The following is a 72,089-nucleotide window of genomic DNA, read 5'->3' as shown; positions in this document are numbered from 1 at the left end:
AACGACAAAAACAATAAACAAAGACGGCTAGTGAAGTCCACAGTTACAAATACTGAATACGGAACATGGAACAAAAACCCACAAACCAAGGAGAAACCACACCGAATAAATATGGCTCCCAATCAGAGATAACGAGCCGACAGCTGACACTCGTTACCTCCGATTGGGAGTCATATGACTAATCAAGCACAATACCCAAACATAGAAAATGAACAACTAGAATCCCCAACATAGAAATACACCCAAACAATGAACATGAACAACCCTGGCTCAATAATCAAAGTCCATGGAGCCAGAGTGTCACATATCCAGTAAATCTCAAATGATTGGATATCATTGTCTCATTCAATTTAATAAGTTAAATTGCCGAACATACCTTTTCAGGTTGATCATTTGGATAAGATCCAGATTGATTTGGTTCAACAAAGGAGATACTTAAAATTTTTCCATATTAACCTAGATACAACAACGCTATCAGCTTAATTAAAGTTTAATTCCCAGATGGCCTATAAAGGTATGATTAATCAATAACATTGATTAATCATTTAAAATTGCTTTTTCAAGTTCGTTAAAAGCCAACTCCAACATCACTGATCCAGTATTGATGATTCATTGACGAATAAAATAGTTTTTGTAAACCGAATAAAATAGTTTTTGCAGCTTCAAAACCCAAAATTGTACATACGTTTAAACAACTAATAATCATCAAAATGAGCAAGCTATCAGAGGAGGTGCCATCCATTCCCCCTCTAATAAATGAACCCTCACCCACAGAAAGATTGATCGCTGACCTCAGCAGCGATGCAAATCCAAACTATGCCGAAGGGTTGAGAACGTTAGATCACAATGCCATAAGCGAAAGAACTGCAGAAATCGCGACTGACGCCCTCCAAAATAGGCCGGCAGGCACAGGCCTTGTAAAGGTTCTCTCCAGTTTAGCCCTGAACTATGCCCACCAACAGAGATGGGCATTGGTCCAATACCGCTGTGCTCAGCAGAAGCACGAACAAGAAACTATTTTTTATTTTTATTTTTTTATTTCACCTTTATTTAACCAGGTAAGCCAGTTGAGAACAAGTTCTCATTTACAACTGCGACCTGGCCAAGATAAAGCAAAGCAGTGCGATAAAAACAACAACACAGAGTTACATATGGGGTAAAATAAAACAAAGTCAAAAAACAGAAAAAATATATATACAGTGTGTGCAAATGTAGCAAGTTATGGAGGTAAGGCAATAAATAGGCTATAGTGCAAAATAATTACAATTAGTATTAACACTGGAATGATAGATGTGCAAGAGATTATGTGCAAATAGAGATACTGGGGTACAAATTAGCAAAATAAATAACAATATAGGGATGAGGTAGTTGGGCGGGCTAATTTCAGATGGGCTGTGTACAGGTGCAGTGATCGGTAAGGTGCTCTGACAACTGATGCTTAAAGTTAGTGAGGGAGATAAGTGTCTCCAGCTTCAGAGATTTTTGCTATTTGTTCAAGTCATTGGCAGCAGAGAACTGGAAGGAATGGCGGCCAAAGGAGGTGTTGGCTTTGGGGATGACCAGTGAGAAATACCTGCTGGAGCGCATACTACGGGTGGGTGTTGCTATGGTGACCAATGAGCTAAGATAAGGCGGGGATTTGCCTAGCAGTGATTTATAGATGGCCTGGAGCCAGTGGGTTTGGCGACGAATATGTAGTGAGGACCAGCCAACAAGAGCGTACAGGTCACAGTGGTGGGTAGTATATGGGGCTTTGGAGACAAAACGGATGGCACTGTGATAGACTACATCCAATTTGCTGAGTAGAGTGTTGGAGGCTATTTTGTAAATGACATCGCCGAAGTCAAGGATCGGTAGGTTAGTCAGTTTTACGAGGGCATGTTTGGCAGCATGAGTGAAGGAGGCTTTGTTGTGAAATAGGAAACCGACTCTAGATTTAACTTTGGATTGGAGATTCTTAATGTGAGTCTGGAAGGAGAGTTTACAGTCTAACCAGACACCTAGGTATTTGTAGTTGTCCACATACTCTAGGTCAGACCCGTCGAGAGTAGTGATTCTAGTCGGGTGAGCGGGTGCAAGCAGCGTTCGGTTGAAGAGCATGCATTTAGTTTTACTAGTGTTTAAGAGCAGTTGGAGGCTACTGAAGGAGTGTTGTATGGCATTGAAGCTCGTTTGGAGGTTTGTTAACACAGTGTCCAATGAAGGGCCAGATGTATACAAAATGGTGTCGTCTGCGTAGAGGTGGATCTGAGAGTCACCAGCAGCAAGAGCGACATCATTGATATACACAGAGAAAAGAGTTGGCCCAAGAATTGAACCCTGTGGCACCCCCATAGAGACATACATACAGTGTCCCAAAACTTTGTGGAGTTAGTGCTACAGGATGCAAATTTCTGTTTGAAAAAGTTAGCCTTTGCTTTCCTAACTGCTTGTGTATATTGGTTCCTAACTTCCCTGAAAAGTTGCATATCGCGGGGGCTATTTGATGCTAATGCAGTACGCCACAGGATGTTTTTGTGCTGGTCAAGGGCAGTCAAGTCTGAGGAGAACCAGGGGCTATATCTGTTATGAAGGGACAGGTGGAGAGAACCAGGAAGTTAATGACAAAAGCTGACAAAGACAAGATGCTGCTAGCCGAGGAGATGCATTTGAGAACGGATCAATTAAAAGATCTGGCAAACACTTATGACGAAGAACGAGCACAAACTTTCGAACAAATCTGTTTTCTACAAGAACTACTCGATTTAGCCAACAGTAAATACGACGAAGTCCCGCAAAACTAGATGAATCTGACAAGCTAGCTAAAAACAAGGGCGACCAACTTCATGCCCTGCAAGCAGTTTTAAATAACACCACTCAAAACAATAATGTTCTATTCCAAAAGCTGCAGACCAAAGACGATCAGTTAATGAACACTTTGACCAAGTTGGATGATAAAACAGCAGAACTTATTGAAGTCGCTGACCGGTGATGAAGTTGGAAAACTTGACCTCTAAGCAAGCGGAGGACATCTCATCACTGAATCTCTCGCTCCGCACTCGAGACCTCTCCCTGCAAACCATGACAGATAAGTATGAGGCCGTACAGAGCAACTGCGACACTCACACGTCTACAATAAATACCCTCAGCTCCCAGGTGGACTCTGCGATGCAGCAGAACACCACCCTTAGGTACCATCTGGAGGAACTCCAGAACAGCCACGCGCTACCGCGTGACTATTCAACCGAGCAACCAAGCTTGCAACTGGAGCCTGGGGAACGAAGGAGAGTAGACGACAGGAGGTTTCATACTTCACCTCTCTTAGGGGTCCCTCAGTCTTTTGATCTTGGTTGTTCGGCCCAGAGTAACATGGCACCTCTTCGACAACAACATTTTGATTAGGCTCTTCCTCTTGGCCCTTCGGTCAAAAATTCCCCACGGGAGGAAGCAGACGCTCCCCACGCACTTGGCGCGGAACGCCTTGACAAAATCGTCAAAAACTTCTGCATCTTTGAACCCATTCCAGGTAAGCCAAACGACACTGAGACGTTCTTAGCAGACATAGAGGACGCCTTGGATGGCTACCCGAACGCTACAAATACTGACAGGCTTTACCTGTTGAAGTGAACGTCCAACAGACATGTGACAAGGTTCATCCGTCTATAACAGCAACACGTGCAACACGACTACGCTAAACTTGCCACAGCTTTGAAAATAGAATTCAGTGGTTCTGCGACTCAAAAACGCGACAGTTCACTGGCTAACACTGTCAAACAAGCTCGGAATGAACACCCACAAGCCTACCATCATAGGCTTCGTTCAGCTTACTTTGGCATGCTCACTGAAACAGGAATGGAAGAGCTATTACCATTCAAACAAATGTTTCTGTCAAACATGTATCCCAACTTCATTAACTACTTGGGCCCTACTGCCCACATTGACTTGCCAATCTTGGCACTCCGACACAGCTTTTGATGTATCCAAAGCGGGCCGGGCTAAGAGCCTGGACACCTCTGTTTTTAAGATTGGGGGGGTGCAATCACTCCAGTTGGAGGGTGCGGCATCAGGGACAGGAGCGGAAAAAGATGACGCACCAGGTGTGCGGCTACCACGTACATACCACACTGATGACCACCGCAGTAACTATAGCTATAAAGAAGGTCCCCAACCAAACAGGTCCTGCTGAGGTCAATCTGACCGCTACGTTCCTGCATCTAACCCTCACAAATGGTCAGGGAACAAGGCCCAAAGCTCTCTATAAGCTCTGATAAGAGATGTACTTCAGCTGAAAAAAAATTGAGAAAGAGGGAAAAGATAAGTCACAATGACTAGGCGTGAAATTGCCTGTAGAATTGGTCCCCCAAAATTAACACCATTTGCCAGGTCGGAAACATTCACCTTAACCCTGCCCTCACTCAAATCCCAGTCCAGGGCCCGCTCGATCTACCGTATTTTCCGCACTATAAGGCGCACCGGAGTATAAGCCGCAGCAGCTAAATTGAATGATATTGAATGATGTGTACATATATAAGCCGCACTGGACTATAAGCCGCAGGTGTTTTAATGTTTAATTACCATATGTAAGGGTTCGTGCACAGAGGGGATTGTCGGGAAAGAGACAAACTGTCTCGCTCTCGTAATGTCTGTCTGTCTTGCTCTCGTTCTGTCTCTCGTACCACTCTCGGTTCCACTTTTACTTTTGCGCGCTACCTGTCTCACTCTTTTCCGGCCTCCAGCTTTTCCTGCTGGAGCCCGCCGCTTAAAGGTGGGGGGCGCGGACCGGTCATAGAGCCCATAGAGTTAAAGTTGGTGGACTGTAACCTGTAAAATCCATAGATTTAGGAGGTCTTCTAGTGGCAGTTAGCTGTAAAAATCCATAGATTAGCCGCACCGTTATATAAGCCGCAGGGTCAAAAAATTTGAATAAAGGCGCGGCTTATAGTCCGAAAATTACGGTAGACACAAGCCATGGGCCTTGTCTAGAGACCATGACATAGATGTAAGGTAAGCAGCGTTGCAACAGCTGATTCCTCTCCTATTCCGATAGTGGACCCACTGGGTCACGAAGTACAGCAATCTGTCTTAAAAATCGACACAGATAACTCCGTTCTGCCAACCCACTCCACTTTGTTGGCGATATGACAAGAAAAATCGACTCGAACAGGCCATACCACAAAGCTGTCTTAGAGGACTGTTTGACCTGTGATGCACTGATAGATTCGGGTTCGACTATTTCCCTCATATCTCAGACTTTGCTGGATGAACTCAAAAGGGCAGTGGACCCAGCGAAACGTTGTTAAAAACAGAACAACGCGACACTAAACTTTGAGGTTTCACTCAGGCTACCTTGCCTCTTACCAGGCGTATCCTACTAAAACTGAACTTGTTCACCCTGTGTGCGTGACTAGCATTGACACTGAGCAGATGCTGATTGGGATGGATTTAATAGACCGTTTGGTACCACTGATGGATTGGAAATCCAACCAAATCTGGTCACAAATCGCAATAACTCCGCTAACACCACCGCCTTCATCGAAGGCTACATGCAATACGTTAGGCGACGACGACGGTTCGGCGTCATCAACTGACAATTTGTGGCAGAAGACAGGCTGACTAGTTCAACTCGGCAACTAACTGAACATGAGGTTTTCCTATGTAGCTTGGGTGAATCACCAGCCGATACATACCGCCCTCCACTGATAGGCGGCTTGTGCCTAAATGGCACAACGGTTGAGGATGCCATGCTGGCAACCTGGTCCATAAAATCTGCAATCAGTTTGGAAATGTTCAACAACATTTCAAAAGTGGCTAACTGCCACCCCCTGGTTCCGAAAACGTTCAGATTCCCACTGGGAACAACGCCCCAGACGACACTCACCACTTTAGGGGTATGTGCGCTATCGATCCGCATTGGAAACAAGGAAGTATTTCACTACTTACTGGTTGTCGCGAACCTCCCGCATACAGTCTATGTGGGAGCTGACATTTTGGTGAGATTGGGTGTTAAACACGATACAATACACCAAGTTCTTTGGTCTTTGGCGCAGCCAGCTCAACATGCCTTGTCTTTCGACCCTGTGCGAATGGCATCCGGGCAGACTATTCCTGAAGCTTGCAACATGATAGCTGAGTCCGCCATGGGGATACCGGCAAGAACCACAGAGGTTTCTATAAGACGGAACCTGGCGCCCGGCTACCGGATGGAAGGCACCACTGCATTCTTTCAACCCTCACCGCAATTATTCAAATTGGGGCTAACTATCAATGGTAACCCACTGTCGAAGCTAAACGCCAGATCCACTTACCTCTTGGTGCAGAATCTGACTCAAGCGGATATCTCCATTCCTCGGCACACTCAGCTAGGAACATTGATTGATTACTCATTCCATGATTTTGAACTAGTTGTTCCCGTGATTGGGCCTCTTCCTTCCTCCCTAGACCTATGTGGTGAGGAAGGGACGCTTTTTACTGTCCGTCAAAGGCAATCGCAATAACTCCCGTATTGCCACTGGACGACACATCAACTTTCAGGCTTGATGTTGATTCTGACAACAACCTGTTGATATTCTCCATCATCACGGAGGATGATACCGCATCTTCTTCTGCACGTGAAGTACACACTGATGACGTAACAGCTAATGATTCCTCCACCATTGACAAGCCGTCACCACCTGATGACCTACAATGCTGCTGAACCATATCCGGGTTTCCATGCACAGGTACTACAGCTACTGACGGAGGCAGACGCACTTGTCAATGACACTGAAAGACATAGGATGCGGGACATTTAACAAACACAGAGATCTGGTCGACAGACTTGCTGGATTGCTCCTATGTTTGTGAGACAATACAACATTCCGCTTGCAGTGTACTCGGCGGTACAAGAGATTATCGACTCCCTATTAGCTAAACAGATAATCAGGGAACGTAACAGTACGTACAGCGCTCCCGTGTGGCCTGTTTTGAAAACAACGGGTAAATGGCATCTTGACTATAGAAAACTCAACAAGCTGGTTCCGTTGTCTCATTGGCCTATGACACAGCTCGACCAAGAGTTGCCAAAGGTGACAAACGCCAAATACTTCTCCACTGTCGACGTGGCGAATGGTTTCTGGACCATGACAGTAGACCCTCGCGACCAACACAAGTTGGCTTTCGCTTTCTCGAACAAGCTCTTCACGTTCAATCGTTGCCCTTTCAGGTATTCAAACTCCCCCGCAGAGTTCATCATCTTCCTGCACAAGGCAATGCAAGATGCAGCCACCAGGGGAACGATAATCTATGTGGACGATGTTCTCATGAGGAGTGAGACTTGATTACATCACCTCAATGAGATGGACCACGTTCTTAACCAACTAGGAACGGTAGGGGCTAAGCTGGCTATCATGAAAGGTCAATGGTGCAGGACCAAGGTCAACTATGTTGGACTTCTGGTGGGTACTGAGGGCATCCTGCCACAATCTAGCAGAATCCAAGCAGTCCGCAACATCAAAATGCCTGCAAACCTTCATGAGGTACGCAGCTTCTTGGGAGTATGTAATTACTCCCGTCAATTCATCGAAAATTATTCCGACTTGTCAAAACCTTTGACCGGTCTTCTTCAGAAAGATAACTTGTTCATTTGGGATGCCACTCAATGCGAAGTTGTGACTTCCTTGAAAGACCTGCTTTGTGCGGGATCCTGCCTGGTCTACCCCAACAAAGACAAGACGTTCTTTGTGGAAGTAGGTTTCTCAGAGCACTGCCTTAGTGCTGGGTTATACCACAAATACGACCAAGACAGACATGTGGTTGCTTACACGAGAAAAACACTCAACCCTGCTGAACACAAGTACTCAGACTGCGAAAAAGCGCTGCTGTCGACAGTCTGGGCGATCAAGCACTTCACCTCTTATGTCGGCGGACAAAAGGTGATCATAGAAACATGTCACCAGCCGGTGACTTTTCTGAAAAGCCAAAGAATGCGTGAGGGTGCTGTACCCAGCAGGATAGTGGCTTGGCTCATGACGCTGCAAAGCCATGATGTGGTTGTCAACTAAGCAAAAGTGAAAAACCTGCCTTTGGGTGGGGCTTTGGACATGTGTCAACGCTGCGGTGAAGACGAAACCGACTTCGCACCAGCCCAATGTGACGTAGCTCCACCGTTGCCATCGAACCATCACTACTTCGAATACAACCTGTGTCTTGGCATGCCAGTGGCATTTGTAGATGGCTGTTCTTACCGTCAGCTAGACCACTTGCAAGCTGGTGTGGGATTGGTATAGCATAACAACATTCTGTGCAAACCGCTTCAATTTCAGCTAGGCAACAAGACCAGCCAGCCGGTAAAACACGACTTGTCCGAACTGGCAATCTGCACCGACTCAAATTATGCTGACAGCATGGTGAAATCTTGTGCAATTCACGGCACCCTTTGGGTGTTCGATGCTCGAGACGCAATGATCACAGAGGAACCCATGGTGTCTGCAGTAATGCGTAGCCATGTAGCACCGCGGGAATGATCTTCGCACGAACATAATAAGTTGCTAACTCATTCATTTTTTAATGGTGACCTAGTAGCAATTCAACACCAAGATGACTCCCTCGCCACTTTCATGTCTTTTTTTCTGATCCTATGTGTCTGAGCTGGCTTTTGCAGGCTCACACGACTAAACAGCACCTCACACTTGTAGATTGACCTACTGGTTTATGTTTCAGAAACCGACGCCACACAAAGGTGGGTGGTTCCTAACACACAGAGGGGGATAATGATAGCTCATGCCCACGACGAGCCATGTGGGGGCCATAGGGGGGTCAAGGCTACATGTGAAACATTGCGACAGGTGGCCACTGGCCTCACATGGAACAAGACGTGGCAAAATACATGAGGGGGTGTCTAGTTTGCTGCCAGTTTCAACCCTCCAAGCCACTTCACAGAGCACCCTTGCAGTGTGTCTTACCCTTGGAGTTCGATCAAGATCGACTGAGTCGGCCCAAATGCCAGGTCGGCAAGAGACAACAAGTATCTCCTCACAGTGACTTGCACATTCACAAAGTGGGTAGAGTGCCTGCCCGCACCCAATGACACAGCGGAAACCACAGCCGTTCTTTTGCTCAACCACGTTTTCAGTCGTTTCGGCCTACCAGGAGAAACCGTGGCCAGCGACAGAGGAACCCATTTTTCGGCTTCTGTAATGACCGAACTGTGGCGGCTCCTGGGAGTCAAAGCTAAACTCCACATCGCGTAACACCATAGGAGCTCCGGCAGGGTAGAAAGGAGCAACCAAACAATTGTCACAATCTTGAGGAAATATGTGGCAGCCAACCAAAAAGATTGGGACCTCAAACTCCCACTGGTATTGATGGATATCAGAGCCACACGCAACTGGTCTATGGGAGTAACACCATTTGAGATGAGGATGGGCCGGCAAATGACGTTTCCACTGCATCTCCTGTACCAAACCCGTGGGCGTTGCAAAAAAGTTCCTGCCCCACTGGACAGGGCCACATGAGATTGTGTTAAAGCTGTCACCTGTTGCTTATCAAATCAGAATCAGCAAAGGTCGACAGAACATCATGTTCAAGTGGGTCCACAGGAACCAAATCAAGTTGTACACTCCCCCCATGGGAATGGAAGGGGTGTAAGCCAGCCCCGAATAGATAGAAACCTAGCCAATCAGAAGTACTACAAAATTCTTAAGTATCCTCAGCTAATACCTTCCGGGAGGTCAGTACATTGCACCTAACATATTTTCTTCTCTTCCCAGCTGCAAGACTCACATTTCGTTGTCATTGTTGATATTGTCCTGCGTGTGCTGTTCAAAATAGGAAAATCAGCTAAATTTGTTGTCAAAATGTTTTTTTCTTCTTCAAACAAACAAAAAACTAAACACAACTGAAATAATCAAACAATATCTCTAAGTATGCATTTTTTTTAGGATGGAGTTCCTTTGGATGATCCTGACACTGCGCCCTGGTCAAAACCAATCCAGCAGATGTACTCACGAGTGGACCCCCTACGGGTATCGTTCTCCGTGATGATCCAGGACTCCTTATAACCAACTGCAGAGTACACACGCAGAGGGTGTACGTCCGCCTAGATGCAGAGAACGTGTACCGCCAACATATTTCCCCTGCGGCACATATGAGTTGGGCCGGGGCTAACTGGACCACCCAGGCAGTTAAGCACGCTCAGCTAGACACTGCCCACATGTTGGCCCAACTCCAAAAGTTCACAGTCACACAGTCAGAACTAGCAGAGCCCAGGTGAGAAAAATGATTCCTCGGGGCGCTACTCTCAATAGGTGCAGCCGTAGGGTCACTATTTGCTCTAGGTAGCACTGCCGTCAAAGCAGTCAGTCTAGCCACGGTCAAAATAAATGTTAGGGAGATTACTGAAGAGATGCCACTTATCCTGCAACAGATGCAATCACAGGCACTCAGGTTGCAGCATGTGGGAAGGTCTCTCCAGGACACTATTCTGGTGGTAAACACACACGCTACTCTCCTGAACAAAACCCTCCTGTCGGTAGGCAAGCTAGTAGAGGTCATGAACCATGACTATGCCCATGTCCAATTGTTTTTGGAGGATTTTCTCTCTGAAGTTAGCTCTTCGATGGACCACTTGGCCATGAATAGAATCCCCTCATATCTAGTGTCCCTCTCAACGGTGCCCAACATATTGACCTCAGCTACCACAACCATGATAAAGCCATTACAGTCACACCTGGCCTATAGTCTGGGGTCTGCAATTCCAATACACGTTGATGTTAATCGAAATTAAGTGGGATTTTTACTGACGCTGCCAGTTGTTGAACGGGAGAATATCTATAGGTTGAAAACAGTTCTAAACGTAGGATTTTGGCGCGACGACACCCATGTGAAAATCATCACACCTCCAGTCATAGCTTATCAGGAACACAATCCAGATTTCTATCTCACCCCTAACCTGTTAATGTGTACTCTAACCAAAGATGTCCACTACTTGTGTCCTAGCAAACCGTTCGTCAGGATAAAACTAAGCGCCTTTGTGGCCTTTAGCCTATCACCCGTGTAGCTCAGTTGGTAGAGCATGGCGCTTGCAACGCCGGGGTTGTGGGTTCGATTCCCACGGGGGGCCAGTATGAACAAAAAAAATCATACTCGGTATGCAAATTGTAGTGGGTCTAGGGTGTACATAGGCATGTGTAGTTCTGTATGATAGCCACATTAGCGGCTAATTAGCATTTCTTTTTTTACCTTAAATACAGGTGATATTGATGTCACCTTGTCCGATAGAGATTTACACGGTTATGAAAACGTCACGCCAGGGTAAGCCTACATGAAACAAAGACCTTATTTGAAGTGGTTCTAAAACGAATGATGAAAAAATGATTGGAACAATTTCCGTGTTTGACCGCTAGGTTTTATGGGTATTATGACTCAGACTGTGGTACTCTATTTCCAAGCATAGCAGTAAGAGTAATGTTAATGTAATATTCAAGAAAAAAACTAAAACATTAAAGATTGTAAAACCATATGGGGAAATTACATATCCAGCATTTATTAAAACCTTAGTGTCTATGGATGTCACTGCAGCATATATTGCATACAGCAAGCAAACAGCATCTCATCAGTCAAATGTAATACAAAATATTATAATATTTTAATACAAATAATTACATTTATTACAGTGACATATTTTGTTACATAAAATCTGCTACAGCAAAGTATGTTATACTTCCCTTGCAAATACAAGTAAATATGGGTGGGAAAAAGTGTCAGCCTTCTAAATGAAATTGTGCAAAATATCCAACAAACTAAATACATAGACATTTCATATAATGGCCCATACTGGTATATGTGTGTGACTATAAAGACGTTATACATTTAATAGGATTTTCATCTGTAAGGAGTGTCAGGTGGCTCTGAAAAAGCGCCATCATTTAACAGTAACTTTTCATAAAAACATTACAAACGTCAGGGGTTATTCATCAAACTTAATAAAATGTCAGTAAATTTACCACAGTTTCTGAAAATTAATTAAAGGGAAACTCAGACACTTTTCAACCTAAATCATTATTTCCAGCACCAAACCAGTGTCTACATCTCTGAAAACGGCGCGTTTCTATGATCTGTGATAAAAATATGGTCCTAAAAAAATGATCTCTGACATCACAGGGTAAGTAAGTAAGAAAAACAGTGATTTTCAAAACCTGCAACTAGTTTCTAGGCAGATGGAGGGTCTTTTCTTGCTCTCACGTCACTGCGATTCTCAGCGTTTGAAAATTACCGTTGATTATGTTATCGGGTATAACTTTTTTACACTATTTTTTTCTACAAAATATAGTGAAATGCACCATTTTAACACACGTAGACACTGGTTTGGTGCTGGAGATAATGAAAACGAGGTTGAAAAGTGGCGGCGTTGCCCTTTAACTAATTTGTAGAGATTGGATTGACACATTCCTTATACCCAGGATGTTAACAAGGCATAAGATTGTAAAGTATTTCTATTTACTATATGAAATATTTACCTATTTCCTTCTTTATGGGAATATTTTTTTAATAACCCCCCAATTGTCTGTCTAAACACTTTCCTGAAAATAAAATGTTGAGAACCTTCAAACACTGGGAACTATGCAAGTTTCAACAGAAAAGGTCAATTTATTAGACATCTCTAATAAAAAAAAAAAATACATTCAACAATTGTGCCTGTGAAATTAGCTGAACAAAGGCTAAATAACATTTAATATAAAGGTGCTGAAGCTGTCAAAAACAATCATGTGAAATTTTGTGAGAATACAACTTAGAACTCAAGCATCTTCAATACCCATACAAGCGAGTCCCAACAGTACACCGTTGTATGGAGGAAACACATGGAGACTGACATGCAGGAGCACAAATTAAAAATAATAAAAAAAACTGGGAAGTATAGCAGTTACACAATGTCTTCCGATTGCCTTGCTAAATAACTATCATTTCAAACAACAAGGTGAGAGATGACTGTTGATGGATTTACTAAACCTGCCCAACACTGCTTCACAGCTACAACTATGTACCCTCTTCGCACTAAATTATAGCAACCAGACATTTGAACACTTAATACAAAATTTAAAAAATGCTTCTGGAAATACACTCAGTACTTTTTCGGATGTGCTGCCAAAAAGAGGACCTATTGTATACAGTGATACTAGTTAAAGGCCATACGTTTCCTCTTGGGGTTTCAAACCTGTTGTTGTACCTGAAAATATATAAATCTTACTTAATCCTCATTTGAATACCATGGCAAAAAAATATATAACAATTTTTAGGAAAACGTCGCTACAAATGATAAATTAACAAAGCACATACATGTTTTTCCTTTGTAATTAGGTTTGCCGCACTACTACTGTACCCATCTTGTCAATCACAACGCTGTTGTGATGGGGACTGTCGTATAGTATTGAGTCCTTTCCTTTTCTGACATCCATTTCTTTGTAAAATGTTGGTCATGCTTCAAAAACACAAGGTGTTTTATTTAAAATCTTATTTGATTGATGTTGTATATGTATATTTATAATATGCACAAAGATGAGGTCTACTTCCTAAGGACAGCAAAATGTTTAGGACTGGGCCAAGAAAGTTTCATTGAGCCTAAAAACACACTCAGGCATGTAACAGACAATAACTGGCAAGAGTTGCTGGCAAGAACTAGAAGCAAAAAAACAAACTTCAAAATCACAAAAATGTGCAATACCGCCTACAATCAATCTCTTTGTGCCACTTTAAACAGGCATATAATTGGTTGTCTTGCTTTGCAAATAATTACTTGGTTTAAAATTGAGGGAGGTAGAGGATTCTATAAAGCGACAAATTTTTTTAAAATGGAAGAGGAAACAAATGATAAGAACATGGTCTAGTATTTTTGTGTCGCAGCACGAGGGTGTCTGCATAATGTGGCTGTGTATTTTAAGTTTAGTGCTAACTGCACGCGAGGAGGACCATGTTCAACCTTGTGGAATGAAGGAACTAGGCAATTATTTTGAACATGTAATGGTCTCAGCTCCACCCTCAACCGAGTGGAAAAATCCCAATGCATGTGAGCCCCCCCCCCACCCCCTGCTAGAATTCGGAAAACTCTTTCGCACACTTTTCTGTGTCGGACACACGGACGTCCTCCTCTTCGTAGTCGTCAAAGTTGCTTGTGTCTCCTGGTCCTCTGCACTTTGGTATAAAGGGAGCCTCCACCTGAAAAGCAAGAGGACAACAGTGTGGGAGTGAAGACCACAATACATTCATAACAGCTGCACTTTGTTTATTTGGCAAAGGCAATTCATCTATTTTGATGATGGGGTTAGAGGGGAAAGCACTGAACTCCCCCAACATTCCTTCTTCCTACAAGCCTTGGAAACATTTTATAAACACATGTATACTGAACACAAATATCAAAACGCAACATGCAACAATTTCAAATATTTTATTAAGTTACAGTTCATATAAGGAAATCAGTCAACTGAAATAAATAAATTAGGCCCTAATCTATGGATTTTACATGACTGAGCAGGGGCGCAGTCATGGGTGGGCCTGGGAGGGCATAGTCCCTCCCACTTGGGAGCCAGGCTCACCCACTGGAGAGCCATGCAAAACCTATCAGAATCAGAAATACTCCTCAGCTTCATCAGCTGTCCTGGTGGCTGGTCTCAGACAATCCCACAGGTGAAGAAGCCGGATGTGGAGGTCCTCGGCTGGCGTGGTTATACGTGGTCTGCGGTTGTGAGGCCGGTTGGACGTACTGCCAAATTCTCTAAAACGATGTTGAAGGCGGTTTATGGTAGAGAAATTAACATTGCATTCTCTGGCAACAGCTCTGGGGGACATTCCTGCAGTCAGCATACCAATTACACGCTCCCTCAAAACTTGAGACATCTGTGGCATTGTGTTGTGTGACAAAACTGCACATTTAGAGTGGCCTTTTATTGTCCCCAGCACAAGGTGCACCTGTCTAATTCCCTAAATTCATTAGGCCCTAATCTACGGATTTCACGACTGGGAATACTGATATGCATCTGTTGGTCACAGATACCATTTTTAAAAAAGGTAGGGGCATGGATCGGAAAACCAGTCAGTATCTTGTGTGACCACCATTTGCCTCATGCAGCGCGACACATCTCCTTCGCATAGAGTTGATCAGGCTGTTGATTGTGGTCTGTGGAATGTTGTCCCACTCCTCTTCAATGGCTGTGTGAAGTTGCTGGATATTGGCGGGAACTGGAACGCTCTGTCGTACAGGTCGATCCAGAGCATCCCAAACATGCTCAATGGGTGACATGTCCGGTGAGTATGCAGGCCATGGAAGAACAGACATTTTCAGCTTCCAGGAATTGTGTACAGATCCTTGCGACATGGAGCTGTGCATTATCATGCTGAAACATGAGGTGATGGCGGTTACAGAGAGACGTATAAATCATTTTGGTTCTATGTTTACCAGAGATCTTCTGTGTATAAAGGTAGGGAAAAAACACATCCAACAACGCACTTAGCTGTGCAAATTTAGTAACGATGGTTTTGGGAAGCTCTGAGATTTAAAGATACTCCTATGAAGGTTCTAGCAATGAACTTAGCCTTAACCCTTTCCACTCGTACCTATATACGGGTTGAAAATGGCAGATGTGGGCACTAATAAGAGCCTAAATTGGAACGTTGTGGCTGTACAGTAACATGCTATATATATGACGTCAGAGCTTTGGCTCTGCACGTCACAGAGCTGTATAGGTTTTGACTGACAGACGTTCTGAACTTGCACTGTGCGCAACAAGACGTTTCCCGACTCTGTAAATTAAGAAGACATCCTATTTTCAAAGATGAGACGTTGAGGATGATAATAAATACCGCTTTGATGTCATACAAGCAAGCCAATCACCCTTGAGTCCAAATGTGCACTTCACATTTCCAAATCACAAAACTCATTTCATAAACAATGTCAACGTTTATGATCACTATGTTTGATGTACAGTTACAAGATGTTGTTGTTTATTCTGAAGAAAATTTGGTGCGGCACACGCACCTGAATGCACTCATGGCTCCTTTCTATGAGCACCAAAATTACGATCTGTTTTTCTGAATTGCCTTGTGAAAGCCTAACACTAAGATCGTATTTTATAATTTAGCTAGTCATGTTGGCAATAGAACAAACTTTCAAATCATGCCCACCTGACACAGTTTGTGACTTATAATGGACTGTTTTTAGATTGTGTAAACAACAAGAGTAATTGTGTGACAGCGGGGATGCTCGAGTTCCTCAACGGCACAGCTAGGAGAGCTAAAGAAAAGTACCTTATAGTTGAAGTCTCTTCGAGTCATAAAAGTGCATTGAAATTGCTTAGGAACTGCACACATTTTGGAGAGGTGTGGCCACTTGGAGACACCAATTAGTCCTCTCACTCATTTTTTTGTATTACGTTGCACCTACCCCACATTTTCTAGGAAGAGTCTTATCATGTTAGTGAACGTATCCAGAGTATTTTCAGATTTTGTTATCAACAAATGCAGCGAAAAGTACAGTAAATGTAAAATTCACATAAAATCCACAGTGAAATACTTGGATTCAGTCTTGTGAACTTTTGTGTACTCACCATTGGTCGAATAATTTTCCCATTATCTCCAAACTGTTCCATTTCAATTGCTACCATGGTTATGCATTTTCATGTCTTCTGTAAGAAACATTTCAATTTAGTGCTATCGATATAGAGAGCATTCGGAAAGTATTCAGTTTCCACATTTTGTTACGTTACAGCCTTATTCTAAAATTGATTAAAATGTTTCCCCCCACCCCTCACCAATCTACATACAATACCCCATAATGACAAAGCAAAAACCGTTGTTTTTTTTGCAAATGTATTAAAAAGAAAAAACAGAAATATCACACTTACATAAGTATTCAGACCCTTTATTCAGTACTTTGTGGAAGCACCTTTGGCAGTTATTACAGACTCTAGGCTTGTTTGGTATGACGCTACAAACTTGGCACACCTGAATTTGGGGAGTTTCTGCCATTCTTCTCTGCAGATCCTCTCAAGCTCTGTCAGGTTGGATGGGGAGCGTCGCTACACAGCTATTTTCAGGTCTCTCCAGAGATGTTTGATCGGGTTCAAGTACAGGCTCTGGCTGGGCAACTCAAGGACATTCAGAGACTTGTCCCGAAGCCACTCCTGCGTTGTCTTGGCTGTGTGCTTAAGGTCATTGTCCTGTTGGAAGGTGAACCTTCGCCCCAGTCTAAGCTCCGTTCATCTTTTCCTCGATCCTGACTAGTCTCCGAGTCCCTGCCGCTGAAAAAACACATCCCCATATCATGATGCTGCCACCACCATGCTAGGGATTGTGCCAGGTTTCCTCCAGACATGACGCTTGGCATTCAGGCCAAAGAGTTCGATCTTGGTTTCATCAGACCAGAGAATCTTGTTTCTAATGGTCTGAGAGTCCTTTAGGTGCCTTTTGGCAAACTCCAAGCGGGCTGTCATGTGTCTTTTACTGAAGAGTGGCTTCCGTCTGGCCACTACCTAAAGGCCTGATTAGTGGAGTGCTGCAGAGATGGTTGTCCTTCTGGAAGGTTCTCCCATCTCCACAGAGGAACTATGAAGCTCTGTCAACGTGACCATTGGGTTCTTGGTCACCTCCATGACCAAGGCCCTTCTCCCCTGATTGCTCAGATTGGCTGGGCGGCCAGCACTAGGAAGAGTCTTGGTGGTTCCAAACTTCTTCCATTTAAGAATGATTGAGGCCACTGTGTTCTTGGGGTCCTTCAATGCTGCAGAAATGTTTTGGTACCCTTCCCCAGATCTGTGCCTCGACACAATCCTGTCTCGGAGCTCTACGGACAATTCTTTCGACCTCATGGCTTGGTTTTTGCTCTGACATGCACTGTCAACTGTAGGACCTTATATAGACAGGTGTGTGCCTTTCCAAATCATGTCCAATCAATTGAATTTACCACAGGTGGACTCCAGTCAAGTTGTAGAAACATCAAGGATGATCAATGGAAACAGGATGCACCTGAGCTCAATTTCAAGTCTCATAGCAAAGGGTCTGAATACTTATGTAAATAAGGTATTTCTGCAAACATTTCTAAAAACCTGTTTTCGCTTTGTCATTATGGGGTATTGTGTGTAGATTGATGAGGAAAAATTAGCATTGAATCCATTTTAGAATAAAGGCTGTAACATAACAAAATGTGGAAAAATTCAAGGGGTCTGAATACTTTCCGAATGCACCGTAGGTCAATTTCCACAAGAGTTAAGATGTTTTTGGGAAACCGGGCCCTGGAATGTTAATCTTTCTGTAGATACTTGATGCGTTACCTAGTTTTTAAAATCTGTTGTTTACTGTTCTAAACCAACAATGTTTACTCCACACTGTTAAAACTTAATTCGGGACGTACCTTCCTCTCGTAGGTGGCGATCCAATCCGTTGTGGCGAACCACTTGTGGTTCTTGATGTCATTCACCCCGTTCTTCAGGTTGCCATAGCGCTTCGTCAGGTCCACCTGGAGCAGGTTCCTCAGCAGGTCTTTCAAGTCAGAGCTGAAGTGGGAAGGGAATCGTACCTAGAACACAGGATAGGGGTTTGAGTTTTAACTGTGGAAACGTAATGTTAAAATATGCGTAAAAGTCACTGGGAATGATAGAAACATGCACAGCAAGGTTGGCAAATGACCAGAACATCTAGTGACACCACATAGGCCGACAGCTAGTTTTTGTCATTTTTGACCGGAGGGGCCCTGCCTACCTTGCCAGACACAATCTTCTCGTAGATCTGGATTGGCTGATCGGCGAAGAACGGAGGGTACCCGGCGGCCATCTCGTAGATCAGGACTCCCAGTGCCCACCAGTCCACAGCTTTGTTGTAGCCCTATCGGAGTACAGTGGAATGGAATAGAAAACAATCATCTTGAATGATTTGCTTCGCACATACTGTGCAAGCAACACTGGCAACCAGTTCAAATCTACAAATCAGACCTAGTTTGCAAACACACACTATGTACAGCGCACTAAATTGTACAGGAGGACCCACCTTGCTGAGGATGATCTCCGGTGCCAAGTACTCTGGAGTTCCACACAATGTCCAGGTCCTGCCTTTTACTCTTTTGGCAAAGCCAAAGTCTGTGACCTGAAATGGAGCGACAAGTGCATTAGACCAATGCAATAATATTTGGGATGTGCATCTGTCTTACAAGCACGATTCAATACTCATCTAGACACATGGGCTCCGATACGATACAAGAACGATACTATTAGTTTGAAACGACTCGATTAGTGGAACGAACAATTGTTGCACACACACATTCATTTTCCATTCTAAATTAAAGGGGAACTGCACCCGCTAATTTGGCATTGTTTTTTTGGCATGCTCCTCAAAGAAATGCTGGTGGCCAAGACAGAAGCCAAACGTGAGTTGGCTTGGGGGTGTGGTTTAATGTGGGTGTTCTTTGGGTGTGTCCTTGCCACCACTAAGACACACGCATCGGTCAGTACCTTGCCCGCAGCTGTTTCCCCCCACTCAATCACAACAAACAAACCTCCTGCAGGTTTAGTTCAAAAACTACAGGCAGATGTTTGGTGAGATGCCGGAGGAAGCTTTGAATACGTCAGTAGCCTACAGAGTAATATGAGAAGAATGCAATTCCTGAATTTATGTACAGTACCAGTCAAATGTTTGTACACACCTACTCATTCAAGGGTTTTTCTTTAATTTGTACTATTTTCTACATTGAAGAATAACAGTGAAGACATCAAAACTATGAAATAACACATATGGAATCATGTAGTAACCAAAAGTGTTAAACAAATCAAGAGATTCTTCAAATAGCCACCCTTTGCCTTGATGACAGCTTTGTACACTCTTGGCATTCTCTCAACCAGCTTTACCTGGAATGCTTTTCCAACAGTCTTGAAGGAGTTCCCACATATGCTGAGCACTTGTTGGCTGCTTTCCTTCATGCTGCCGTCCGACTCGTCCCAAACCATCTCAATTGGGTTGAGGTCGGGGGATTGTGGAGGCCAGGTCATCTGATGCAGCACTCCATCACTCTCCTTCTTGGTAAAATAGCCCTTACACAGCCTGGAGGTGTGGTGGGTCATTGTCCTGTTGAAAAACAAATGATATCCCATCTTGTTTGGGCTTAGTGGGACTGGCGTATCACTGCAAAGTGCTGTGGTAGCCATGCTCGTTAAGTGTGCCTTGAATTCTAAATAAATCACTGACACCAGAAAAGCACCCCCACACCATAACACCTCCTCCTCCATGCTTTAAGGTGGAAACTACACATGCAGAGATCATCCGTTCACCCACACCGCGTCTCACAAAGACACGGCGGTTGGAACCAAAAATCTCTAATTTGGACTCCAGACCAAAGGACAAATTGCCACCGGTTTAATGTCCATTGCTCGTGTTTCTTGGCCCAAGCAGGTCTCTTCTTATTATTGTTGTCCTTTAGTAGTGGTTTCTTTGCAGCAATTCGAACATGAAGGCCTGATTCACACAGTCCCCTCTGAACAGTTGATGTTGAGATGTGTCTGTGACTTGAACTCTGAAGCATTTATTTGGGCTGCAATTTCTGAGGCTGGTAACTCTAATGAACGTATCCCCTGCAGCAGAGGTAACTCTGGGTCTTCCATTCACTTTTACATTTTAGCAGACGCTCTTATCCAGAGCGACTTACAGTTCGTGAGTGCATACATTTCTTCATACTGGCCCCCCGTGGGAATCGAACCCACAACCCTGGCTCATGAGAGCCAGTTTCATCATAGCGCTTGATGGTTTTTGTGACTGCACTTGAAGAAACGTTCTTGAAATGTTCCGAATTGACTGACCTTCATGTCTAAAAGTAATGATGGACTGTAAATTATCTTTGCTTAATTGAGTTGTTCTTGCCATAATATGGACTTGGTCTTTTACCAAATAGGGCTATCTTCTGTATACCCCCCACCTTGTCACAACACAACTGATTGGCTCAAACGCATTAAGGAGGAAAGAAATTCCACAAATTAACTTTTAAGAAGGCACACCTGTTAATTGAAATTCATTCCAGGTGACTACCTCATGAAGCTGGTTGAGAGAATGCCAAGAATGTGCAAAGCTGTCAAAGGCAAGGGGTGGCTATTTGAAGAATCTCAAATATAAAATATATTTTGATTTGCTTAACACTTTTTTGATTACTACATGGTTACTTCCATGTGTTATTTCATAGTTTTGATGTCTTCACTATTATTCTACAATGTAAAAAATAATAAAAATAAAGAAAAACCCTTGACTACATTTGACTGGTAGTGTACATATTCTAAACCAAGTGTTTTGATAACTTTCAAATGTAGTAACAGGTCCATGTAGAATAAACAATCCATTACATAATACCATAACAACAGTGTTCTGCTAATATAACAATGTGCACCTTTCACCTTTCATTTTCATTCCCAGCCGATACAGATACTGTGCCTATCGGCATTTTGTCTGGTGGTAATGGGGCTACCTTGGCAAACATGTCAGAGTGGTCATACCTTCCTGTGTGGTGTCCCGTATACAACAGGAGTTCCCCTGATCCTGGTGCTGAATACACAGTGTTTCCCCCTCCCATACTGACTGATACCACTCAATTCAATAATAAAAAAAGACAATACAAGTAAAAGTTGTGTCTAGCAACATTTTAATGCCGAGTGCCAGGTCTCTCTCTCCATTCAGAGACATCACAGTGTCAAGCCCGTCTGTCTGGACTTCATCACATCATCTTGCCAGTCTCCATGTGCTGGCTCCATTTTTGTTTCTGCGAACACATACAGACATAGTCACTGTACTATTACCAATGACAGTTAGGATAGGTAATCTCTGGCACAAACAGGTACTATGTTGAAATTTTAACAGGACAGATAAAACCTACCCAATTATGGTCTCCCCATCAAATGACTGAGGCTGCCGTCTGGCAAAATAATCTTCAGTCCATCTGTAGAAATAGGCAGAGTTCATCAGTGACACATGGAATGAAAAGGGTGTTGTTATTACTGGACATATGTGCTGTACTGTATTATTAGTAATCACCGCATTGTGGATGTGTTGAGTGCCAGGTCTCTTTGCATCTCATGCATCTGTGAACAGTGCTGAGTGCTTAACAAAAATGTTTGTTCGTTTTCGGTTTTTAAACAACTAATTGACCGACGTCGGTTCAATTATTAGAATTCCATTTAGTTCGTTTTCTTTCTGTGAGCCCAATGTGCAGTTTCTCTAGAGATAAATCAGATCAAGCCCGAACTGTGTCATGTAGTAGGGAGTTGTAGTTTCCAACAGGCTTATATTCTATATAGTTTAGCATAGGAAATGTGGTAATTAATTACAATGACCATAATCCAATGCGTGCCTACTTGTCCAGTCTGGGCAGAAACTGAAAGATGAGAGAAGAATGCATGATCGAGAGGGATAGAGAGCAGTTGCTTCGCAAGATATCCATCTGGAAATACATGATCTAAGTGATTGATAGTTGGTATTCAGCAGTTATAAAAGTATGCCTTATTTACTTTGAAGAACTACTGGAATAGTGATTTTTTCAGACAGCATAGGCAGCAGCTCTATAGAGATGAGATGACTTGGAATGAAATAAAGTCATCAAATAAAACATGTAATATACACAACTGAAATACAGTATTTTATTAAAGTAACGTTACGTGAATGAATTATGGTTAATAAGTGATAAGCAGTAATGGGTATTCACTACCATCATGGGACTTTTATTAATTGTTTTATTCTGTGTTGTTACAGCATTCAACCCACAGTGCATTTAATGTTAAAAATAATAATAGAACCGAAACGACCTCAAAAAGCACTAATTGCTCAGCACTACATGCAATTCTACTACACTTTATATGGCTGGAGACAGAATCTTTTTTAATACGACAAATCACAGGGTTGCCTAGGCCTACTCTGCTGACACACAAACAGATCAATAGAAATGACCTCTTCTTGAACGCAACTGTCTAATCTAGGCCTACGGAAAGGGGAGACAATTATTGTACAATATGACATCCATCTTGCCTGAAAGAGGACATTATTGTCCCAAAAAACTCCATTGGCACTGACCCAATTATCATTTCTTGAGAACTTTAGTCATAAGAGGGAAAATGTATGGACATTAAAGCATAAGACAAAGGCCTCAAGGGGATAGGACAACCTGCTGTGTTGATTATTGGTTGTTCCAGCCAAACAATACATTTAACCTTTATATGGTGTTAAAAATTTACACAAATTCAGGACAGAAAGGCTGGTTATGGCACACATCAACTCCATCATCCCAGACCCACTCCACTTTGCCTACCGCCCCAACAGATCCATAGACAATGCAATCTCAATTGAACTCCACACTGTCCTCATCCACCTAGATAAGAGGAATACCTATGTGAGAATGCTGTTCATTGACTACACCTCAGCGTTCAACACCATAGTCCCCTCCAAGCTTGTCACAAATTGGGACCCTGGGACTGAAAAACCTTATTAGTACACTGTCAGACATGAGTTAGCTAGCACCACCATAGCAGCATCCAATATATATTTGTGCCCTAGACATGGGTTGCAGCTCAGAGGCTAATGTGACTGTTTAGTCTAAATGACACTAACTTAAAAGTGGCATCGAAATATGACAATGCTAAAGTAGGCAAAAAACTTTGCCATATTATGACGTCGTCAAATTTACTTTAGAGAGATGGCAATGTTGCCATTACTGTTACTAGCAAAGTTAACGCTACAGTGGTTCCCTCAATCTTAGTTAGCTAAAGTTATGCTGCATCTAAAATCAATCTGGTGACATCACAATCATGACAAAATGTGTTCCTACTAATTATTTGCATTCTTCTGAAAATGTTAGCGTTTTTCCCCAAGCCAAATCCGAGTTCTATTTAGATTGGCTAACATTAGCTAGCTAGTTGGTAGGTAGCTAGCTAACGTCAACTATGCTAGCAATGATAGTGATAATGATTATCAAAATATACATAACCAGATACATATGGTCTAGCTACCGGTATACTCACCATGATATGGTCCTTTGGCAGGGTATGCAAACCATAGTTTTTGGCTGTGCATCCTGCTGGAAGCATGCATTGCATGGTCAATCCGTACAGGGCTTTTCAGTCTCAAACGGCTGTGATTCTTTGAACACGTTGGGGGCGATGAAACAACGGAGCCCCATTCAATGAAGGGAAGCGAAGTGGGTGGAGGGGCGATTTGCAAGTGTAGCTTGGCAAAAGGGGGCATGATCTGTTGAACTAATTGTAATCCAAAACCAACCTTAAATTTACTCATTTTGACACGAGACTGACCAAAATTATCCTATTTACACTTTATAGTCAATTTTGAGACTAGATTAAATGTTTGATTAAAATGGGGGGGGGGGTTATACTACCTTATTTGGAATTGTAGGACCCCTTAAGGTATCCCCAAAAATATATTTAAAAAGTATGCGATAAAATACAGAATTTGGCCCATAGTAATAATACATCAATAAATGGCAAAAAAAATAAAAAAAATAAGGAATAAGGTTTTGAAGTTTCTGTCCTAATATTTTTTTACACATATTGAACACATTTTTGGGTAGGCACAAAAGTACCTCCATACCGGTTACCTTACATTTAAGTCATTTAGCAGACGCTCTTATCCAGAGCGACTTACGGTTAGTGAGTGCATACATTATTTTTATTATTATTATTTTTATTTTTTTTCATACTGGCCCCGTGGGAATCGAACCCACAACCCTAGCGTTGCAAACGCCAAGCTCTACCAACTGAGCTACATCCCTGCCGGCCATTCCCTCCCCTACCCTGGACGACGCTGGACCAATTGTGCGCCGCCCCATGGGTCTCCCGGTCGTGGCCGGCTACGACAGAGCCTGGACCTTCAGAGTAGTCCCGTGACACTTGTGGGGGTCATAGAGCATCTCCCCTTTCCACAGTGGGGTTTGAAGGCCAAATAATTGTTTGTAGGCCAAAGTAGGCCAAACAGTTTGGATGCTACAAAACAAAATTGGCACATCGACTGTACAGACTTCAGAGAAGTCCCTGACACTTGTGGGGGTTGTAAAGCAAAACGGAGACCACCATCGTGTTCGTGAGAGTCTCCCCTTTCCATAGTGGTTTGTAGACCAAATAATTGTTTGTTGGCCAGATGTTTTCGTAAGAAGACCGATTTTCGGGATGTCTCATGGTCTGACAAATACTGCTCTAGCTCTGCCACCTTTCACCGCAGATGCAGAAGTGCGACATCGATGGATGAGGTGGATTGAGAAAAACATCTCCAATGTAAAGAAAAACATCTCTAACTTAAACTGACATATTTTGATGGGGATTTTTCATTATGTTACTTACATTGACGCACCGGTGCATCAATCAACTCTAGGGTGTTAACAAGTCACATAAGTTGCATTGCCTCACTCTGTGTGCAATAATAGTGTTTAACATGATTTTTTAATGACTACCTCATCTCTGTACCCACACATATAATTATCTGTAAAATCACTCAGTGGAGCAGTGCATTTCAAACACATATTCAACCACAAAGACCAGGGAGGTTTTTCAATGCTTCGCAACGAAGGTAGATGGGTAAAAAAAATAAAAAAGACATTGAATATCCCTTTAAGCATGGTGAAGTTATTACACTGAACAAAAATATCAATGCAAAATTCAATAATTTAAAATATTTTACTGGGTTACAGTTCATATAAAGAAACCAGTCAATTGAAATAAACTCATTAGGCCCTAATCTATGGATTTCACGACTGGGAATACAGATATGCATCTGTTGGTCACAGATACCTTTAAAAAACGGTAGGGGCGTGGATCAGAAAACCAGTCAGTATCTGGTGTGACCACCATATGCCTCATGCAGCGTGACACATCTCCTTCTCATAAAGTTGATCAGGCTGTTGATTGTGGCCTGTGTAATGTTGTCCCACTCCTCTTCAATGGCTGTGTGAAGTTGCTGGATATTGGCGGGAACTGGAACACGCCGATCATCCCTAACATGCTCAATGGGTGACATGTCTGGTGAATATGCAGGACATGGAAGAACTGGGACATTTTCAGCTTCAAGGAATTGTGTACAGATCCTTGCACCATGGGGCCGTGCATTATCATGCTGAAACATGAGGTGATGGTGGCGAATAAATGGCACGACAATGGGCCTCAGGATCTCGTCACGGTATCGTTGTGCATTCAAATTGCCGTCGACAAAATGCAATTGAGTTCATTGTCTGTAGCTTATGCCTGCCCATACCATAACCCCACAGTGGGGCACTCTGTTCACAACGTTGACATTAGCAAACCCCTAGCCCACATGACACCATACGTGGTCTGCCATCTGCCCGGTACAGTTGAAACCGGGATTCATCCGTGAAGAGCACACTTCTCCAGCTTGCCAGTGGCCATCGAAGGTGACCATTTGCCCACTGAAATCGGTTACGATGCTGAACTGCAGTCAGGTCAGAATGAGGAGCACACAGACGAGCTTCCCTGAGCCGGCTTCTGACAGTTCATGCAGAAATTCTTTGGTTGTGCAAACCCACAGTTTCAGACGATCCCGCAGGTGATGAAGCCGGATATGGAAGTCCTAGGCTGGCGTGGATACACGTCTTCAGTCACTAATAACTCAGTTGCCGGAGAGGAAGGAAACCGCTCAGGGATTTTACCATGAGGCCAATGGTGACTTTAAAACAGGGTTTAACGGCTGTGATAGGGGCAAAACTGAGGATGGATGAATAATTTTGTAGTTACGCCACAATACTAACCTATTTGACAGAGTGAAAAGGAAACCTGTACAGAATAAGAATATTCAAAAACATGCATTCTGTTTGCGGTGGTGGTGGCTGCATCATGTTATGGGTATGCTTGTAATCGTTAAGGACTGGGGAGTTTTTCAGGATAAAAAAAATCTACTGAATGGAGATAAGCACAGGCAAAATCCTAGAGGAAAACCTGGTTTAGTCAGCTTTCCACCAGACACTGGGAGATTAATTCACCTTTCAGCAAGACAAAATCCTAAAACACAAGACCAAATTTACATTTAAATTTTAGTAATTTAGCAGACAATCTTATCCACAGCGACTTACAGTTAGTGAGTGCATACATTGGAGTTGTTTACCAAGAATACAGTGAATGTTCCTCAGTGGGAGAGTTACAGTTTTGACTTTCATCTGCTTGAAAATCTATGGCAAGACTTGAAAATGGTTGTCTAGCAATGATCAACAACCAATTTGATAGAGCTTGAAGAATTTCGAAAATAATAAAATGTGCAAATATTGTACAATCCAGGTGTGCAAAGCTCTCAGTGACCTACCCAGAAAGACTCGCAACTGTAATCGCTGCCAAAAGTGATTCTAACATGTATTGACTCAGGGGTGTGACTACTTATGTAAATTAGATATGTCTATTTCATTTTCCACCTAAAAAAAATCTAAATATTTGAAAAACTTGTTTCACTGTCATTATAATCCATTTCAAAATTCAGACTAACAACAAAATGTGGAATAAGTCAAGATATGAATACTTTCTAAAGGCACTGTATGTCAATATTTATCTTAAGAAAATAGCTATGACATACATAGCCAATTAAAAGAACACAGCTTTGGATTTCACCCCCGTCTCAAAAGCTAATTGTTTTGACAATTTGTGACTCGTTCCAAGAAACTAGGCGTATGTCGCACGTCACAACTTCACAGGACAGGCATTTGAATGTAAACATATATTTTTTTTGTTGCAAAATGCGTTTTTGGCAGAAAGGCCTTCTGGAACATGTGAACGTTCATGTACCTTAATAACAAACTTGTATTCCATCCATAAATACGAATTAAATTGTTAAATTACAAGCCTAGTTGGTTTAGCCACGGAAAAAGACAGGAACCTTCCCGCTAGCCATGATTGGCTGAGATAATGGATGGGCTGGACATGCCGGGAGATGAGTTTGGATTGGTCTGCCATGTAGCATGCTTCTGTCTATAACGTGAGCTATTCAATGTGTTGACAGTCCTTACTACCACGCCGTTTTTGAAAGATATAATGTTAGCCATCGAGAACTACAAAAGATTTGCTACTTTTGTCAACAACATTGATGCCCTGAATTTAGCAGGCGCTAGCCTATCAACAGATCAGTTTGAAAAAGTGATAGGCTACTTTCTGCACACGCCACGCTCAGTGTGAACCAGAGTGACTTGACACAACGCTTGCCAAACAAGATGTTGCTACAAACAAAACAGAGTTAAAATGGTTCCAGTCTGCCGTGAAGTGTTCATCCATGTATACGGGTAAGAGTCTAGCTACATTTTCAGATATAAGTTTCAAATTTTGTCTAATTGCAAGTTAAAGCGTACTGTTAGTTAGCTAGCAAACTTTAGCTTGCTGGCTAACTAACGTTACGTGCATGATCTGTGTAGTAATATTATTTGAATCAGATAACCATTTGCATTGCTAGTTATAGCCTAATTGTAGCTAGCTAACATTGAACCTAGTTTGTTAGCTTTAGCTACCTGCAGATTCGTACTACAGCTATGACAATGTTTATATTGGCAGTAGTAGTAGTACTAGTACTAGTAGGAGTTGGGATTATGCCGGTTCAATGTTAAGATAGATAGCTACCTAGCTAGCTACATGTCCAAACAAAATACTCCACTTCGGCCGGATTATTACATGACCCATCAAATTAGCCAGGTGTGTCTGGGGGTGATCACGGCCATCTATTGTATTTCATGAACATGTGGACATGTCTAAACAACAATGACCCATCCACTTAGCTAGATGTGGCTGGGGGGTGGTTATAAAATTTCCTTCACATGACCCATCAATTTAGACAAGTGTGTCGGGTAAGCGTCATCTAATAATGATACAATATCTATAAAAAAAAAATTAATCGGGACACTTTCTGTTTTTGATATTGCTACCATGCAAGTAAACACTTCACTGTACTGTTTTCACCTCCTGTATCCTGTGCATGTGACAAATAAGCATAGATTTTATTTGATATAGTCTGTGTTTACCACATGGCCTCACATGTGAATCCTTAAAGAGATGGGTGGGGCTAAGGCTTAAGAGGGTGTGAACAATGCTGAATGGGTGTAGACAAAGATGAGCGCTCCAGTAGGTGTACCAAAACATTCAAGGTCCATTTTCTCAAAAGTGAGGTTACAAGTTTATCAACTTTCAAAGCAGAATTACTTTCCCATTGTTCCTCAACTGCAGAGTATGATAAATAAAAAATAAAAAATATGATATATGATATACAGTGGGGAGAACAAGTATTTGATACACTGCCGATTGTGCAGGTTTTCCTACTTACAAAGCATGTACAGGTCTGTAATTTGTATCATAGGTACACTTCAACTGTGAGAGATGGAATCTCAAAAATCCAGAAAATCACATTGTATGATTTTTAAGTAATTCATTTGCATTTTATTGCATGACATAAGTATTTGATCACCTGCCAACCAGTAAGAATTCCGGCTCTCACAGACCTGTTAGTTTTTCTTTAAGAAGCCCTCCTGTTCTCCACTCATTACCTGTATTAACTGCACTTGTTTGAACTCGTTCCCTGTATAAAAGACACCTGTCCACACACTCAATCAAACACCAACCTCTCCACAATGGCCAAGACCAGAGAGCTGTGTAAGGACATCAAGGATAAAATTGTAGACCTGCACAAGGCTGGGATGGGCTACAGGACAATAGGCAAGCAGCTTGGTGAGAAGGCAACAACTGTTGGAGCAATTATTAGAAAATGGAAGAAGTTCAAGATGACGGTCAATCACCCTCGGTCTGGGGCTCCATGCAAGATCTCACCTCGTGGGGCATCAATGATCATGAGGAAGGTGAGGGATCATCCCAGAACTACACGGCAGGAGAGCTGTGACCACAGTCTCAAAGAAAACCATTAGTAACACACTACGGCGTCATCGATTAAAATCCTGCAGCGCACGCAAGGTCCCCCTGCTCAAGCCAGCGCATGTCCAGGCCCGTCTGAAGTTTGCCAATGACCATCTGGATGATCCAGAGGAGGAATGGGAGAAGGTCATGTGGTCTGATGAGACAAAAAAAGAGCTTTTTGGTCTAAACGTTTTGGTCTAAACGTGTTTGGAGGAAGAAGAAGGATGAGTACAACCCTAAGAACACCATCCCAACCGTGAAGCATGGAGGTTGAAACATCATTCTTTGGGGATGCTTTTCTGCAAAGGGGACAGGACGACTGCACCGTATTGAGGGGAGGATGGATGGGGCCATGTATCGCGAGATCTTGGCCAACAACCTCCTTCCCTCAGTAAGAGCATTGAAGATGGGTCGTGGCTGGGTCTTCCAGCATGACAACGACCCGAAACACACAGCCAGGGAAACAAAGGAGTGGCTCCGTAAGAAGCATCTCAAGGTCCTGGAGTGGCCTAGCCAGTCTCCAGACCTGAACCCAATAGAACATCTTTGGAGGGAGCTGAAAGTCCGTATTGCCCAGCGACAGCCCCGAAACCTGAAGGATCTGGAGAAGGGCCAAAATCCCTGCTGCAGTGTGTGCAAACCTGGTCAAGACCTACAGGAAATGTATGATCTCTGTAATTGCAAACAAAGTTTCTGTACCAAAAATTTTGTTCTGCTTTTCTGATGTATCAAATACTTATGTCATGCAATAAAATGCAAATTAATTACTTAAAAATCATACAATGTGATTTTCTGGATTTTTGTTTTAGATTCCGTCTCTCACAGTTGAAGTGTACCTATAATAAAAATTACAGACCTCTACATGCTTTGTAAGTAGGAAAACCTGCAAAATCGGCAGTGTATCAAATACTTGTTCTCCCCACTGTACCATTTTCTAGCTCTGAGTCTCTACTTTTATCCAATGTAAAAAACACAATTTCAAATTTTGCTACATAAGACCGAATCGAGGTGGTCGGTCACATTTGGAACTTTACGTAGAAGAGCTGCTCTCTTCTCACGTTCCGTCCAGTGTGGCTCGCAAACATTATTGCTGTCCTTGTTATGAAATTGTACCTTTAAAGCAGAACTTCCACCAATATTTTGTAGTGTCTCTGGCAATGGAAAAGCCCCCAATCAGCAGTCAGATGTGGAATCAGAAAGATGTGAGTTGTGTCCACTCTGGAAGCCTACACAGCTCTGCCAGTAAAATACACATTTCCTACAGCGCAATTGATAACAATGATCCAGCAAATGACATTGGTTGTCCCGCAATTAATAAAGCCTATGATTTAATATTGCGAAAGCCATTTTACAAACATCTTAATGCTGAAGGTGACGTGCAGATATAGCCTACGAATATTAGGACAGGGATAGGGTAGGCATACCTCTAGTTGGTGCGAGGCGTCTCTGTGCGCACATTTATCTGACTTGTATCTCATTTACATTTAAGTCATTTAGCAGACGCTCTTATCCAGAGCGACTTACAGTTAGTGAATGCATACATTATTTTATTTTTTTCATACTGCCCCCCCGTGGGAATCGAACCCACAACCCTGGCGTTGCAAACGCCATGCTCTACCAACTGAGCTACATCCCTGCCGGCCATTCCATCCCCTACCCTAGACGACGCTGGGCCAATTGTGCGCCGCCCCATGGGTCTCCCGGTCGGGGCCGGCTAAGACAGAGCATGGATTCGAACCAGGATCTCTAGTGGCACAGCTAGCACTGCAATGCAGTGCCTTAGACCACTGCACCACTCGGGAGACTCGATATCAATGTCATATGCAGTTACATGCATAAAAGTTATTTAGGCTGAAGGAAAGGCTGCATCAATTCAGTCACAACAGATTAGAGGTATTTTCGTAATAAGGCAAAAAAATAAAAATAAAATAATAATATATATATATATATACACACACACACAGTGGGGAAAAAAAGTATTTAGTCAGCCACCAATTGTGCAAGTTCTCCCACTTAAAAAGATGAGGCCTGTAATTTTCATCATAGGTACACGTCAACTATGACAGACAAATTGAGAAAAAAAATTCCAGAAAATCACATTGTAGGATTTTTAATGAATTTATTTGCAAATGATGGTGGAAAATAAGTATTTGGTCACCTACAAACAAGCAAGATTTCTGGCTCTCACAGACCTGTAACTTCTTTTTTAAGAGGCTCCTCTTTCCTCCAATCGTTACCTGTATTAATGGCACCTGTTTGAACTTGTTATCAGTATAAAAGACACCTGTCCACAACCTCAAACAGTCACACTCCAAACTCCACTATGGCCAAGACCAAAGAGCTGTCAAAGGACACCAGAAACAAAATTGTAGACCTGCACCAGGCTGGGAAGACTGAATCTGCAATAGGTAAGCAGCTTGGTTTGAAGAAATCAACTGTGGGAGCAATTATTAGGAAATGGAAGACATACAAAACAACTGATAATCTCCCTCGATCTGGGGCTCCATGCAAGATCTCACCCCGTGGGGTCAAAATGATCACAAGAACGGTGAGCAAAAATCCCAGAACCACACGGGGGGACCTAGTGAATGACCTGCAGAGAGCTGGGACCAAAGTAACAAAGCCTACCATCAGTAACACACTACGCCGCCAGGGACTCAAATCATGCAGTGCCAGACGTGTCCCCCTGCTTAAGCCAGTACATGTCCAGGCCCGTCTGAAGTTTGCTAGAGTGCATTTGGATGATCCAAAAGAGGATTGGGAGAATGTCATATGGTCAGATGAAACCAAAATAGAACTTTTTGGTAAAAACTCAACTCGTCGTGTTTGGAGGACAAAGAATGCTGAGTTGCATCCAAAGAACACCATACCTACTGTGAAGCATGGGGGTGGAAACATCATGCTTTGGGGCTGTTTTTCTGCAAAGGGACTAGGACGACTGATCCGTGTAAAGGAAAGAATGAATGGGGCCATGTATCATGAGATTTTGAGTGAAAACCTCCTTCCATCAGCAAGGGAATTGAAGATGAAACGTGGCTGGGTCTTTCAGCATGACAATGATCCCAAACACACCGCCCGGGCAACGAAGGAGTGGCTTCGTAAGAAGCATTTCAAGGTCCTGGAGTGGCCTAGCCAGTCTCCAGATCTCAACCACATAGAAAATCTTTGGAGGGAGTTGAAAGTCCGTGTTGCCCAGCGACAGCCCCAAAACATCACTGCTCTAGTGGAGATCTGCATGGAGGAATGGGCCAAAATACCAGCAACAGTGTGTGAAAACCTTGTGAAGACTTACAGAAAACGTTTGACCTGTGTCATTGCCAACAAAGTGTATATAACAAAGTATTGAGAAACTTTTGTTATTGACCAAATACTTATTTTCCACCATAATTTGCAAATAAATTCATAAAAAATCCTACAATGTGATTTTCTGGATTTTTTTTTCTGATTTTGTCTGTCATAGTTGACGTGTACCTATGATGAAAATTACAGGCCTCTCTCATCTTTTTAAGTGGGAGAACTTGCACAATTGGTGGCTGACTAAATACTTTTTTTCCCCACTGTGTGTGTGTGTATATATATATATAAAAACGTTAGTGCGATTCATAATGTTTGAATCAGTTCTTACCGATGCATGCTTCAGTTAGATAGATTTGGGATTCGCAGACCGATGCGCTCGCATCTTAAACATTTGAACCAGGGAACGATGCATATAGGTGAATCATTCCATTCCTAAATAATAGCGGTACAGTTACTTCAGCTGGTACAGACTTGAATAGCGCAGATTTACATAGACTGGTAATGGTAATTTGATGACTAACCTCTCTCAATATTTGCTATTCAATCTCAAGACAGAAGTCTTAGATGAGAGTTCATAGCTAACACATATGGATATGCTTTGTTTTGGATATGCTGCTTCCGTACCTGGATGTACCCTTGGTGATCAATGAGAAGGTTTTCAGGCTTCAGGTCTCTGTAGATAAGGTCTAGCGAGTGGAGGTACTCAAACGTGAGTACTATCTGACCTGCATAAAATCGTGCGTGATGTTCACTAAAGACAGAAGAAAAATGTAGGTTGACGTGATCTCAAACAGGTGAACAAAATGAAACCAATGACAACACTGCACAATACCTTATCATACATAGATTGCACCCATTATTTTGGACCTCAAGTACAGTGAGGGAAATAAGTATTTGACCCATCTGCAAAACATGACTTAGTGCTTGGTGGCAAAACCCTTGTTGGCAATCACAGAGGACAGACATTTCTTGTAGTTGGCCACCAGGTTTGCACACATCTCAGGAGGGATTTTGTCCCACTCCTCTTTGTAGATCTTCTCCAAGTCATTAAGGTTTCGAGCCTGACGTTTGGCAACTCGAACCTTCAGCTCCCTCCACAGATTTTCTATGGGATTAAGGTCTGGAGACTGGCTTGGCCACTCCAGGACCTTAATGTGCTTCTTCTTGAGCCACTCCTTTGTTGCCTTGGCCGTGTGTTTTGGGTCATTGTCATGCTGGAATACCCATCCACGACCCATTTGCAATGCCCTGATGAGGGAAGGAGGGAGGTTCTCACCCAAGATTTGACAGTACATGGTGCCGTCCATCGTCCCTTTGATGCGGTGAGGTTGTCCTGTCCCCTTAGCAGAAAAAGACCCCCAAAGCATAGTGTTTCCACCTCCATGTTTGACGGTGGGGATGGTGTTCTTGGAGTCATAGGCAGCATTCCTCCTCCTCCAAACACGGCGAGTTGAGTTGATGCCAAAGAGCTCGATTTTGGTCTCATCTGACCACAACACTTGCACCCAGTTCTCTTCTGAATCATTCAGATGTCCATTGGCAAACTTCAGACGGGCCTGTATATGTGCTTTCTTGAGCAGGGGGACCTTGCGGGCGCTGCAGGATTTCAGTCCTTCACGGCGTAGTGTGTTACCAATTGTTTTCTTGGTGACTATGGTCCCAGCTGCCTTGAGATCATTGACAAGATCCTCCCGTGTAGTTCTGGGCTGATTCCTCACCGTTCTCATGATCATTGCAACTCCACGAGGTGAGATCTTGCATAGAGCCCCAGGCCGAGGGAGATTGACAGTTCTTTTGTGTTTCTTCCATTTGCGAATAATCGCACCAACTGTTGTCACCTTCTCACCAAGCTGCTTGGCGATGGTCTTGTAGCCCATTCCAGCCTTGTGTAGGTCTACAATCTTGTCCCCGACATCCTTGCAGAGCTCTTTGGTCTTGGCCATGGTGGAGAGTTTGGAATCTGATTGATTGATTGCTTCTGTGGACAGGTGTCTTTTATACAGGTAACAAACTGAGATTAGGAGCACTCCCTTTAAGAGTGTGCTCCTAATCTCAGCTCGTTACCTGTATAAAAGACACCTGGGAGCCAGAAATCTTTCTGATTGAGAGGGGGTCAAATACTTATTTCCCTCATTAAAATGCAAATCAATTTATAACATTTTTGACATGCGTTTTTCTGGATTTTGTTGTTATTCTGTCTCTCACTGTTAAAATAATCCTACCATTTAAATTATAGACTGATCATTTCTTTGTCAGTGGGCAAACGTACAAAATCAGCAGGGGATCAAATACTTTTTCCCCTCACTGTATATAGACATACTATGTTATGATCACAGTGTCACAGCTTTTTCGATTTACCTGAACCTCCCGATGCGTCTCAGATGCGAGAACATTTCTCCCCCTGGAACGTACTCCATCACCATGTAGAGGTTGGTGTTGTCCTATGGTTCAAATAAAGTTAGAACACACAGATGGATAACATTAAAAGTGCCTTCGGAAAGTGTTCACATCCCTAGACTGTCCTCCTTTTGTTGTGTTACAGCCTGAATTTAAAATGGATTAAATTTAGATTTTGTGTCACTGGCCTACACACACACACACACACACACACACACACACATACACACACACACACAATACCACATAATGTCAAAGTGGAATTATGTTTTCAGAAATTTTTACAGATAAATTAAAAATGAAAAGCTGAAATGTCTTGAGTAAATAAGTATTCAACCCATTTGTTATGGCAAGCCTAAATAAGTTCAGGAGTAAAAATGTGCTGAACAACTCACATAAGTTGCACAGACTCATTGTGTGCAATAATAGCATTTAACATGATTTTTGAATGACTACCACATCTCTTTAAACCACACATACAATTATCTGTAAGGTCCCTCAGTCGAGCAGTGAATTTCAAACACAGACTCTACCACAATGACCAGGGAGGTTTTCCAATGCCTCGCATAGGGCACACATTTGTAGTTGGATAAAAAAAAAGAAAAGAAGACATTGAATATCCCTTTGAGCATGGTGAAGTTATTAATTACAATTTGGATGGTGTGTCAATACACCCAGTCACTAGAAAGATACAGGTGTCCTTCCTAACTCTGTTACCGGAGAGGAAGGGAACCGCTCAGGGATTCACCATTAGGGCAATGGCTGTGATAGGAGAACACTGAGGATGGATCAACATTGTAGTTACTCCACAATACTAACATCTCAGTCCAAAATCATGGGCATTCATATGGAGTTGGTCCCTCCTTTGCTGGTCCCCAGCCTCCACTCTTCTGGGAAGGCTTTCCACTGGAACTCGGTAGTGAGTGTTGCAACCGAGGACAGACGATTTTTACGCACTTCAGCACTCTGCGGTCCCGTTAGTGAGCTTGTGTGGTCTACCACTTCGCGGCTGAGCCATTGTTGCTTCTAGACATTTCCACATCACAATAACAGCACTAGCAGGGCAGCTCTAGCAGGGCAGAAAATTGATAAACTGATATTTTGGAAAGGTGGCACCCTATGACGGTGCCACGTTGAAAGTCATTGAGCTCTTCATTAAGGCCATTCTACTGCCAATGTTTGTCTATGGAGATTGCATGGCTGTGTGCTCGATTTTATACACCTGTCAGCAACGGGTGTGGCTGAAATAGCCGAATCCACTAATTTGAAGGGGTGTTGACAAACTACATATAAAAACACAAAAGTATTCCAAAACATGCATCCTGTTTGCAATAAGGCACTAAAGTAAAACTGCTAAAAATGTGGCAAAGAAATGAACTTCCATCTCCTGAATTTGTTTGGGGCAAATCCAACAACACGTTACTGAGTACCATTCTCCATACACGGTTAAGTTATAGTTCATAAGAAAATTAGTCAATTGAAATAAATTAATTACACCCTAATTTATGGATTTCACATGACTGGGAATACAGATATGCATCTGTTGGTCACAGATGCCTTAAAAAAAAGGTAGGGACATGGATCAGAAAACCAGTCAGTATCTATCTGGTGTGACCAAAATTTGCCTCATGCAGCATGACAAATCTCCTTCACATAGAGTTGATAACACTGTTGATTGTGGCCTGTGGAATGTTGTCCCACTCTTCTGGATATTGGCAGGAACTGGAACACACTGTTGTACACGTTGATCCAGAGCATCCCAAACATGCTCAATGGGTGTCATGTCTGGTGAGTATGCAGGCCATGAAAGAACTGGGACATTTTCAGCTTCAAGTAATTGTATACAGATCCTTGCGACATGGGGCCGTGCATTATCATGCTGAAACATGAGGTGATGACGGCGGATAACAGCGCGACAATGGGCCTCAGGATCTCGTCACAGTATCTCTGTGCATTGAAATAGCCATCGATAAAATGCAATTGTGTTTGTTGTCCGTAGTTTATGCCTGCCCATACCATAACCCCACCGCCACCCTGGGTCACAACTCTGACATCAGCAAACTGCTCACCCACACGATGCTATACACGCTGTCTGCCATCTGCCCGGTACAGTTGAAACAGAGATTCATCCGCGAAGAGCACACTTCTCCAGTGTGCCAGTGGCCATCGAAGATGAGCATTTGCCCACTGAAATCGGTTACGACGTCTAACTGCAGTCAGGTGAAGACCCTGGTGAGGATGACAAGCACGTTTGTGCAGAAATTCTTCGGTTGTGTCAGGTGGATGGATTATCTTGCCAAAAGATAAATGCTCACTAACAGAGAAATACGCTTTTTACGCGTATGGACAATTTGTGGAATCTTTTCTTTCAGCTCATGAAACCAACATTTCACATGTTGCGTTTATATTTTTGTTCAGTGTATTTTCAAGCATGGTGGTGGCTGCATAATGTTATGGGTATGCTCGTCATCGGCAAGAACTAGGGAGTTTTTTTTTTATATCAAAAGAAACGGAATAGAGCTAAGCACAGGCAAAATCCTAGAGGAAAACCTGGTTCAGTCCGCTTTCCAACATTCACTGGGAGACAAATTCACCTTTCAGCAGGACAATAAAGTAAAACTCAAGGGCAAATATACAATGGAGTTGCTTACCAAGATGACAGTGAATGTTTCTGAGTGGCCTAGTTACCAGTTTTGACTTAAGTCTTCTTGGAAATCTATGGCAAGATTTGAAAATGGCTGTCTAGCAATGATCCAACAACCAACTTGAAAGAGCTTGAAGAATTTGTTTAATGACGTACAAATATTGTACAATCCAGGTGTGCAAAGCTCTTAAGAGACTTACCCAGAAAGACTCAGCTGTAATTGCTGCTAAAGGTGCTTGCTTCTAACACGTATTGACTCAGGGGTGTGAATACTTACGTAAATTAGATATTTTTGTATTACATTTGCAAAAAATTCTAAAAACATGTTTTCGCTTTGTCATTATAATGTAGTGTATAACAAATATCTATTTAATCCATTTTGAATTCAGGCTGTAACACAACAAAATGTGGAATAAATCAAGGGGTATGAATACTTTCTGAAGGCACTGTACCTCAGGTTGAAGTTGCTATGATACCCTTCGTCAAAATTCACAAAGACTGTTCCAACATATTGGCAAGGAAACCGCTCATTTTCACCAATTGTACGGTGCCCATTTCAGAACATCCTACAGCTGCTGAAGTACCTTGAAGGAATACTCCAGTCTGACGAGAAAGGGGAAAGACACCGCCTGCAGTATTCTCTTTTCGTTTAGAGTGTGTTCTATCTGCTTCAGCTTCACCACCTGTTAGAGCAATGAGAGAGGAAAAGAGGAAGGCATACCGATGAGGAGGGGGGCACAATAGTACAGAGAAAAGCAGGGTCCAACACAAACTTTTTTTTCCCCTCACTGGCCCGGTCGGGCCAGTTGGCCAAAAATCTACTGGCCCGAACAGAATTTTCTACTAGACTGGACATGGGATAGTTTATAAATGCATTGGAGTCATATACATTTTAGTCATTTAGCAGACGCTCTTATCCAGAGCGACTTACAGTTAGTGAGTGCATACATTTTTCATTTAGGGCCTATAGGTTAGCATGCAGTCTCTCTATATTCAGCATTTGGTTACATCTGGTTTGTATTAAAAAGGAGTGTAATACTTTTTTAAAAAGTAATTACTATATTCTTTAGAACTGCATTGTATTAATTAGATTCATTTTTGTTTTTGAAATACAAAGTATATTGTTGTCCTTTTAATACTTTTTTTTTCATCAACATTTGATCATACAGTGGGGAGAACAAGTATTTGATACACTGCCGATTTTGCAGGTTTTCCTACTTACAAAGCATGTAGAGGTCTGTAATTTTTTATCATAGGTACACTTCCACTGTGCGAGACGGAATCTAAAAACAGTCTCCAGACCTGAACCCAATATGAAAATCTTTGGAGGGAGCAGAAAGTCCGTATTGCCCAGCGACAGCCCCGAAACCTGAAGGATCTGGAGAAGGTCTGTATGGAGGAGTGGGCCAAAATCCCTGCTGCAGTGTGTGCAAACCTGGTCAAGACCTACAGGAAACGTATGATCTCTGTAATTGCAAACAAAGGTTTCTGTACCAAATATTATGTTCTGCTTTTCTGATGTATCAAATACTTACGTCATGCAATAAAATACACATTAATTACTTAAAATCATACAATGTGATTTTCTGGATTTTTGTTTTAGATTCTGTCTCTCACAGTTGAAGTGTACCTATGATAAAAATGACAGACCTCTACATGCTTTGTAAGTAGGAAAACCTGCAAAATCAGCAGTGTATCAAATACTTGTTCTCCCCACTGTACCAAATACTTGTTCTCCCCACTGTACATACACACACACACCTGTTCTGAAAGGCCCCTGAGTCTGCAACACCACTAAGTAAGGGGCACCACCAAGCAAGCGGCACCATGAAGACCAAGGAGCTCTTCAAACAGGTCAGGGACAAAGTTGTGGAGAAGTACAGATCAGGGTTGGGTTCAAAAAAAAATATCTGACACTTTGAACATCCCACAGAGCACCATTAAATCCATTATTAAAAAATGATAAGCATATGGCACCACAACAAACTTGCGAAGAGAGGGCCGCCCACCAAAACTCACAGACCAGGCAAGGAGGGCATTAATCAGAGGCAACAAAAGAGAATGGTTGAGGGGCAGCTCTCTGGGAACTGTGGGGAGGATCGTGGGCTGGTGGCCTGGAGGTTCAGAGCGTGGGCCGGTGGCTGATAGGTCGCTGGTTTGGGTCCCCGTTTTTGACCATGGGAGATCTGTCGACGTGCCCTTGAGCAGGCCATTGACCCTGGTTGCTTCTGTGTGTCGCTCTGGATGGGAGTCTGTTAGATGACTGAATCTAATGTAAATGTTGAGCGGCTTCACTGCAAGTAGATTGTATGTTGACATTTTTTTTTAAAGCCATGAGGTCGAAGGAATTGTCTGTAGAGCTCCGAGACAGGATTGTGTCAAGGCACAGATCTGTGGAAGGGTACCAAAAGATTTCTGCAGCATTGAAGATCCCCAAGAACAGTGTCCTCCATAATTCTTAAATTTAATAAGTTTTGAAACACCAAGACTCTTCCTAGAGCTGGCTGCCCAGCCAAACTGAGCAATCAGGGGAGAAGGGCCTCTCAGACCATGAGAAACAAGATTCTCTGGTCTGATGAAACCAAGATTGAACTCTTTGGCCTGAATGCCAAGTGTCACATCTGGATTAAACCAGGCACCATCCCTACAGTGAAGCATGGTTGTGGCAGCATCATGCTGTGGGGATGTTTTTCTGCGGCATGGACTGGGAAACTAGTCAGGCACGAGGGAAAGATTAATGTACAGAGATCCTTGATGAAAACCTGCTCCAGAGTACTCAGGACCTCAGACTGAGGTGAAGGTTCAACCAGAGCAACGACCCCAAGCACACAGCCAAGAAAACGCAGGAGTGGCTTCGTGACAAGTCTCTGAATGTCCTTGAGCGGCCCAGCCAGAGCCCGGACTTGAACCAGATCGAACATCTCTGGAGAGACTTGAAAATAGTTTTGCAGCGATGCTCCCCATCCAACCTGACAGAGCTTGAGAGGATCTGCATAGAAGAAAAATGGGAGAAACTCCCCAAATACAGGTGTGCCAAGCTTGTAGCGTCATACCCAAGAAGACCCGAGGTGCTTCAACAAAGTACTGAGTAAAGGGTCTGAATACTTATGTACATTTGATATTTCTGTTTTTTTACCTGTTTTGCTTTGTCATTATGGGGTATTGTGTGTAGATTGATGAGGATTATGTATATTTTTTAATCCATTTTAGAATAAAGCTGTAACGTAACAAAATGTGGAAAAAGTCAAGTGGTCTGAATACTTTCCGAATGCACTGTATAAACTCTTGACCAATCAGAACTACATAAAATACCACAACAGCAGACAGCACCCTGAAAACAACTGTGCACTATTATCCTGTGTTTTTGGCTAAAAGTAGCCTGCTAACAGCAACAATGAAAGAAAAGTCTGATGATTGCCATAATAGAACTGGTGCGCGCCTGTAGGCTAATCGCTATTTAAAGTGGGGAAAATAGCACAGTTGTCAGAGCTGACCGCAGGGATAAATACACTATGATAGTAAAATGCCTTTTCATTTAAAACGCAACCCATAAACCCATAGCCCTTGAGAAAATGAGCTTGAAAAATAAAAATAACATTCACTGTGCGTCCTCGGAACTACAATGTACTGTCAAATCCACGTGACGTCTGAAGCAGCAGTAGCCCAATGCGCTGACCATCCTATGTGTGTATGATCTAGTTCAGAGGTATCCAAACTTTTTCAGTCAGGCCCCCCTTCCAGCTTTGAGGAACATCCCGCGGCCCCCTGCGTGCGCGCGCCACGTCTATTTCTATGGGCACCCATAGTTTGGGAACCACTGATCTAGACAAATATTCCAGCGCAATAACAAGGTACTGTATGTCTCATAACCGTTTTGCAGTTTCACTTCAAAAAATGGCAGACAAAAATAAATAAAAAAGCCTTGTCCTTAGTTGTTAAAAATGTGCCCTTAGTTGTTAATTTACTCGAATTCTAAAGGCTAAACCTAGAATCGAGCCAACATCTTAAGTAGCTGAACCTATCATTACTACAACCTTGTGAAAAACTGATGTTTTCATGCTTATCAAAAAAAACTAATCAAAGGAGAGCCTTTCATTTGACAGCCTGCACATGCACATTTCGGCGCAAGAACCGTTAGACTCGATGACGTGTTTGTGCGCATTAGCTATGCTAGCTAACGTCGCCTACAAGTGTGATCGGAGATTTCTATTGGAGAAGCAGTTTCTGCATATCTTCATACTGTACGGTCTTTGCATTTACTTTTGAACTAGTGGAAACCCACGCAACATTTTGAGCACAATCACTAGATAAAGTCAGCCATTGTCTACTAATGGATCAAGAAACCACAGAACTTCACTGTACTAGGTGATCTAACTGGCCTAAGTTTTGTTTAGTTTCCTTTCAAAACAAACCAGGGTCATGTTCATTAGGCACTAAAAGGAAGAAAGCTGACTGAAACAGGGAGGGACTATGTGGACTTATCCAATAAGAAACGCTCATTTAAATTTTTGTGCCCCAATGCATGGTACCTACTTTCTGTTTGTCCAGGATCTTCATGGCGTAGAACTGTTCTGTTCCTTTATGTTTCACCAACATAACTCTACCGAAAGAGCCAGTGCCCAGAGTCTTCAGCCTGTCAAAGTCATCCAGGCCAGTTGTGCTCTGAGGAGTAAAACACACCGTGAAATGTGACAGCAAACAGTGAGCCGACCATAAGGCCAGGATTCAATACAGGGCAGCGCACTATAATGGACGTTTAAAGGTAATTTGCTCGAGCCAGCATGCACAGTGTTTACCGTGAATGCAATCTCCATGAACGTCAGGGAAAATGCCTTTAATTAAAAAGGCACATTGTAGGTTGTCTAGTGGCGCAGTGGTCTAAGGCACTGCGTCTCAGTGCTAGAGACCCTGGTTCAATTCCAGGCTGTATCACAATCCGGCTGTGATTGGGAGTCCCATAGGACAGCGCACAATTGGCCCAGCTTTGGCTGGGGTAGGCAGTCATTGTAAATAAGAATTTGTTCTTAACTGTCTTGCCTAGTTAAATAAAGGTTCAATAAAAAATAAGTGTGTTGCTCTATAATGTGCCTTACCTTATTTTCGTTGGCTTTATTTTCAATTCCATTTTCCCTATCAAAACATAGGCTATTTAACCTATCATTCGACCATGGTAACTTTATCAATGATACAGATGTTTTGGACTAATACTTTTATTAGAAGGCATAACATCAGTGCACACGTTTCACACTCCAGATTGAGCAAATCAGCCTCTTGGTCCACAACAGATCGACATCAGAGGATGCATAAGGTAGTGGTTTACTGTCCATTTTGCATATATTCTGATAGTGGTAGTCCTATATTCACAGCCCTGAACATTCAGGAAATGAAAGAACAACTCACACAATTAGAGTGGGAAACAATAATTTTGTGCTTTCTCTTACCTGTGGTGGACACTCCCATTTTCGTAAAAAATCTTCTTCGGCTTTGGCTAAGAACTCTTTCACTGAAAGGTGGAAAAAGAAAACAATTAGCCCATATGAACACAGGTTAGACAGGCCTATAGACTTAGTCTTTTTATTGCTGGGTATTACACTACCCAAATAAATCGATAGCAAAAGTCAGGCCAAAGCCAAGTACCAGGCAGTGGTACTGTACTTAACAATAAAGAAAGAAAACAACCTTTATTAGCTACAAACTCAAACCAAACACTTAGTAGGCAAGCAATTTACGACAAAGATGCAGAGAGCTCTCACAGGCTGCATAGATGGCAAATTCTAAGAGAGACTGTTGTGCATCCCTTTCAGAGGGTTAACACTATTGTGCAGGCATAGAAAGAAAGTGATTGGTGGGAACCACAGCAGACATGTGCGGTCTATAGTCACAGAGGAATGACAATGTTATTTGCCAAATCCACGAGTCATGATGATCCGAGTCATGATGTTACTATTGAATAACAGAAATGCTAACCATTTGCAACATTTGTTACTGTTTTAGCGGCAGCCAGGTTGTAGGCCTAGCTTATTTGTAGGGTGACATTTAGGCTGTAGACAGTGTCTGCACTCTCTGTGACTTAGGACAGCTCATGGAAGAGAATGCATATACCAAAAGTCTCTATAGTTCGCCAAGGGTTTTCAGGAACATTCACCCACATGGATGGAAATTATGAAGAGGATAAAGAGAAGGAAGAAAGGTTTATGTAAAGAAAATAACATAAGACACACTATTGACTGTGCGATTTCAAATAGACCAACTCAAATGGCCTAGCCTGAAACCATTGGAGTTGGAGTGAATCTCAGTTCCATTTAAGAAATAAAGTCCACAATCTTCACATTGCAAACCAACAACTCAATTAATTAATAAAACGTATGTTTATTCCCCAACTCGACTGGATTTGAGCCCAACTCCTGGCCAATATGTCTAGATAGTATTTTGTTCTAATCTATACTGAACAAAAATATAAATGCAACATGTAAAGTGTTGGTCCCATGTTTCATGAGCTGAAATAAAAGATCCCAGAAATGTTCCATACATACAAAAAGCTTTTTTCTCTCAAATGTTTTGCTAAAATTTGTTTACATCCCTGTTAGTGAGCATTTCTCCTTTGCCAAGATAATCCATCCACCTGACAGGTGTGGGATATCAAGAAACTGATTAAACAGCATGATCATTACACAGGTTCACCTTGTGCTAGGGACAATAAAAGGAGACTCTAAAATGTGCAGTTTTGTCACACAACGCCACACATTGTTGAGGGAGCGTGAAATTGGAATGCTGACTGCAGGAATGTCCACCAGAGCTGTTGCCAGAGTATTGAATGTTCATTTCTCTACCATAAGCTACAAGCTTGGCACACCTGTATTTGGGGAGTATATCCCATTCTTCTCTGCAGTTTGTTCTTCTGGAAGGTTCTCCCATCTCCACAGAGGAACTGGAGCGCTGTCACCTCCCTGACCAAGGCCCTTCTCCCCCGATTGCTCAGTTTGGCCAGGCGGCCAGCTCTAGGTAGAGTCTTGGTGGTTCCAAACTTCTTCCATTTAAGAATGATGGAGGCCACTGTGTTCTTGGGGACCTTCAATGCTGCAGACATTTTTTGGGAGTACCCTTCCCCAGATCTGTGCCTAGACACAATCCTCTCTCGGAGCTCTATGGACAATTCCTTTGACCTCACGGCTTGTTTTTTGCTCTGACATGAACTGTCAACTGTGGGACCTTATATAGACAGGTTTGTGCCTTTCCAAATCATGTCCAATCAAATGAATTAAACATTTATAAAAACCTGTTTTCGCTTTGTCATTATGGGGTATTTTGTGTAGATAGATTAAATAAAACATTTTCCTCATCAATTTTAGAATACGGCTGTAACGTAAGAAAATGTGGGAAAAGGGAAGGGGTGTAAATACTTTCCGAATGCACTGCGTATGGGGGTAAGGTGACTAGACAGCAGCGTAAATGATGATTGTATGTGAGTGTGTGCGCGTAGTCAGTATAAATGTGAGTGCATGTTATGTGTGTCAAATCAAAATGTTATTGGTCGCATACACATATTTAGCAGATGTTGTTGCTGGTGTGATCACGCTCTCCGTAGCCGACATGAGTAAGACCTTTAAACAGGTCAACATTCACAAGGCCGCAGGGCCAGACGGATTACCAGGACGTGTACTCAGAGCATGCGCTAACCAACTGAAAAGTGTCTTCACTGATATTTTCAACCTCTTCCTGACCGAGTCTGTAATACCAACATGTTTCAAGCAGACCACAATAGACCCTGTGCCCAAGAACACCAAAATAACCTGCCTAAATGACTACCGACCCATAGCACTCACATCTGTAGCCATGAAGTGGCTCACATCAACACCATTATCGCAGAAACCCAAAGCTCATCACTAAGCTAAGAACCCTGGGACTAAACACCTCCCTCTGCAACTGGATCCTGGACTTCCTGACGTGCCGCCCCCAGGTGGTAAGGGTAGGTAACAACACATCTGCCACGCTGATCCTCAACACGGGGGCCCCTCAGTGGTGTGTGCTCCATTCCTTTCCTGTACTCCCTATTCACTCATGATTGCATGGCCAGGCACGACTCCAACACCATCATTAAGTTTGCCGACGACACAACAGTGGTAGGCCTGATAAACGACAATGATGAGACAGCCTATAGGGAGGTCAGAGACCTGGTAGTGTGGTGCCAGGATAACAACCTCTCCCTCAACGTGATCAAGACAAAGGAGATGATCGTGGACTACAGGAAAAATGGGGGGCCGAGCAAGCCCCCATTCTCACCGACTGGGCTGTAGTGGAGCAAGTTGAGAGCTTCAAGTTCCTTGGTGTCCACATCTCCAACGAACTATCATTGTTCAAATACACCAAGACAGTCGTGAAGAGGGCACGACAACGCGTATTCCCACTCAAGATTTGGCATGACTCCTCAGATCCTCAAAAAGTTATACAGCTGCACCATTGAGAGCATCCTGACTGGTTGCATCACCGCCTGGTATGGCAACTGCTCGGCCTCCGACCACAAGGCACTAGAGGGTAGTGCGTACGGCCCAGTACATCACTGGGGCCAAGCTTCCTGCCATCCAGGACCTCTATAGCAGGTGGTGTCAGAGGAAGGCCCTAAAACTGGCCAAAAACTCCAACCACCCTAGTCATAGACTGTTCTCTCTGCTACCGCACGCCAAGTCTGATCCAAAAGGCTTCTTAAGAGCTTCTACCCCCAAGCCATAAGACTCCTGAACAGCTAATCAAATGGCTACCCGGACTATTTGCATTGACAACCACCCCCACACACATTTTTACGCTGCGGCTACTCTCTGTTTATTATCTATGCGTAGTCACTTTAACTCTACCTCCATATACATATTACTTCAATTACCTCTACTAACCTGTGCCGCCGCACATTGACTCTGTACTGGTACCCGCAGGATATAGCCTCGTTACTGTTATTTTATTTTTGCTCTTTAATTATTTATTTGTTATTTTGTATTTATTAAATTTTTTACTTCAGTTCATTTTTGTAAATACTTTCTTAACACTTATTTTTCTTAAAACTGCATTGTTGGTTAAGGGCTTGTAAGTACGCATTTCACTGTAAGGTTGTACCTGTTGTATGCTGCGCATGTGACAAATACAATTTGATTTGATTTGTGTAACAAAATGCTTGTGTGTTGGAGTGTCAGTGTACGCGAGTGTGTATAGTCCTGATAGTGTGCATAGAGAAAATAAAATACAAGGGTCACCTCAAGCTCACCTAGAACTTGCTGTGAAGCTGTCTCTGTGTGTGTGTATGTGTACTGTGTTTGTGTGTCATGACTGTCAACACATCTTGCTTTAACAATTTAACATTTGCTAAACAGCACCACCATTAGGCTACTGCAGCCTCACGCTACCCGTGATATCAAAGGCGCGAAAATTAAATAAACTATTTGGTATCATTTTGATTATGGAATATGGAATACGTGTGCTTCAAACTGTTTGCTTGGAATTATTTGTAGCTATCGTCTATCTGTGCATGCTACTCAGTTTCCCTGAGAAAACCGTAAAGTGTTGTGTAAAGCGATACCGTAAAGTGTTGTGTATTCGCGCACACAAATTCATAGAAAACTGAAGATGGCTTGAAAGCGTTTTGCGAGTGCCAGCTCGCTTGACCACATTTTTAATAAAAGCAGTCGCATAATAAATTAGGCCTAGTAGCTAACGTTAAACAAGCTCAAACGTATGAGGACTCCATAAAGCTAACGTTAGTAGTCCAACAATGTTAACGTTTAGCTAACTAGGTCTGAAAATAAACACCGTTCACATCTAGCTAGCTAGCTAGTAGATCATCAAACAGGCCTCCATCTGGCGATAATGTTAAGTTAGCCAGTAGCGGAAAACTGCTAGTTAGCTGTTACTGGCTAGCCAACGTTAGCCAACTAAAGGTTTGACAGAAGACCACTAGCTGGACAGCCAGTGTCTTCGTCGCTGTGAAGAGCAACATTAAACAGGTTCTTTACTGTCTGACACTTTGCAAAAAGGTTTAGTTAGTAACTCAAACACAACTTAATGATGGTTTGCCCTCCCTCCCCCGACTTGCACCGCTGGTCGTACAACGGCAGTATCATCTAGCTAGCTTTCAATGTGATAACTAACGTTAGCGCACTGTTAGTGTTGCTAGTTATGTTCGCTAAGCCAGTTCGTCCCCTAACGTTAGCCCTCAATCTCTTATCAACATGGCTCTCAAAATAACTAACCAGCTAGCTAGATCGCGTTGCAAGCGAGATAGCAATCATCACTTACCGCTCTCTTGTTCGCTGCCTTTCTTGGCTGTAGCAGCGTTTCCCATCGTACTAAAAGAAAGACACGGCGATGTATCTAGCTAAAGCGATGATAATGTTGAGGGGTCCCCTCCGTTATCGTTATTTAGCAAGCTACCCGTCTTCAGCCAGCTATGAAATGTTCAGCTTTTTAGCTAGCTGGCTGTCGAACTAACATACATTATGTTTGTTGTACTGCTGTGTTCTGACAACCCCTTTTTGTTTTTTGCAGTTGACTTTATCATTAGATGCAAATAGCGAAGCACCTCTGTATCACTGACATATTCAGGCTTTTCACCTCAGTCTGTTGTTCCACTGATGCCACCACCAGCAAAAACAAAAAATATATATAACTAATATCTTTGCACACACCGGAAATGACGAATTCCTTCTCACTTCAGTTCCTGCGTTCGTAACCAAGTGGGAATTTACCCCCTTAGAGTTAGATAGAGCACTCTAAAAATCAAATAAAAATGTATTGGTCACATACACATGTTTAGCAGACCTATATGCAGATGTATTGAAATGCTTGTGTTTCTAGCTCCAACAGCGCAGTAATATGTAACAATTCACAACAATACACACAAATCTAAAAGTAAAATAATGGAATTAATAAATATTAGGACGAGCAATGTCTGAGTGGCATAGATTAAGGTACAGTAGAACAGAACACAGTATATACAGTTGAAGTCGGAAGTTTACATGCACCTTAGCCAAATACATTTAAACTCAGTTTTTCACAATTCCTGACATTTAATCCTAGTAAAATGTTTAGGTCAATTAGGATCACCACTTTATTTTAAGAATGTGAAATGTCAGAATAATAGTAGAGAAAATTATTTATTTCAGCTTATATTTCATTCATCACATTCCCAGTGGGTCAGAAGTTTACATACACTCCATTTGTATTTGGTAGCATTCAAGGTTGGGATGGTGTTCTTCAGCTTGCAAGCGTCCCTTTTTCCTCCAAACATAACAATGGTTATTATGGCCAAACAGTTCCATTTTTGTTTCATCAGACCAGAGGACATTTCTCCAAAAAGTACGATCTTTGTCCCCATGTGCAGTTGCAAACCCTAGCCTAACTTTTTTTATGGCGGTTTTGGAGCAGTGGCTTCTTCCTTGCTGAGTGGCCTTTCAGGTTATGTCGATATAGGACTCGTTTTACTGTGGATGTAGATACTTTTGTACCTTTTTTCCTCCAGCATCTTCACAAGGTCCTTTGCTGTTGTTCTGGGATTGATTTGCACTTTTCGCACCAAAGTACGTTCATCTCTAGGAGACAGTATGCATCTCCTTCCTGAGCAGTATGACAGCTGCGTGGTCCCATGGTGTTTATACTTGTGTACTATTGTTTGTACAGATGAACGTGGTCCTTCAGGTGTTTGGAAGTTGCTCCCAAGGATGAACCAGACTTGTGGAGGTCTCAAAAAAAATTCTGAGGTCTTGGCTGATTTCTTTTGATTTTCCCATGATGTCAAGCAAAGAGGCACTGAGTTTGAAGGTACACCTCCAATTGACTCAAATGATGTCAATTAGCCTATCAGAAGCTTCTAAAGCCATGACATCATTTTCTGTAATTTTCCAGCTGTTTAAAGGCACAGTCAATTTAGTGTATGTAAACTTCTGACCCACTGGAATTGTGATACAGTGAATTATAAGTGAAATAATCTGTCTGTAAACAATTGTTTGAAAAATTACTTGTGTCATGTACAAAGTAGATGTCCTAACCTGACTTGCCAAAACTATAGTTTGTTAACAAGAAATTTGTGGAGTGGTTGAAAAACAAGTTTTTAATGACTCCAACCTAAGTGTATGTAAACTTCCGATTTCAACTGTATAAAGCAAATTGTGGGGAATATACTTCTCCCATGGGCAAAGAAACTCAAAAGGGGTGATGATATAAATGAACAGTCATTTTGATCCGAATGTGCAAATTGTCCAAACAGATCTGCAAGGTAGATGGATGATTTTAAATATGTTATTGGACCATAAACAGATATAGCTCATTAACCTTTATGGACCAAATAATGATGATCCACGCTTCTTTGACACTATATATAATAAATTATCAACCCTGTATTATTATGGTGGGAGATTATAATACTGTTTTAAATAGCTCAATGGACCATAAAGGAAATCTCACTACAAACTATCACCCTCATGCTCTTAAGGAAATCATGAATGTCATGGATACATTAGAACTAGTGGATATATGGAGGCTTAAATATCCTGTCCTAGTGAGATATACATGGCGGAGACTCAATCAATCTAGTCGTCTTGACTTCTTTCTTATGTCATTCTCGTTGGCACCAAAAGATTAAAAAGTGTTGATAGGAGACAGAATGCGGTCGGACCATATAATTGGCATATACATTACACTTACTGAATTTCCACGTGGGTGAGGATATTGGAAATTTAATCAAAGCCAATTGGATGATAACTTGTTTTTAACTAGAACAGAGGAATTTCTAACTGTATTTTTCCGACATTACATAGGTACAGCAAATCCCCTTATTGTATGGGACACTTTAAATGTGCCTTTAGAGGCCTTGCAATTCAGTACTCATCTCTAAAACAAAAGCAATTTGTTTTTAACTAGGACAGAGGAATTTATAACTGTATTTTTCTGACATTACATAGGTAGAGCAAATCCCCTTATTGTATGGGACACTTTTAAATGTGCCTATAGTACTGTTGCAATTCAGTACTCATCTCTAAAACAAAAGCAATTTAGGTCAAAAGAGTCCATACTAACAAAGCAAATATAAGGTCTAACAGAACAGATAGATAGCAATAAAAACTGTAACATAGAGGCTCAGAATAAATTAGAAGAAAAACAAAAATAAATGGAGAAACTTATTCAAGAAAGATCAAGTGTAATATATTATAAAAAATAACGCAAACTGGATGGAATATGGGGAAACATACACCAAATTATTTTTTTATCTTCAACTTAGAAATGCTACCAAAAATAATTTACTGTAACTGGTTACAAATGACGGAGTCACCAATGATTCACCAAATTATATTTTGAAGGAGGTAGCAAAGTACTTTAAGCATATGTTTTCGTTTCAATCGCCTCCATCTCCTCTAACTGAATCTAATTGTAAGGATTTTTTTTTGTTGATAATGTAAAATTAACAGCCATACAGAAAGACTCATGTGAAGGTGACATTTTTCCGACATTACATAGGTACAGCAAATCCCCTTATTGTATGGGACACTTTAAATGTGCCTTTAGAGGCCTTGCAATTCAGTACTCATCTCTAAAACAAAAGCAATTTGTTTTTAACTAGGACAGAGGAATTTATAACTGTATTTTTCTGACATTACATAGGTAGAGCAAATCCCCTTATTGTATGGGACACTTTTAAATGTGCCTATAGTACTGTTGCAATTCAGTACTCATCTCTAAAACAAAAGCAATTTAGGTCAAAAGAGTCCATACTAACAAAGCAAATATAAGGTCTAACAGAACAGATAGATAGCAATAAAAACTGTAACATAGAGGCTCAGAATAAATTAGAAGAAAAACAAAAATAAATGGAGAAACTTATTCAAGAAAGATCAAGTGTAATATATTATAAAAAATAACGCAAACTGGATGGAATATGGGGAAACATACACCAAATTATTTTTTTATCTTCAACTTAGAAATGCTACCAAAAATAATTTACTGTAACTGGTTACAAATGACGGAGTCACCAATGATTCACCAAATTATATTTTGAAGGAGGTAGCAAAGTACTTTAAGCATATGTTTTCGTTTCAATCGCCTCCATCTCCTCTAACTGAATCTAATTGTAAGGATTTTTTTTTGTTGATAATGTAAAATTAACAGCCATACAGAAAGACTCATGTGAAGGTGAAATTACAAAGGAGGAACTTCTGGCTGCAATTCAAGACTCCAGGGTTGGATATTGTCAGACATTATTAATTCTAATCAGACAGGTTATTTACATGGACGATACATTGGAGATAGTATAAGCAAGTAGTGGAAAAAATAGAACACTATGAAAAATCTGGGAAACCAGGCCTGCTATTCATAGCAGACTTTGAAAAGGCATTTGATAAAGTACGACTGGAGTTTATATATAAATGGCTGGAGCATTTCAAGTTTGGAGAATCTCTTATGAAATGGGTTAAAATCATGTAACCCTAGGTGTAAAATAGTAAATCATGGTTATTTCTCAGAAAGTTTTAAACTGTCAAGAGGAGTAAAACAAGGTTGTCCACAATCGTCATATCTATTTATTATGGCCATCGAAATGTTAGCTATTAAAATCAGATCCAACAATAATATCAAGGGATTAGAAATCCACGGCTTAAAAACAAAGGTGTCATTTTACGCTGATGATTCATGTTTTATTTTAAATCCACAACTTGAATCCCCCCACAGCCTTATAGAGGATCTAGAGACATTTCTAACCCCTGTGGATTACAATCAAATTATGATAAATGTACTATCATACGTATTGGATCACTAAAAAATATTTTTTTACATTACCATGTTGTTTACCAAAAAAATGGGCTGATGGTGATTTGGATATAGTCGGAATACATATCCCAAATTAAATACATGATCTCACTCCAATACATTTTAATAGAAAGTTAGCAAGATCTTGCTACTATGGAAAGGTAAATACTTGTCTATTTGTGGAAAAATCACCCTGATCAACTCTTTAGTATTATCCCAGTTTACCTTTTGCTTATGGTCTTGCCTACGCCTAGCTAAAAGTTTTTTTTAATTATATGAGGAAAAAAGATTCCATTTGATTTGGAACGGCAAGCCAGACAAAATTAAACAGGCCTATTTATATAATTAATAAGAATTCGGAGGACAGATATTGTTAAATATTAAAGCATTAGACCTATCACTAAAAGCTTCAGTCATACACAAGTTATACTTAAATCCGAACTGGTTCTCTAGCAAATTAGTAAGATTGTCTCACCCCATGTTCAAGAATGGCCTTTTCCCCTTTATTCAGATTACAACCTCTCACTTTCAGTTATTTGAAAAGGAAATCATCTCCCAAATATCACTAGTTCTAAAACAAGCCACAAAAAGTTGGTTGCAATTTTAATTTAATCCTCCAGAAACGACAGAACAAATAATGCAACAAATATTGTGGTTAAACTCAAATATACTAATTGATAAAAAAACATACTTTTTTGAAAAATGTTTATAAAATGTATAATCTTCATAAATTATATTATAGGTAGGACTGGTGGAGTTATGTCGCACATGCAGCTAACAAAAACATATGGAAATGTCTGCTCTACCCAAAATTACAACCAAATAATTGCAGCATTACCGCAAAAATGGAAGAGGAAAGTGGAAGAGGGAAAAAGTAAAGAACTTTTCTGTCGGCCCTGCATTAAAGACCATAATTGGTTAAAGAAAATTGTAATAAATAAAAAAGTATACCAGTTTCATTTGAGGACCAGAGGATTGACAGCCATCCCATATGGATTGCAAAATAGTTGGGAAGAGAATTTTGACATACCGAATCCATGGCATAGTGTTTATGAACTGATACGCAAAACAACACCGGATTCAAAACTTAGAATTTTTCAATTTAAATTATTATACAACATTTTTGCTACCAATAGAATGTTATTTGTATGAGGGATACAATCTTCCCAGCTCTGCAGATTTTGCTGCGAAGAGACAGACTCATTAGATCATTTGTTTTGGTACTCTCCATTTGTAGCTTGTTTTTGGACACAGGTCCAGGAATGGCTGAAGGATTGCAATATTTACCTGGAGCTAACCCTGCAGATAGCACTACTGGGTGATCTGAAAAGTTATAGTCAATCGATCAATAATATAATAATACTTTTAGCAAAAATGTTTATTTATAGAAGAGTTCAGAACTTTTGTGAAACATCACAGTACAGTTGAAAAATATAAGTCCACTCTGGATGGTGTTAAGAGATAGATGGGAGGTGCAGAACGGAGCTGAAGGATGGGACCAATAACAATTAACAACAATCAATAACAACAACATAACTAATGTAAAGCATACTGTGTCCAAAACAAGTATAAACAGTGGGGAGAACAAGTATTTGATACACTGCCGATTTTGCAGGTTTTCCTACTTACAAAGCATGTAGAGGTCTGTAATTTTTATCATAGGTACACTTCAACTGTGAGAGACTGAATCTAAAACAAAAATCCAGAAAATCACATTGTATGATTTTTAAGTAATTAATTTGCATTTTATTGCATGACATAAGTATTTGATCACCTTCCAACCAGTAAGAATTCCGGCTCTCACAGACCTGTTAGTTTTTCTTTAAGAAGCCCTCCTGTTCTCCACTCATTACCTTTATTAACTGCACCTGTTTGAACTCGTTACCTGTATAAAAGACACCTGTCCACACACTCAATCAAACAGACTCAAACCTCTCCACAATGGCCAAGACCAGAAAGCTGTGTAAGGACATCAGGGATACAATTGTAGACCTGCACAAGGCTGGGATGGGCTACAGGACAATAGGCAAGCAGCTTGGTGAGAAGGCAACAACTGTTGGCGCAATTATTAGAAAATGGAAGAAGTTCAAGATGACGGTCAATCACCCTCGGTCTGGGGCTCCATGCAAGATCTCACATCGTGGGGCATCAATGATCATGAGGAAGGTGAGGGATCAGCCCAGAACTACACGGCAGGACCTGGTCAATTACCTGAAGAGAGCTGGGACCACAGACTCAAAGAAAACCATTAGTAACACACTACGCCATCATGGATTAAAATCCTGCAGCGCACACAAGGTCCCCCTGCTCAAGTCAGCGCATGTCCAGGCCCGTCTGAAGTTTGCCAATGACCATCTGGATGATCCAGAGGAGGAATGGGAGAAGGTCATGTGGTCTGATGAGACAAAAATATAGCTTTTTGGTCTAAACTCCACTCGCCGTGTTTGGAGGAAGAAGAAGGATGAGTACAACCCCAAGAACACCATCCCAACTGTGAAGCATGGAGGTGGAAAAATAATTATTTGGGGATGCTTTTCTGCAAAGGGGACAGGACGACTGCACCGTATTGAGGGGAGGATGGATGGGGCCATGTATCGCGAGATCTTGGCCAACAACCTTCTTCCCTCAGTAAGAGCATTGAAGATGGGTCGTGGCTGGGTCTTCCAGCATGACAACGACCCGAAACACACAGCCAGGGCAACTAAGGAGTGGCTCCGTAAGAAGCATCTCAAGGTCCTGGAGTGGCCTAGCCAGTCTCCAGACCTGAACCCAATAGAACATCTTTGGAGGGAGCTGAAAGTCCGTATTGCCCAGCGACAGCCCCGAAACCTGAAGGATCTGGAGAAGGTCTGTATGGAGGAGTGGGCCAAAATCCCTGCTGCAGTGTGTGCAAACCTGGTCAAGACCTACAGGAAACGTATGATCTCTGTAATTGCAAACAAAGGTTTCTGTACCAAATATTAAGTTCTGCTTTTCTGATGTATCAAATACTTATGTCATGCAATACAATGCAAATGAATAATTTAAAAATCATACAATGTGATTTTCTGGATTTTTGTTTTAGATTCCGTCTCTCACAGTTGAAGTGTACCTATGATAAAAATTACAGAAAAACGCATGTCAAAAATGTTATAAATTGATTTGCATTTTAATGAGGGAGATAAGTATTTGACCCCCTCTCAATCAGAAAGCTTTCTGGCTCTCAGGTGTTTTTTATACAGGTAACGAGCTGAGATTAGGAGCACACTCTTAAAGGGAGTGCTCCTAATCTCAGCTTGTTACCTGTATAAAAGACACCTGTCCACAGAAGCAATCAATCAATCAGATTCCAAACTCTCCACCATGGCCAAGACCAAAGAGCTCTCCAGGGATGTCAGGGACAAGATTGTAGACCTACACAAGGCTGGAATGGGCTACAAGACCATCGCCAAGCAGCTTGGTGAGATGGTGAGATGGTGACAACAGTTGGTGCGATTATTCGCAAATGGAAGAAACACATAATAACTGTCAATCTCCCTCGGCCTGGGGCTCCATGCAAGATCTCACCTTGTGGAGTTGCAATGATCATGAGGACAGTGAGGAATCAGCCCAGAACTACACGGGAGGATCTTGTCAATGATCTCAAGGCAGCTGGGACCATAGTCACCAAGAAAACAATTGGTAACACAGTACGCCGTGAAGGACTGAAATCCTGCAGCGCCCGCAAGGTCCCCTTGCTCAAGAAAGCACATATACAGGGCCGTCTGAAGTTTGCCAATGAACATCTGAATGATTCAGAGGAGAACTGGGTGAAAGTGTTGTGGTCAGATGAGACCAAAATCGAGCTCTTTGGCATCAACTCAACTCGCCGTGTTTGGAGGAGGAGGAATGCTGCCTATGACCCCAAGAACACAATTTCCACCGTCAAACATAGAGGTGGAAACATTATGCTTTGGGGGTGTTTTTCTGCTAAGGGGACAGGACAACTTCACCGCATCAAAGGGACGATGGATGGGCCATGTACCGTCAAATCTTGGGTGAGAACCTCCTTCCCTCAGCCAGGTCATTTAAAATGGGTTGTGGCTGGGTATTCCAGCATGACAATGACCCAAAACACACGGCCAAGGCAACAAAGGAGTGACTCAAGAAGAAGCACATTAAGGTCCTGGAGTGGCCTAGCCAGTCTCCAGACCTTAATCCCATAGAAAATCTGTGGAGGGAGCTGAAGGTTCAAGTTGCCAAACGTCAGCCTCAAAACCTTAATGACTTGGAGAAGATCTGCAAAGAGTGGAACAAAATCCCTCCTGAGATGTGTGCAAACCTGGTGGCCAACTACAAGAAACGTCTGACCTCTGTGATTGCCAACAAGGGTTTGTCATGTTTTGCAGAGGGGTCAAATACTTATTTCCCTCATTAAAGTGCAAATCAATTCATAACATTTTTGACATGCGTTTTTCTGGATTTTTGTTGTTGTTATTCTGTCTCTCACTGTTTGTAAGGGATCGGGGTTTGGCAGGATCTAGACAGAGTCTGACACTTCCCCGATCTACTGAGAGGGGGAGTCATCAGACTCGATCTGATTCACCTGAGTTCTGAGCACACCTGTCAGTAATTAGTATAGGATTTAAGGTGTGCTCAGAAGCTCAGTCGGCGCGAGGTATTGTTCCTTTGTGACTTGCTAAGCGTTTTGTTCCGAGTGAGAGAGAGAGAGTTTGTTGTTTTGATTACCCGTGTTTCCGACCAGTGCCTTGTTAGTTGACTCCCCGTATTGCTTAATCCTCTACTTGTCTACCCCAGTGATTACCGTTCTCGGATCCTGTGCCTGTGACCTCGACTACGACTAAGCCCGCTCCTTTGGTACCTCTGCCTGTCTATGCCTGGCCCGGTTTTGACCACAGCCCGCCCGACCACGATTAAGCCTTTCCCTTGTCTGTACTTTAATAAAGCATCGCTATTCTGCGATTGGATCTTACCACTCTGTCCGAGTATTCATTACAGAATACCTCGCCATTACCATGGATCCAGCGGAATTACAGAGGCGATGGGAGATACAGGAGAAACGCATGGATGAACTCCTACAGCTACTCAACGCTGGTGCAGCGGAAGGCACCACCCCGAGTACGGTCAGTCCTCGTCATGCACCTCCGATTTCTATACCGACAAGGTACGACGGGGAACCTGGCAAATGTCAGGGGTTTCTACTCCAGATGTCCCTGTATACGTCGTATAATCATTCCATGTTTTCCGATGACCGTAGCAGAGTGGATTTCATGATTTCTCTGCTAACGGGAAGAGCACTGGATTGGGCTACTGCGCTTTGGGCAGCTGAGGTCCCCGAGCTGAATGAGGAAGTTCAGTTCAAGAGACTGTTTCAAGAGGTGTTCGACCACCCAGTATCTGGGCGTAGTGTGGGAGATCAGCTATGCGAACTTCAGCAGGGCCGTCGCACAGTAGCCGACTATGCTTTAGAGTTCCGTACTATAGCAGCCGGTAGCGGATGGAGCGAGACTGCTTTGCTCACAGTTTTCCGTAGAGGGCTGCGCAAAGACGTACAGACTGAGTTGGCTTGTCGAGGAGATATCACTACGCTACATGAGTTTATCAAAATTGCCATCTCTATTGATAATCTTATAGTGCAACACCAGGCATCCACAGTTCGGGAGCCCTCGATCACTGGTCCTATGCAAGCGACAGAGCGGAGGAGAGAATCTGAGGAGGAACCTATGCAACTGGGACGGTCACCTCTACAAGGGTCGGTGAGACAACAACGTCGGCAAGACGGACTATGCCTGTATTGTGGTCAGTCGGGTCATTTCGTGCGTCAATGTCCGGTACGACCTAACCGTACCTCAGGATATCGCCTCGGAACTGCCAAACCGGTGAGTGAGACTCCCGTTTTGAACATTACAGCTAAACAAATGTATGTACCTGTTACCTTATCTGTCGGAGAGAAAGTGCGCAGGTTGGAAGGACTTATTGATTCCGGAGCGGCGGCCAGCTTTCTGGATATGGGTCTTGCTGAGGAGTTGGGAGTTCAACTTATTCCTATTCAACCTCCCCTGCGAGTCAACGCGCTAGACGGTGAGCCCATGGGCACTGGGTTCATTACGCACCGTACCGGGGAGATCAAGTTACAAGTGGGCGCCATACACCAGGAGAACATCTTTTTTTTCGTCATCTCCGCTCCACGGGAGCCACTAGTTCTCGGCCACCCCTGGCTCGTCCTCCATGATCCGGTCATCTCCTGGAAATCTGGCGATATCACAGCTTGGAGTGAGGTATGTAGGGCAGAGTGCCTCAATTTACCGTGCAAAACGTCTACTGTGGAGGATGCGCAGGGTGCGGTGTCTACTGTGGTCCCTACAGAATACCAGGATTACGCGCAGGTGTTCTCCAAGGAGAGGGCTACCGTGTTACCACCTCATCGGGCCTGGGACTGCGGGATTGATCTACTATCCGGAGCTACACCTCCTCGTGGAAGAATCTACCCGTTGTCACAGCCTGAACGAGAAGCGATGAGTCAGTATGTTGATGAGGCGCTACAGCAAGGGGCCATTCGCCCATCGACGTCTCCCGCCGCATCCAGTTTTTTCTTTGTGAAGAAAAAGGATGGCGGACTGCGTCCTTGTATCGACTATCGAGGGTTGAACGATATAACCATAAAAAATCGTTACCCCCTTCCTTTGATTCCAGCCGCCCTTGAACAGGTGGGACAGGCCTCCATGTACAGTAAACTGGACCTCAGGAGTGCGTACAATCTGGTGCGTATTAGAGAGGGGGATGAATGGAAGACCGCCTTCATCACACATCGAGGACACTACGAATATTGTGTCATGCCCTATGGACTTACCAACGCGCCCTCAGTATTTCAGGCGTTCATGAATGACATTTTCAGAGACATGATTGATCGATTTGTCATAGTATACATTGATGACATCCTCATATATTCTAACTCGCTGAGTGAACATGTGTCCCATGTACGACAGGTTCTGGATCGGCTCCTACAACATTCTCTGTTTGTGAAGGCAGAAAAAAGCAAATTCCACGTCACTACGATTTCCTTCCTTGGGGCCATACTCACTCCCGTCGGTGTTAAACTGGATGAATCTAAGGTGCAAGCGGTACAAGACTGGCCTCAACCCAAGACGGTGAAGGAGCTCCAGAGGTTCTTAGGGTTTGCCAATTACTATAGACGGTTCGTGCGTAATTTCAGCACAACCGCAGCGCCTCTGTCGGCGATGACACCAGCTACAAGGGTCGCGGTCTGAACTGGACGGAGGGGGCAGTGCGTGCGTTTGAGACGCTGAAGCAACGTTTTACCACCGCTCCTATTCTATGTCTGTCACGCTCTGGCTCCGGGACTTTGTATGTTGAGCCAGGGTGTGTTCGTTTTGTTGTGTTTGGTTTGGTTTTGGTTGTGTTTCCTTGTTTGGTCGTGTGACTCCCAATCAGTGGTAACGAGTGTCAGCTGTCGGCTCGTTATCTCTGATTGGGAGCCATATTTAAACTGTCAGTGTTCACTTTAGTGTTGTGGGTTTTTGTTCCTGTACAGTCATTGTCACTGTGGACTTCACGTATCGTCATTTGTTTTGTGGTTTTCGTGTTAGGCTTTAATTAAATAAAGTCATGTTCACTCAACGCGCTGCGCTTTGGTCTCCCTCATTGGACGATCGTGACAGAAAAACCCACCATACCAGGACCAAGCAGCGTGTCCAGGAGCCAAGGGTCTGGACATGGGAGGAGATTTTGGACGGTAAAGGGTCTTGGACTTGGGAGGAGATCCTGGATGGGATGGATCGCCGGCCATGGAGTAAAACAGTGGAGAGGCGACTGAGAGAGGAGCAACGGCGTCAGCAGGGCCATCGTCGGAAGGACGAGAGGCAACCCCAAAAAGTTTTTTGGGGGGGGCACATGGCTTGGGCGGCTGGGCAGCAGGAGGCTGCCACAGGGAGACGTGGAGAGAAGGCTACCGGATTACGGGAGCCATTGGCGAGTAGAGGGAGGGAAGTAGTTGAGGCACGGCGTGAGAGACTGAGGTGTGTTACCAGTCCGGTCCGGCCCGTTCCTGATCCCCGGTTAAGGCCAGTGGTGTGTGTTCCCAGTATGGACCGGCCTGTTCCTACTCCACGCACCAAGTCCACGGTGTGCGTCGCCAGCCCAGCCCGGCCTGTTCCTGCTCCACGCACAAAGCCTACGGTGTGCGTCGACAGCCCTGCCCGGCCTGTTCCTGCTCCATGTACCAGACCTACGGTGTGCGTCGCCAGCCCAGCCCGGCCTGTTCCTGCTCAACGCACAAAGCCTACGGTGTGCGTCGCCAGCCCAGCCCGGCCTGTTCCTGCTCCACGCACAAAACCTACGGTGTGCGTCGCCAGCCCAGCCCGGCCTGTTCCTGCTCAACGCACAAAGCCTACTGTGTGCGTCGCCAGCCCAGCCCGGCCTGTTCCTGCTCCACGCACAAAACCTACGGTGTGCGTCGCCAGCCCAGCCCGGCCTGTTCCTGCTCAACGCACAAAGCCTACTGTGTGCGTCGCCAGCCCAGCCCGGCCTGTTCCTGCTCAACGCACAAAGCCTACGGTGTGCGTCGCCAGCCCGGTCCAGCCCGTTCCTGCTACTCGCACCAAGCCAAGGGTGCGAGTCGTCAGCCTGGTCCAGCCCGTTCCTGCTACTCGCACCAAGCCAGGGGTACGAGTCGTCGGCCTGGTCCAGCCCGTTCCTGCTACTCGCACCAAGCCAAGGGTGCGAGTCGTCAGCCTGGTTCAGCTCGTCCCTGCTACTCGCACCAAGCCAAGGGTGCGAGCCGTCAGCCTGATCCAGCCCATTCCTACTACTCGCACCAAGCCAGGGATGCGAGTCGTCAGCCTGGTGAGGCCCGTTCCGGCTCCACGCATCAAGCCTAGGGTGCGTATCGTCAGCCAGGTCCGGTCCGTTCCTGCCTCACGCGCCAAGCCAGGGGTGCGCGTCGTCAGTCCAGATCCTACCAGCTGGGTCAGATCGGACCGGGGGCGCTACGGGGGGATTGAAGAAGGGTGGTGGTCAAGCCCGGAGCCGGAGCCGCCTCCGAGGAGTAATGCCCACCCAGCCCTCCCCTGTTTGGGGTTTTTGAGGCGCGGTCGCAGTCCGCGCCTTTAGGGGGGGGTACTGTCACGCTCTGGCTCCGGGACTTTGTATGTTGAGCCAGGGTGTGTTCGTTTTGTTGTGTTTGGTTTGGTTTTGGTTGTGTTTCCTTGTTTGGTCGTGTGACTCCCAATCAGTGGTAACGAGTGTCAGCTGTCGGCTCGTTATCTCTGATTGGGAGCCATATTTAAACTGTCAGTGTTCACCTTAGTGTTGTGGGTTTTTGTTCCTGTACAGTCATTGTCACTGTGGACTTCACGTATCGTCATTTGTTTTGTGGTTTTCGTGTTAGGCTTTAATTAAATAAAGTCATGTTCACTCAACGCGCTGCGCTTTGGTCTCCCTCATTGGACGATCGTGACAATGTCAGCCGGACCCTACCTTACCGTTTATCGTGGAAGTGGACGCTTCGGAGGTTGGAGTTGGAGCCGTGTTATCCCAACGCCAAGGTGAGCCGCCTAAATCACGACCCTGTGCTTTCTTTTCCCGGAAATTGAATGCTGCCGAGCAGAACTATGACGTGGGTAATCGGGAATTACTGGCGGTGAAGTTAGCCCTGGAGGAGTGGAGACATTGGTTGGAGGGAGCAGAGCATCCGTTCCAGGTGCTCACGGACCACCGCAACCTGGAGTATCTTCACAGCGCCAAACGACTGAACTCCCGACAGGCCAGGTGGTCTTTATTCTTCAACCGGTTCCGATTCACTGTGTCTTATATCCCCGGGTCCAAGAATGGTAAGGCGGATGCGCTTTCCAGACGGTTCGAGCGCACGGAAAGACCCGTGGAGCCAGAAACTATTCTCCCCATGAGTTACCGTGCTGGACCGGTGAGGTGGGCTATTGATGACACGATTCAGGAGAGCTTACAAGCGGAACCAGCCCCTCCAGAAACCCCGGAGTCTAAGGTGTTTGTGCCAGCTTCTCTTCGCCCTCAACTGATGGAATGGTGCCACACGTCACTGGGATCTGGTCATCCTGGAATCACTCGAACTACACGACTCATCAGCCGAAAATACTGGTGGGATTCCCTGGCAGATGACGTCAGAGACTATGTCTTATCCAGTCCAGTATGTGCCCAGTCCAAGGTACCTCGTGCACTACCGGAGGGTAAGCTGATGCCATTGCCAACTCCTCAACGACCATGGTCGCACATTGCTATGGACTTTATTACCGACCTACCTGAATCAGAGGGCCATACTGTAATTCTCGTGGTCATCGATCGTTTCTCCAAGATGTGTCGGTTAGTACCTATGACTCGTTTGCCTAACGCCACTCAGATGGCTGAGACTATGTTTACCCAGGTGTTCCGGCAGTTTGGTGTCCCGGAGGATATTGTTTCCGACCGGGGACCCCAGTTTGTATCCCGGGTATGGAAGGCGTTCTGCGAACGCTTGGGCATTTCGGTTAGCCTAACGTCCGGATATCATCCCCAGGCCAATGGGCAGACAGAACGGCTCAACCAGGAAATTGGGAAATATCTACGGCAACAATGTTCGCGGCAACCGCAAGAGTGGAGTCGATTCCTTCCTTGGGTAGAGTATGCTCAGAACTCACTCATTCACACCTCCCTACGTTTAACGCACTTCCAGTGTGTTCTAGGGTATCAACCTCCCCTGTTTCCGTGGGATACCGCATCAGGGATGGTACCGGCGGTGGACGAGTGGTTCCGTCGGAGTGCGCAGGTCTGGGAGACGGCCCATCAACATCTCAGCCAAGCCTCACAACAACAAAAGACCTACGCCGACCGACGCCGGAGACCTACTCCCATTTATCAACCCGGGCAACGAGTGTGGCTGTCTACCCGAGACCTGCGGTTCCGACGGAGCTGCAAGAAGCTCCAACCCAGGTACATTGGTCCCTTCAAAGTACAGAGGCGTATTAACCCTGTCACCTACCGTCTGTTCCTCCCTCGACACTACAGGATAAACCCTACGTTCCACGTCTCCCTGCTGAAACCTGTCCATTATAGCCCGATGTATCCACCAATCGCTCAACAACCTACTACACCACCTTTGGAGGATGAACAGGACACCATCTATACAGTCCACGAGATACTGGAGTCAAGACGGAGACGAGGGGGCATCGAATATCTCGTGGACTGGGAGGGATATGGACCTGAGGAACGGTCCTGGGTTCCGGCTAAGGATATACTGGATCCCGCTCTCAAGGCCACTTTTCACGCTGAGCACCCAGATCATCCAGGACCCCGACCCAGAGGAAGACCACCCGGTAGAGGTAGAAGGCCGTCAGGAGCCGGCCCTGGGGAGGGGGATACTGTAAGGGATCGGGGTTTGGCAGGATCTAGACAGAGTCTGACACTTCCCCGATCTACTGAGAGGGGGAGTCATCAGACTCGATCTGATTCACCTGAGTTCTGAGCACACCTGTCAGTAATTAGTATAGGATTTAAGGTGTGCTCAGAAGCTCAGTCGGCGCGAGGTATTGTTCCTTTGTGACTTGCTAAGCGTTTTGTTCCGAGTGAGAGAGAGAGAGTTTGTTGTTTTGATTACCCGTGTTTCCGACCAGTGCCTTGTTAGTTGACTCCCCGTATTGCTTAATCCTCTACTTGTCTACCCCAGTGATTACCGTTCTCGGATCCTGTGCCTGTGACCTCGACTACGACTAAGCCCGCTCCTTTGGTACCTCTGCCTGTCTATGCCTGGCCCGGTTTTGACCACAGCCCGCCCGACCACGATTAAGCCTTTCCCTTGTCTGTACTTTAATAAAGCATCGCTATTCTGCGATTGGATCTTACCACTCTGTCCGAGTATTCATTACACTGCTCAAATAAACCTACCATTAAAATTATAGACTGATCATGTCTTTGTCAGTGGGAAAACGTACAAAATCAGCAGGGGATCAAATACTTTTTTCCCTCACTGTAGCGTTAGACTGTAAGAAAATCATTTTGCCCCATCAATTCCTCCTTTTATGCTTTGGTGTTCCATAAGCATAACCAACCTTTGTATACCTTATACACTGTCAGATAGGGTTTTATACGTTTAATAATCACAGGGGAGTTGAACATTCTAAAATATTTCATAAGGTTCAGCCTCATTTCTATGGCAATAAGCACTATCATCGCCTAAGGGGCAGTCTTCCTCACTAAAGGGACACACCTCTACCAAAGCGAAGACATCATGTAGTTCTTGTTGAGTTATTAATACAAAATGTAGTGGAAGGACGATTTTTACACAGAGTTTATGCTAACTTATTTAAAGTAAGTGAACAGGAAGAGCACAAACAGTATAGCTTGCAAAATTATAATTCCTATATTTTCCATGCTCCCCCTTAGCCACCCAAACAAATTCCATCCCCACTCTTCAGGCTGCTTTAGCTTTTCAATTTTTTATTTTAATGTGGGAGGTCAAGTCAGTGATGTTATCAGCATTGTCTGGGATAAAAGTGCAGCACTCTGAGCCAAATACTGCACACGTAAGGCAAATAGGGGCAGAGGTCCCACACATGCAATAGGTGTAATTCCATGTTCTAGCTCCTTTTAGGAAGTTGCAAATACCAGGTCTACCTGGTTGTTAGGTTTCTTTAGTACTGCCCAAACTGCATTAGCATGTTCGCATTTGATAGCGAAATCGCACTTACTTGTTCGCACTTCAATAGTTCCTATCTCAGAGGTTAGACACACACAGCCTAGTTACCTAGCGACTACCAGCAGTTTCGTTGGGGTAGAGAAGTTGAATGTGGGCAGGTAAAAACGACTATATTCAATACTTCCCAATTTATTTATTTTTTACTCATCTTCAAGTTTATTGTAGCCTTCTGCCAGGCAGTATACACAGAATCAGATTGGTATGTACTATACCTAGAGTAATAATCAGTGGTTATATACTGAACAAAAATATAAACGCAACATGCAACAATTTCAAAGATTTTACTAAATTACAGATTAAATAATGAAATCAGTCAATTGAAATAAATACATTAGGCCCTAATTTATGGATTTCACATGACTGGGAATACAGATATGGATCTGTTAGTCACAGATACCTGAAAAAAATATATATGGGCATGGATCAGAAAACCAGTCTGTCACATCTGCTCCTGCAACGCCCTCTACTGCTCATCCTGTGTCTCCTTGACCTGCCGCCTCTCCCCGAGAACTCTCTCCCTCTCCCTCGCTCTCTCTGTGTGTGTGTGTGATTGTGTGGGCAGAGACAGGTGTGCCGGAGTCAGAGCAGATCCCCACCAGCTGCAACCTGTTCCATAATCAAGACCTCTACAAATACTCAGTCCTGCCACTTCCACACTGCCAGATTGTAATCTCTGCTCAGTCAGTCTATGATTCTAGCCGTTTGTTACTATTTAGATCCTGTTGTGCCTGTTTTCCTTGCCTGATGCTGTTTTCCTCTCCGCTACAGTTCTGCCCACTCTGACTCTGGTCCCTGTCTTCATTCCCACGTCTCGTCATCCTGCGACTCTCTCCAGCATTCCCCACTCTACTACTCCCTTGGATTCCCCTCCGGACCTGCTCACCCTGTCTCAACCCCCCTCGCTCCAGCCGCAGCCTCCGCACCTGGTTTCCAGCAGTTTCCCCTGACCTGCACTCCATCTTCCCCCTGTGTCTCAATAAATACCTTGGTTACTTCATCCCAGTCTCCTCGTCTGAGTCTGCTCTTGGGTTCCCCTATTCCACTCCGCCTAACACAGTCAGTATCTGGAGTGACCACTATTTCCCTCATTCAGCGCGACACATCTCCTTTGCATAGAGTTGATCAGGCTGTTGATTGTGGCCTGTGGAATGTTGTCCCACTCCTCTTCGATGGCTGTGCGAAGTTGCTGGATATTGGCTGGAACTGGAATACGCTGTCGTACACGTCGATCCAGAGCATGCCAAACATACTCAATGGTTGACATGTCTGGTGAGTATAAGGGCCATGGTATAACTGGGACATGTTCAGTTTCCAGGAATTTTGAACAAATACTTTCATTATCATGCTGAAACATGAGGTGATGGCGGCAGATAAATGGCACGACAATGGGCCTCAGGATCTCGTCACGGTATCTCTGTGCATTCAAATTGACATCGATAATATGCATAGCGGTACAAGATGGCACCGATAGACATGGTTGCCCTGTTCATGGCTCCTAAACAACTTCGCAGTATTTTGGTTTTTGTGTGTGTTATTTATCACATTATTAGCTCAGAACGTCCTTTGCACTATTACATACAGCCGTAAAGAACTTTTGGATATTAAGGCACCGGCAACTCACCAGCAATTCGACCAGAAATATGACTTTCATGAGTTAGACCCTTTGTTCGTACCCCCCAAGGCAATTCCACTTATCCCAGAGACTGCTCCAAGATGCCGCCGGCGGAGAAGAAGTATTTGGAGTGGACTTCCACCACTTCTGATTACATTACTCGCTAATATTCAGTCCCTGGACAATAAAGTAGACGAGCTTAGGGCAAGAATCTCCTTCCAGAGAGATATCAGGGACTGTAACATACTCTGTTTCACATAATCATGGCTCGCTCCGGATATACTGTCTCCATCCATACAGCCAGCTGGGTTCTCAGTAAATTGTGCAGACAGGAATAAAAAACTCTCTGGGAAAAAGAAAGGCGGAGGTGTATGTTTCATGATTAACTACTTATGGTGTGATTGTAGTAACGTACAGGAACTCAAGTCCTTTTGTTCACCCGACCTAGAATCCCTCACAATCAAATGCCGACCGCATTACCTCCCGAGAGCATTCTCTTCGGTCATCGTCACAGCCATGACGGCTCTCAAGGAACTAAACTGGAAACCACATATCCTGAGTCCGCATTTATTGTAGCTGGGGACTATAATAAAGCAAATCTTAGGAAAACGCTACCGAAGATTTATCAACACATTGCCTGCGCCACTCGCACATCAAAAACTCTTGACCATTGCTACTCTCCCTTCCGGGACGGCTACAAGGCCCTTCCCCACCCTTCCTTCACCATATCGGATCACGCCTCCATTCTGCTCCTCCCTTCCTATAGGCAGAAACTCAAACAGGAAGTACCAGTGGTAAGGAATAGTGTATAGGCGATGTTGTTCCCACTGTGATGATTAAAACCTATCCAAACCAAAAACCCTGGCTAGATGGCAGCATTCACGCAAAACTGAGAGCACAAACCACTGCATTTAACCATGGGAAGGTGACTGGGAATATGACTGAGTACAAACACCCAGTTATGCCCTTTGTAAGGCAATCAAAAAGGCAAAACGTCAGTACAGAGACAAAGAGGAGTTGCAATTCAACGGCTCTGACACGAGATGTATGTGGACTCCAGACAATCACGGATAATAAAGAGAAAACAAGCCACGTTTCAGACACTTAAGACGTCTTGCTACCAGACAAGCTAAACACCTTATTCGCCCGCTTCGAGGAAAACACAGGGCCACCACTGCTCTCGTGGACTGTGAGCTCTCGTTCTCCGTGGCCGATGTGAGAAATAACTATCTTGGCAAAGGAGAAATGTTCACTAACAGGGATGTAAACAAATGTGTGTACAAAATTGGAGAGAAATACGCTTTTTGTGCGTATGGAACTGTCGTATCGAGTGAGTGGTGGCAATTATTGCTGATGAACAAAAGGAGTCTGCTCATACTGAACGTTGATCATAAGGTTTATTCAGACCACAAGCTTCAGCATGAGTGACAGGTGACATGACACCCGGAGAGTGACGCCTCAGAATGGCTGCTCGTTCTGCCCTCTCCTTCGTTTTCCCCCCTATTTATAACAATGATGCTCCCTCTTCTGGCCAATCACCAGTCTCCCCTGGGGCGTCACCCTAAAACATTCCCTTTTGATACTAACATAAACAACATTCCTTGTTCCTCCAAAACAGTCATAATGTTAATACACCACATTTCCCCCCTTCGAGACGAACTAAACGTCTCGAAAACAAACAGAATAGGATTATGACTAGTAACAATTTATCTTATTGAGTATCTTTAACATTAAACCAAAAACATTCTCCTCTAGTGTAAATACCTTTCTATGAAATACCTGTTTATGAAGTGTGAATACATTACTATGAAATATGAACAAATCTCTATGGAGTGTAAGAGCGAAAAACTGTCCGGCAACCTTCCATCCATCAATCAAGACAGTAAAATTCTCTCACGGTCCCTCTTCCCCAAGCAACCACCTTCGGTACTCCAGATAACCTCATAAACCATGTAAATGCATTTGAAACTATGATGCAATTAAATTCACATGTAAGCCCCTGCAAACAAAATCCTATCCAAAAACATCCACTTGTAAGGCTGGTCAACCCATTGGACCTTACAGTGAACCTCTCCCTGCCTAGACTTTCTCTGTCCCTAAACATTCACGAAATAAACAAAAACATCTAAGATCCTCACATGTATTCAATAACATCAAACATCATTCTACAAAAATTAATACCTAAGAATATGACACAATTATGTATTACACATGTCTATATTTCATTGCAGACACTGGAATGTAGTCCACTACACTTCATCTCCCCGTAGTCTCCTCTTCCAATGGACTGTTGATGATGGAATCGGCCACACCCTCCTTGTTTCATCTCCTCCAGTCATATTGTCCCTTCCCATGTTCCCCCAAATGCTTCTGGAAGAAAAAGAAACGACCAAACAGTATCTTTTGCAAAACAAACACTTTCAAATTAAACATCAATATCAACTAAGAATATAAAAATTATATATAAATGATGTATGAATCACATAAACCTATTCCCCCCTTGATTCATAAAATCATACCAACATCACCCTAATATTGAAAAAAAAAAAATTTGAAAAATCATCAAATAATCAAAAATGATATTTATCCATTCAGTTCCACTTGTCCATCTTTATCCAGATCCGGAACAGTCAACACCGGCATCTGAGTGTTGTCTCCAGGCATTACTCTCCAACCTATCTCAATATCATAGCTTTCTCAAAGGTCAGTAACAAATTACAAACATCACACAGTGTTATCAAAGCTGCCATTAAATGTAACCCACCACTGCCCCTACTGGCCTACCTGATCCTGCAACCAAGACTTCTCAGATCTCCCACTCCTTCAGATATACCAAATGCATCCCTTATATTCTTCAATGCATATATATATAACCCTAGTGATAATATATGAACTATCTGGACTCAAAGTATAACTATTATCATCAATAGGATCTTCCCAAATGTTACACCATACCATGGAGAAAAAAAAATCCCCCCTTCTCCCTTACATTTATCCTTCAATGATAGGCTTGAAGACTATGACATGTCGCCATGTCACCCTTTTAACCCTAGATTTAGCTGTGTCCGGTGCTATCCCTCTTATAATGGTAGAAACCTCATATGGAAGCTTCAACGTTGACATGTAACAACATCCTGTCTATCCATAGTGTAAGAATATATATGCTTTATCACCACAAACCCTCTAAATATCTCTAAAATTCCCCATAGTCACATTATCAGGCACAAGCTAATCTTTTAACCATCAAAGTCCTGCTGTTCCTACTACCTGGTACATAAAAATTACATTATATTTGTCATCTCTAACCTTATGTTCATGCTTATCCAAAGTCATCATATAATCATCACAATCTGATATTCCCATAAACATACCCCTTATATCATATGTTTTATTAGAACAAAAACAACTTTTTAGCCCTCCATGGTTACACCTCAAATGCTTCAGTTACGCTGTTACCTGATTTGTCTTTACCATCCAACAAATTCACACAAGTTAATTCACTTAATCCAATAACACCTAAACCTAGGCTTAAACAAATGTTTTGACAACGACATTATTTTATCTGTTACTGACTGTTGCTGATACCACAGTCATGACAAAGCATAAGATTGACACATACTTGATAGAGGTCGAGTGACCGTCTCTAACATGTTTGGTTCTGGAATTCTCACCAGACATGGACCCTCAAGATTCCTCACTGATCTTACCGAATGAGCTACTGGAACCTGCCCATCTATCTCTAATTTTCACAACAGAAGAATCAAACCACTCCCTTTAGTTTCTCTCTCCCCTAACGAGCGGTACTGCAGATACCTCTCCTTGTCTGTCATCAAAATCAAAGACCTCATCCTGTCCTCCATGATGAATCTATATTCTCTCTACTACTATCTGCTCTCCTATTTTAACCCTATTCGTACTATCCTTGACAGCACTCTCCATCCGTAACATAAACCCTGAGTCCTTCTTGCGACCCCCTTTAATTTCAGAAAAGTTGTTGTCGGTGTCATACTCCCTACATTTGCTATTGCCATCGTATCATTAATCCCTTCCAAAGTTACCATTAAAGTAGTTGACTTAGTTGCTGTATCAACCCTAATTACTTCTAGTGCAAAAGTTCCCATTATCCTCTGTGTATTATCTACTGTTGGAGTGACTACTGTAACATATTCTTCCTGAACTCCCTTGGTGACTGTGGAACTTCAACAGATTTCAAATCTTCCATCATAAGCGTTACTTTATGAATTACATAGCCTTTTAACCAATAATTCTTAACCGGAACAAATTCTAATGCTTGCACTAGATAAGTACACATATATTCTCCCTGACCTTTCTCTGTAACATTACGCCAAATAAGTGAACAGTCACTCCTAACCTCTTCCACTTCATATCGTTGTACAAACTATCCCTCCTTTGACTAGGGGACACCGCTTCTACATCTGGTCCTGATAACAATACTTATTCTCCATAATTATCTCTCCATATGGGAGAAACGTCCCCATCCTAACCCTAATAAGTATTCTTTCCCCTAAAATTGGTGCTGTATTGGTTCCCTTATAACCAAATGCGATATATTTATGGCTTTAATAACTATCAATGTTGAAAGAGTTAAATTGCTTCTCACTGTTGTTATAATAGACTGAAGTGTTAATGTCCTTAGTTACTTCTAGTTTTTCCCAAAGAAAAGTTGTCGTTGCTTGTACTTCCATCTATCACCACTAGTGTCACTTTTTCCCCAACTCTCAGTCCTATCTCTAATCCCTGACTTTCAAACTTTTGATTATAAAAAATACACCTACAATTACCTTGATCTTCCTA

At 43.2% G+C, this 72,089-nt stretch overlaps 1 protein-coding gene across 1 annotated transcript; it reads right to left on the bottom strand.

Annotated features, from left to right (window-relative positions):
* Nucleotides 1-12,586: 12,586 nt before the first annotated feature.
* Nucleotides 12,587-48,861, bottom strand: LOC311149029 (cAMP-dependent protein kinase catalytic subunit beta-like). The gene is made up of 10 exons (XM_084186126.1): nucleotides 48,466-48,861; nucleotides 43,629-43,690; nucleotides 42,721-42,849; nucleotides 38,772-38,870; nucleotides 35,505-35,587; nucleotides 33,771-33,897; nucleotides 18,985-19,080; nucleotides 18,700-18,822; nucleotides 18,353-18,517; nucleotides 12,587-14,166 (listed from the first exon to the last, which is right to left on the bottom strand). The coding sequence occupies exons 1-10, from the start codon at nucleotides 48,509-48,511 to the stop codon at nucleotides 14,041-14,043; spliced, it is 1,056 nt and encodes a 351-aa protein (XP_084042252.1). The 5' UTR covers nucleotides 48,512-48,861; the 3' UTR covers nucleotides 12,587-14,040.
* Nucleotides 48,862-72,089: the final 23,228 nt, after the last annotated feature.

This window comes from Coregonus lavaretus (genome assembly GCF_964263955.1).
Source record: "Coregonus lavaretus genome assembly, chromosome: 21".
NCBI lineage: Eukaryota > Metazoa > Chordata > Actinopteri > Salmoniformes > Salmonidae > Coregonus > Coregonus lavaretus.
This window is presented reverse-complemented; position numbering and strand designations above follow the sequence as displayed.

What these genes read in the sequence shown, in the direction of transcription:
- LOC311149029 (XM_084186126.1), bottom strand. Translation starts at nt 48,511, where the DNA reads ATGGGAAACGCTGCTACAGCCAAGAAAGGCAGCGAACAAGAGAGCG. An exon ending in AGATCCTGGACAAACAGAAA is followed by an intron (nt 38,871 to 42,720) that starts GTAGGTACCATG and finishes TTGCTCTAACAG; the next exon opens with GTGGTGAAGCTGAAGCAGAT. An exon ending in GACTGGAGTATTCCTTCAAG is followed by an intron (nt 35,588 to 38,771) that starts GTACTTCAGCAG and finishes TTTGAACCATAG; the next exon opens with GACAACACCAACCTCTACAT.